Source organism: Pyrus communis, chromosome 8 (assembly GCF_963583255.1).
Source record: "Pyrus communis chromosome 8, drPyrComm1.1, whole genome shotgun sequence".
Classification (NCBI taxonomy): domain Eukaryota; kingdom Viridiplantae; phylum Streptophyta; class Magnoliopsida; order Rosales; family Rosaceae; genus Pyrus; species Pyrus communis.
The window spans coordinates 2,450,325-2,521,098 of NC_084810.1; the positions used below are offsets into that span (position 1 = coordinate 2,450,325).

At 36.9% G+C, this 70,774-nt stretch overlaps 6 protein-coding genes across 9 annotated transcripts in view; 5 read left to right on the top strand and 1 right to left on the bottom strand.

Annotated features, from left to right (window-relative positions):
- The first annotated feature begins 12,108 nt into the window (after positions 1–12,108).
- On the top strand, positions 12,109–15,812 carry LOC137743288 (heat stress transcription factor A-7a-like). Of its 2 annotated transcripts, XR_011069450.1 has the most exons (4): positions 12,109–12,341; positions 12,546–12,841; positions 13,852–15,245; positions 15,356–15,812. XR_011069450.1 is itself a non-coding variant. In XM_068483156.1 (3 exons), the coding sequence occupies exons 1-3, from the start codon at positions 12,293–12,295 to the stop codon at positions 14,626–14,628; spliced, it is 1,122 nt and encodes a 373-aa protein (XP_068339257.1). In that variant the 5' UTR covers positions 12,109–12,292; the 3' UTR covers positions 14,629–15,812. The 2 variants fall into 2 exon arrangements, 1 of the variants encoding a protein (XP_068339257.1); XM_068483156.1 differs by having other exon boundaries at positions 13,852–15,812.
- Positions 15,813–23,397: 7,585 nt separating this feature from the next.
- LOC137741393 (protein indeterminate-domain 12-like) lies at positions 23,398–27,168 on the top strand. Its single transcript, XM_068481114.1, has 3 exons — positions 23,398–23,777; positions 24,049–24,448; positions 26,255–27,168. The coding sequence occupies exons 1-3, from the start codon at positions 23,603–23,605 to the stop codon at positions 27,078–27,080; spliced, it is 1,401 nt and encodes a 466-aa protein (XP_068337215.1). The 5' UTR covers positions 23,398–23,602; the 3' UTR covers positions 27,081–27,168.
- Positions 27,169–32,018: 4,850 nt separating this feature from the next.
- On the bottom strand, positions 32,019–37,549 carry LOC137742787 (lysine-specific demethylase JMJ31-like). 2 transcript variants are annotated; one of them, XM_068482738.1, is made up of 15 exons: positions 37,389–37,549; positions 37,193–37,270; positions 36,690–36,773; positions 36,432–36,596; positions 36,230–36,298; positions 36,006–36,132; positions 35,576–35,648; positions 35,298–35,414; positions 35,057–35,176; positions 34,928–34,946; positions 34,551–34,635; positions 34,079–34,407; positions 33,291–33,406; positions 33,109–33,202; positions 32,019–32,304 (listed from the first exon to the last, which is right to left on the bottom strand). In XM_068482738.1, the coding sequence occupies exons 1-15, from the start codon at positions 37,476–37,478 to the stop codon at positions 32,239–32,241; spliced, it is 1,632 nt and encodes a 543-aa protein (XP_068338839.1). In that variant the 5' UTR covers positions 37,479–37,549; the 3' UTR covers positions 32,019–32,238. The 2 variants fall into 2 exon arrangements, with proteins under 2 accessions (XP_068338839.1, XP_068338840.1); XM_068482739.1 differs by having other exon boundaries at positions 36,476–36,596; positions 37,389–37,526.
- A 538-nt stretch (positions 37,550–38,087) lies between these two features.
- Positions 38,088–39,879, top strand: LOC137741521 (transmembrane emp24 domain-containing protein p24beta3-like). The gene is made up of 4 exons (XM_068481223.1): positions 38,088–38,370; positions 38,580–38,766; positions 39,373–39,480; positions 39,662–39,879. Exons 1-4 carry the CDS (start codon positions 38,143–38,145, stop codon positions 39,793–39,795), a joined length of 657 nt encoding a protein of 218 aa, XP_068337324.1. The 5' UTR covers positions 38,088–38,142; the 3' UTR covers positions 39,796–39,879.
- Positions 39,880–49,566: 9,687 nt separating this feature from the next.
- LOC137742469 (protein SPIRRIG-like) lies at positions 49,567–67,156 on the top strand. Of its 2 annotated transcripts, none has more exons than XM_068482344.1 (19): positions 49,567–50,312; positions 51,492–51,561; positions 52,017–52,102; positions 52,733–52,868; positions 52,949–53,005; positions 53,123–53,299; positions 53,753–53,944; positions 54,040–54,105; positions 54,377–54,491; positions 54,615–55,774; positions 56,047–56,746; positions 56,829–56,931; positions 57,136–58,241; positions 58,397–60,047; positions 60,150–63,203; positions 63,547–63,855; positions 64,066–64,372; positions 64,751–64,897; positions 65,337–67,156. In XM_068482344.1, the coding sequence occupies exons 1-19, from the start codon at positions 50,137–50,139 to the stop codon at positions 66,510–66,512; spliced, it is 10,788 nt and encodes a 3,595-aa protein (XP_068338445.1). In that variant the 5' UTR covers positions 49,567–50,136; the 3' UTR covers positions 66,513–67,156. The 2 variants fall into 2 exon arrangements, with proteins under 2 accessions (XP_068338445.1, XP_068338446.1); XM_068482345.1 differs by having other exon boundaries at positions 49,567–50,297; positions 51,462–51,561.
- Positions 67,157–67,420: 264 nt separating this feature from the next.
- The window catches only part of LOC137743599 (pentatricopeptide repeat-containing protein At3g63370, chloroplastic), a 3,868-nt gene continuing 514 nt past the window's right edge, over positions 67,421–70,774 (top strand). Inside the window, exon 1 of the mRNA XM_068483525.1 lies at positions 67,421–70,774. This exon is cut by the window's right edge and continues 514 nt beyond it. Within this exon, the coding sequence (XP_068339626.1) occupies positions 67,551–70,499 (2,949 nt within the window). The 5' untranslated portion in view covers positions 67,421–67,550 and the 3' untranslated portion in view covers positions 70,500–70,774.

Sequence of the window (70,774 nt, forward strand, 5' to 3'; positions counted from 1 at the left end):
TTTTAAGCAAGGAAACGAGACTATCAAAGAAATTTTGAATTTTGAATTGATTGGATTGTAAACAAAAAAATAAGTGAACTTAAGCAGATAGATGCCATTCACTTGGAGATAATACATACAAATTAAAGGCCACATTTCTCTTTGCAACTTTGGAATCCCATTCCTCAATTAGTTTATGCACTCTCATCGACTTTGCAAGCACCAGCACATCCCAGATGGCTCGTCTTCGCCAGCAGAGGAGAGATCATCATTTGAGCTTCAGAAGATTGAGGGACTCTACTCAAATGGAGGAACTCCATAGCTGCTCTATCTGCACTGGTTGCCACCTCTAGGGGGGGAAGGGGTGCAGAGCTTTTCCTTTCATAAATAAAAGTTCGTATGTTACGTTGCGACAACAATAAACGAGAGATTTATCTTCAAGCCAGCTATCCTTACAAGTCTGATTAGTACATCCAAATTATATTGAATTTCCAGTTTGTAATAGTAATGACACGCCTGCCTTCTTCTCCTTCCTCCACCGGGAAAGGAGGTAAAAAAAGGTATATTGCTTAGCATCTCTCCCTTTCTTTGTAGGATTAAATGTTTCTTAGCCTACTGGGGAGTTCCTTTGTTTTTAGGAAAGGAAACTAACACAGCACAGTAGTATAAACATAGGTCTTTCTATTCTAAACACACTCACCTTTAAGTTTACGTGAGTACTTGCCTTTAGACGTCTTCAATTGGCCTTGTGTTAGTTTGTTTCAGTTATCAAGAAGTCAACCACAACAACTAAAGAAAGTAGATTATATTAATGCGACCAGAAGATGCGTCATGCCCGCCAGCTCCAAAAAAGTATTGCCCTCCTCAAGATGGAGTTGATCCTAAGAAAGCCCCAAAACGTGATTTGAATAAATACTTCAATGAAGAAGCAAACTGAATAAAGAAGTAATATTAGGGCTATCAAGAGAAGGGATGGAGTTCAAGTTGAGATTATTTAAGGTTTAGGAGTTTAATTTGTTTTTTCTCCTTTTGGTTGTTCCTCTTCTTTTTTTTTTTTTTTTTTGGTCGTCGAAGTTTATTGCATTGTTATGTTACTTTTATGATGAAATTTTGTTCTGATATGTGGTAGCTAAGAGGAGTTTGTCGTTATGGATAAAGGGTTTTGTTTGCTAACTTATATAAAATGAGCTTCAACATATACACATGGAGTTAATTAAGAGTATTTTAGCATATCCTTGACTGAAATTATACTCAAGTCACTTATCAAAGTTTCCAATAAAAAGTGCTGCAGTTTACAAATTACCCGCCCAAATAAATCTGAACCAGTAATTCTGTTTTTGCACCCCACAATTCAAACGAAAAAAATACTCAACTTCGTAGCATAGTTAAAAAAACAACTCTTTGTAATGAAAGGCTTTGTAGAGTTGTGGATTGCTTGCACTAAAGAGCTCCAGCTGGTTCTACAAAGCAATGATCCGAAAGTGTAATAACAAAATGCAGCAGATAACCGAGCATTACTTGAACTCGTCAAGGCCCAGTGTTCCCTCTGGTTGGCCGAACATTCCTTGGGATGTTCAGTGGACTTGGCCAAACTCTCTAGTTGATTTGCCGAGCCATTTGCCTACGCATTCGGTCTTAGTTTTCGAGTAAATTGTAGTAATTGTCTATCACTTTAATCAAAATAGAGTAATGGTCCCTTAATTAAAAATCCATTATCATTGGTCCTTCATCTCATGAAAATGTGTAGCTATGATCCTTTTCGTCAACTTCGTTAGAATTTTGTCACAATAAGTTGTGTTGGAATGACTATTGTGACAATTGGGGTCCCTCAACTCATCAAAACGTGTAACTATGATCATTTTCGTCAATTTCGTCAAAATTTTGTCAAAATGAGTTATGTTGGAAGGACCGTTACTACAATTGGGTTAAAGTTGATGGATCATTGCTCCAATTGGGTTAAAGTTGAGGGACCAATGATAATGAATTTTTAGTTGAGGGACCATAGCTACACGTTTTGATGAGTTGAGGGACTAATAGTAATGAATTTTTAGTTGAGAGATCATTGCTCCAATTGAGTTAAAGTTAAAGGATCATTGCTCCAATTTACTCTTAGTTTTCCGAGCATTTCTCAAATATTTAGTTTGTCAATAACGGAAAATCACAATTCAATCTAAAAAATTGTTTGCATACCCGCTTTTGGGTTTCTCCAAATGACTTCTTAGTCATTCATTCTTCAAAATTTTGTATCAGTTCAACAAAATTGAGTGTTGAAGAGAATGAACTTAGGTTCTTGATGGTTTGGAGGGGTGAGTCGTGAGTGTTGTGCGGGGATCACTACACAAAAAGTGAACAATAGTAACAAGGGTTTTGCATGGGTTTGTTGGGTGGCTAGTATTTTGCTTTAAAAGAAGGGTAGTGCTATTCACATCTTAATTTTTACTTTTTGCACACCCTCTTAATTTTCAGTTGTCGGATCAAATGAATTGAAGAAGATCGATGACAAAAAATTAACATGAGTGCGTAGGAAGTGAAAATAGGTGTGTGAATAGTACCATCCTAAAAGATTTTTTTTTTTTTTTTTTTTTTATTTATAAATAGTTTACTCTATTTTTTTTTTTTTTCAAGAGAAATGATAGTGATTTTATTCAAACTCAAAAAGTTATACAATCATCTAAGATGGAATCATGGATAATATCCGAGGGCTCCTCAAACTAATGTTCAATCGAATCAAGATACAAAGTAAATTTAGCTAATCTATGAGCAACTAAATTAGCAGAAAGTCGGACATGTGAAACATGCGCACCATCAAGAGAATGAACCCACATTTTAATGTCCTCAGTAATGAGACTTAGAGGGGAAGCATCTCGTGCATTCTATGTCACTGCTTGAATCAAGAGGAGAGAGTTACTTTCGTAGAAACTCCACTATCACCGGGTTGGAAATATGATAAAATCGAAGGACCAAAGCCCAAGTAAACCACCAAAGCTGTCTCTAAAAAAATTTGGTATGCTTGAGTACCAAAACCTTTAAATTTTAGTTGAAAACCCTAAGTTATGGGGTCCAGGATCCTACATTGAGGTTCAAACCTTAAGACCAACTCCAATGATGGGCTAAAAGCCAAATTTCCCCATTTATTCCCCTCCCAAACACCACCCAACCCATGCTAAAACATTGGGCTAAAAGCCAAATGCCAAAGCTGGGCCAAATACCCCCCCCAAATTCCCCACTTGTAAGGCTTTCCCGACTGGGGGTGGGCCCCGTTGTCAGCTGTGTGTGTCGGCCAACATCATCATCCCAACGGCTATAATTTTAATCCAAGGGCTGAGCTTTAAGGACCGTTGGTTGATCCAACGGTCCAGATTCAAATTTCATTTTTTAAGAATATGTTATTTTAAAATACATTGAATCCAACGGCTGAGATTGAATATAATCAAATCTAACGGTAAAAAAAAAAAAGATCTAACGGCCCAAATTTAAATCCAACGGCTAAAATAAATAAAAAAAATTATTTAACTCAAAATTCACCCAAAAACTCTATAAATACATATGTCTTTGTTCAAACATCCACACAAAACTCAATTTTCTCCTACAATTCTTCCAATTTATCTTTCTACCATTTCTTTCCATTTCCAAATTGTTCAACATGGCAAGAGAGCATATTAGAGGTCGTAATTGGACCTGTAAGGAAGATGTTGCTTTATGCTTGGCATGGGTTTCTGTTAGCGGAGATGGTGTAGTTGGCACAAATCAAAATAAGAAGGTTTTGTGGGATAAAATCATTGCAAAGTTTCAAGAAAACTGCAATTTAGTTGGCATGGGTTTCTGTGAAAGTTGGAAGGCTTGCTTTGTGAAAAATTTAGTGATTTTTCAATATTTATCAGAATTTAAATATTTTTAGATTAAAATGTTCATAAAATTAATTTACGATAGTCTACATATTTTTTTTTTTTTAAATTTAATTTAAGAAAGAAATAGTCTAAGTTCATTCTTTAATAATTCTAGTCTAAAATTTTAGGCCAAAAATGTTGGAGCAGAAAAACTGTTTCTGGGCTAAAAACTAAATTTTTCGGACGTACTTACATTTAACGCTTTGATTCTCTTGATACTTGTCCCCTACTTGCAAAGCCAAATGTAATAACAACCCTAGATTCCTAATTATATATATTTGCATGATCTTCCTATGATCTTTTCGAAGTAACACGTATACTATGATGAGGCAATAGAGGAAACAATGCCCAACGTAAGGCAGATGATGCACTCCCAGAACCCTATCCTTAGTCTAAAGTCTCGATCACTCCATTCACGATTGAAATGTAAAGCCAATCCATAATTAGGGTATTCGATCTACCTATCATTTATGCTTAATTTTCTCTATCAGTGACGTATACTTTCATTATTATCTTTTCATTATGCAATTGGATGCAGAACATTTGGCTTAGTGATTGAAAGAGAAGGACGCCACTGTTCAAACACATGCCTTTGCCATGATATACAATGGATTTTGAGTATTTGAGGTTGTTTAGGCTTCCAAATTGTATTTTAAATTCTTTAAAAAAAAAATCAAACTTTTCGTTTGTTGTCCTATTAATGTCGTTTTCATGTCGTTCATTTCCCTAAGGCCCTAGAGTTTCCTCAAGGAGTTGTGATTAAGTTATTTAAGCTGTTGGCTTCAATGTAATCACATCTTTCATCAGTAATCAAACAAACCTTTCGGCTTTCTAATAACTATAGTGGATTTCAGAACTTATTCTTCAAGGACTTCTGTTGGTATCCCCTGTTACCTTCGTGTTGCATCGGCAATGTTGCATAATAGTCAAAATTGTTTGCTTTAACGTTATTCTAGATAATGAAGCCACATTTTGATGTCCTCAGTAATGAGACTTAGAAGGGAAGCATCTCGTGCATTCGAAGTCACTTCTTGAATCAAGAGGAAGAGAGTCGCTTTCAAAGAGAACATGAGAAAAGTTAAGCTCCATAGCCCGACGAACACCCTCCCTAACTGCAAGAAACTCCACTGTCACCGAGTTGGAGATATGATCAAATCAACGGACCAAAGCCCCGGTAAAACCACCAGAGCTGCCTCTAAAAAAGTTTTGTTATGCTTGAGTACAAACACCTTTAAGTTTCCGTCGCAAAACCTAAGTTATGGGGCCCAGGATCCAACGTTGAGGTCGAAATCTTGAAAGTTTTTTTTACATATTTATATCATTTTCGTTCCTACATAACTAAATCAATACTAATATCTTAGTATCCATCGATATACACTTAATGAATTTCCGTAAAAACTAAAAACTGATACTCTATAAGCAAGAGGGGCTTTCAGAGCTAGATTTTTGTCATCAGAAATACGTGTTGTCTCAACACGCACTGATCAAAGAACGATGCATAAGTCGGATATTTATATCCCATGTTGTTGATCGAGGAGATAGAAGACACAGAAGACCAAATTATGATGATAAAATAAGTTTCAAGTAATCAGATTTGGATATGGTACGAAAATATTAGGACCAAAATCGTGCCACCCGTCCACCAAGCAGGTCAAATGCGATCACAACCAGACTGGTAAAAACCCTAAACCTAAATGCCTACCAAGTACCGTGTACTTACATTTGAGGCCTTTGAGTGTCTTGACACTTGTCCCCTAGTTGTAAGCCAAATGTAATCACAACCCTAAAATCCTAATTATATATCATTTGCATGATCTTCCCTTGATAACACGTGTATTATGAGGGAATCAAGGAAACAATGTCCAACGTATGGCAGATGATTCACTCCTAGAACCTAAATTCCTAGTAAAGTACCAAGTACCGCGTACTTTAGAGACGATTGTCCCCTAGTTGTAAAGCCAAATGTAATCACAACCCTAAATTCCTAATTATATATGGTTTGCATGATCTTCCTATGATCTTCTCTAAGTAACAAGTGTATTACGAGGCAATCAAGGAAACAATGCCCAACGTAAGGCAGATGATTCACTCCTAGGACCTAACTTCCTAGTAAGTACTATAAGTACCACGTACTTAAATTTGAGGCAATTGTCCCCAACTTGTAAAGCCAAATGTAACCACAACCCTAAATTCCTAATTATATGTGATTTGCATGATCTTCTCTAAGTAACACGTGTATTATGAGTCAAGGAAACAATGTCCAACGTAATGTAGATGACTCACTCCTAGAATCTAATTTTTAGTCCAAAGTCTCCAACATTCCCAAGCACGATTGAAAGGTAAACGCAATCCATAATTAGGGTATTCGACCTACCTATCATTTGTACTTTTCTTTATTAGTCATGTACTTTCTTTGTTATTTTTCCATTATGCAATGTTGCATGATAGTCAAAACTGTTTACTTTCAACGTTATTCTACAATGCTTCATGAAAAAATCAATAAAATGGAAAATTGTTGAACTTTTTATTAATAGTGAGATAATTCATTTTATGGTCAACGATACTGTATTCGTCTAGTTAGTTGATTGTAACTAAATGACTAAGGTCTAAATTTCCATACCATACATAAGAACATGGTGGAAGATGATTGAAACGGAAGGTAGCTACCACACCTCATGAATCATGCATTATATTTAATGGGTGACATAAAGATAACGTAATTTTCGTCTAATTAAGACTCAACCCTAAAGCCGAATCATAAACCCAGTTATTTTATTGGATCTCCCTCATTAAATTATCATTTCCCTGAAAAATATCTAGCAATGTGGTCACTACCCAAAAAGTGACCAATAGTAGCTAGGGTTTTGCATGAGCTTTTGGGTGGCGAGTCTTTTGTTTTAGAAGTTTTTTTTTTTTTTTTTTTTTTTTTTTTTTAAGTGAAACGATAGTGATTTTATTCAAACTAAAAGTCATACAATCATCTAAGAGGGCATCATGGATCATAGCCGGATAATATTTGTAAGCTCCTCAAACCATTGTTCAATCGAATCAAGCATACTCTGTGAGCAATTGAAGCGGCATAATGTCGGACATGTGAGGTTCGCACACCATCAAAAGAACGAAGCCACATTTTTATGTCCTGAGTAATGAGACTTGGAGGGGAAGCATCTCGTGCATTCGAAGTCACTACTTGAATCAACAGGAGAGAGTTATTTTCAAACAGACTCCATTGTCAATGGGTTTGAAATATGATAAAAGCGACTAACCAAAGCCCCAGTAAAACCGCCATAGCTGTCTCTAAAAAAGTGTTGTATGCTTGAGTACCAAAACCTTTAAATTTCAGTCGCAAACCCTTAGTTATGGGGTCAAGGTTCCTACCTTCAGCTCCAAATCCTAAATGTTTTTACATATTTATATCATTGTCGTTCCTAATTAACTAAAACAATATTGAATCTTAATATTCGTAGATATAACTGTAAAGTAAGCTATTGATATTTCCGTTAAAACTAAAAACTGATACTCTATGAGCAAGATGGGCTGTCAGATCTAGACTTTTGTCATCAGGATACGTGTTGTCCCCTCAGGCAGCGATTAAGGAACGATGCATAAGGCAAATATTTATGTCTAAAGAACGATGCATAAGGCAGATATTTATGTCCCATGCTGTTGATCGTGGAGGCAGAAGACACAAAGGGCCAAACTATGGTGAAAAATAGTTGAGAGTTAGGCTGGTCAACTCATGAACTCCTACACGTCTGATAAAATAATTTTCATGTAATCAGATTTGGATATGATAAAAAATAATAGGACCAAAATCGTGCTACCTGTCCACTAGGTAGGCCAAATGCAATCACAAACCAGACTGGTCACAACCCTAAACCTAAATTCCTAGTAAAAAGTACCAAGGAACATGTACTTACATTTGAGGCTTTGAGTGTCCAGACACTTGTCCCCTAGTTGTAAAGCCAAATGTAATCACAACCCTAGATTCCTAATTATATATGATCTGCATGATCTTCGTATGATCTTCTCTAAATAACACGTGTATTATGAGGCAATCAAGGAATCAATGTCCAACGTAAGGCAGATGACTCACTCCTAGAACCCAGTCTTTAATCTAAAGGCTCCAACACTCTCACGCACGATTTAAATGTATACCCAATCCATAATTAGGGTATTCGACCTACCTATCATTTGTACTTTTCTTTATCAATCGTGTAATTTCTTTATTATTATTTTCATTATACAATATTACATGATAGTCAAAACTGTTTATTTTCAACGTTATTTTACAATGCTTTATGAAGGGGAACAATAACATGAAAAATTGTTCAACTTTCTTTTTTATTAAAAGTGAGATAATTCATTTTAGAATCAACGATACTGTATTCGTCTAGTTAGCTGATTCCATTTAAATGACTAAGGGTCTAAATTTTCATACCATACAGAATAAGAATATGGTGAAAGATGATAGAAACAGAAGATAACTTCTAAGCCTCATGAACCATTATCTTTAACGGATGACATAAAAAATAACGTAATTTTCATCTGATCAAGACTCAACACTAAGCCCGAATCATAAGCTCATTCTTTATTGGTTCTCTCATTAAATTATCATTTCTCTAAATAAATATCTAGCAATGTGGTCCTATAACTTGAACAAGACCGAGTGAGAATCCAAGCACAATTTGCATTATCTTACAAAAATATTACCGATGCTTAACTTTTTTTATCGGATTAATCAAATGCAACTTGTCCTTAGTTAGTGCGTGGCTGGTGACTGTGTAATATTATATTGTGACAAGAAACACTATTGGCTCTGTGCTGACCAATCCCCTAACTCCACTTTCCCTACGCTTGTGCCGAGAAGGTGGCGTGTCGGCATCGTAGGGTACCACGTCTGACTATTCTATAATCATATTAACGTAATTAGAAGAAGATAAGCATTTTTAACAGCTAAAACCTGGCTACGTTTCAAGTTTGGATTGGTCCACGTAGCACTTTTCAGAGACCCATGGCGGGTATTTTACTTGGATGAGGATCCTCTCCGAATCCTCTTTATAGGAATCTTAGGAAACCTTACGTCCTAACTGTTCATCATATATCGTACGGCTAATTTTCATTAGGTATTATTTGTGTTTAACTTTAAATAATAAAATTCAAATAATTTTTTACTACATGATATACAATAAACGACTAAAATATAAAAATTCTTAGAATCACCATAATTTGAACCCCGTATCCAAATCCATTTTACTTTGCCAGGCTCAACGGTGGTGACTACCTGCTCATGCTCAATTTATTTATTTATTTTTTATTTTTGGTAGGACATGCTCAATTTTTATAAGGAGGGATTCTCTTTGGATTTAAAGATTAATTAACGACCATTAAAGTAAGTTTCAATGTACAACTTTCAACCAAAACCTAATTCGGGAAACATGGATCTTAGCCATCAGCCCTTAGAAGACTTAGCCATCAGCCCTTAGAATACTCTTTGAGGTTTTTTATTAAATAAAAACGTTATTATTATTCTAACTTATCTAAAAGTAGCCGAGAGTTTGAACCCACAGACGAGTTGAAGAGAAAAAAAAAAAGGTTTAGGATTTATAATTTAGAAAAAAAAATATTTATCCACCAACATAACACTTGCGACGACTCCTAAAGCTATAAACTTCAAGCTTCCAATTAAAAAAATAAAAATAAATAAATAAATAAAAAGCTCTAACCTTCAAATACAACAATAAATATTCTTATTTTTTTGTCCTTTAGTTTCTCCTCTTACTGTCGACATCTATTTTAAAGAAGAAAAACACCACACCAAAGTTGATAAAACGACAAAGAAAATGCCAATAAAATGTGAGAAGATAAGAGCATCTCAAATGAGATATCAAAATATCCAAATCAGCACTAGTAGTAAAAAAAACAATATTTTTTCAACTCAAAAGCCAAATCCGATATGGTATGATATGGATTGTCAACCCTTATTGTTGTTGTCAAAATTAGCAGCAGCTTCAATTTTTTTTTAATTGATTATTAAATGTATTTTATTAATTTTATTATTGAGTTTTTTTTAAACATTTATTATAATTATTAATGTAATAAAATAATATTTTAAATTGACATATCAAGTGGAGATAAAAACTTTAGAAGTTGTTAAAGTGCCACATAGACTGTTAAATTTATATTTTATGTAATATGATTGACATCTCTTTTGGAGATGCCCTAAGATGTGTTAGGGCGTGTTTGTTTGCCCTCACTAATTTTCACTGGACTGGACTGACTTAGCTAGGATTACTGGTCTGTATTTGGTGCGAGTAATTAAGGACTAACTTTAATGAGACTAAGTCGGACTCGTGTCGACTAAATGCTTCACTGATGGTCTTAGCAAGACTCCCCAAAAAGTAAAGGATTGCTAATCCCATTTCCAACACCCGCGTCATTTACACATATGCGTGTCTGCAAGCATGCATCGTTTACAAATCCAACATCTGAAACCTAGGCCTTGTCGAAAGGGAGAGCTCGAGCACAGAGTTGGAGACGGAGGTGAGGCCTGGGTTTGGAATCCATGAAAGCTTTCCAAGTTGAAGGGGAATTGAGGAAGGGGGCGAAGTTAGATGGAGGTGCGCCAGACGTTCCAGGATTCGACTCAATTTTTCTCCTTTTTTTTTTTTTTTTTGTCAAAATGGAAACAAAACAATTTGGGATTTTTTTTTTGTTTGATTTTAATTCGCCATTGTAATTGCTACTGGAGAGGTTGGGTACAATGTTTGGTTTTTGGGTTGAGGTGTTTATTCGCAATTTCCTAATGCGTTGATAGGAAGGCGTTTTGAGAGCAATTATGGACGATACGAAGTAGAGAAAGGAAAAGAAAGTAAGAGAAAAGAAAGGAAAGGTGGAGAGAGATGAGAAAGAGTGAGTCAGATAAAAAAGTATGGATTAATAGTAATAAAATATTAATATGATGAATTAAAATGACAAAAAAAATATTTGGATTCCAAAAATAATTTAGTCCGTGACTTAGTCCAATACTGCACCAAGAGTTTCATTATTCTTGTGCTACTTAATCCATGTCAAGTCATTCCAGCTTAATCCATGAAGTTAATCTTGTCCAATATAGTCTGGTGCAACAAATCACATTTAGTATTCAAAGGATAATTTGTAAGGGAAATTTTTTGAAATGTTATAAGTTATGTAGCTTTTTTAGTTTGTCATATAAACTAAAACTTTAAGGTATTTGTCATATCAACTTTTCAAATTCATTCATTTGTCATCTCACTCATTTTTCATCCAAAATAAGTCATGTGTCTTGCACATCACTTTATTTCAAAGTTATTTCAGAATTTTTAACTCTCAACACCCTTTCAAGATTATTACGGACATATGAAAAATTAATAATTTCAAAAACTTAATATGACAAATCGTTTAAATTTTAGTTCATAAAAAAAAAATTAAAAAATGTGTATAAATTCATTTAACATTTTTAAAAATTCCCAATATTTTAGTCCAACGGCAATTAAAGCAAAACATTCCCAACGCATTAACACAACACTAATTGTCCAACAAATAATTTAGAATTGGTTAGCAGTCCCTACCAACCAATCCAACCGCGTTTTTCAAATTCTTCAACTCCAAAGTTCCAAAGTCCAAACCCTCTTTACCAAATTATTTTATTTTGTGATATTTATCCTCCACCCAATAGTGCTTCCCCATGTGATGTCACCCAATTATGAGTGGGGTCCATGCTTCATCCAATGAGATTTTAGATATCTACACAACTAATCTCCCACCTGTGCCTCCACCATACTCCATGGAACCTCCTTCCAGAACTTTCCCAAGGACCATTCTCTCTCTCCCTCCCTCCCCTGGGGACCATTCTCTCTCTCTCTCTCTCTCTCTCTCCCTCTTTCTTAAATTCTTGCCCCATTGGAGAAAGAGTTAATGGGCAAATTAGAAAATTATTATTAGTATTTTAAAATTTTTATTTGGCATCATAAACTTTCTATTAGTAAAATGAAAAAAAAAACTTATTAAAAATATTTTTAAAATGCTAATAATAATTCCTAATTACAAATACCTCCCAAAAGTCTAGAACGTTCCCAAAGCATTTAAAAAAAAAATTGATTAAATCACTATTTAACCCGCTTGTGCTCTTATTATTTGCAGCTTCTTCTCATGTGACAAAACCTGCCAACTATATATAACGGCTAAAACGACTTTCCCAAAGAAGAAAGAAGAAGTCCAAAGCCTCAATCTTTGCAGCTCCGCCCCCTCCTCTCTCTCTCTCTCTCAATCTATCCTCTCTTTCTCTCTCTTCCTTCCATTTTCAGAACTTATTCTTGCTCAGATTCAGCTCAAATCTTCCTTTCCCTGATCAGAAATCTCGAAAAGTTTGCGCCTTTAAGCTCCTACTCGGAAGCAGGAAGCTCATGACAACCGCAGCTCTGCCTTTTATCTTGCATTTCAACAGCAACCCATGTCAGTTTTTTACTCTCTTAATCTCTTAATTAATCTTCTTGTTCTTGCTTAATTGATTATCAAAATCGGATTTTGAATCCGACCCAGAATTCGATTTCGAAAAAAAAAAATAAAAAACCTAGTGGAAATCGGTGCGAGACTCGATACCCACCAAGATTTTGTTCATATTTCTGCGATTTTCAGCCATGAATTATTTGTACCCAGTGAAAGAAGAGTACCCGGGTTCGACTTCGACTCAATCGGGTCCAGATTTCGACCCGATGGTGATGATGATCCCTCCGCCGCAGCCGATGGAGGGCCTGAACGACACGGGCCCTCCGCCGTTTCTGAACAAGACATACGATATGGTGGACGACCCGGTTTCGAATCGGGTCGTGTCGTGGAGCAGGGAAGGGGGGAGCTTTGTGGTGTGGGACCCACATACTTTTGTGATGAGCCTCCTGCCTAGGTACTTCAAGCACAATAATTTCTCAAGCTTTGTGAGGCAGCTCAACACTTACGTAAGTGTCTGTTTTCACCCCCAAGCTGAAATCTTTAAAAATTGGTTAGTGAAAACTTCAATCCTTTTTCATCAAGTTTTTACAGATCTTCGAAGTTTATATGTATGTGGAAACAATCCGATTCGGTTGAGAACGTAAAATATTCAATTGGAGCACAGATAACCAAAAGGGATGTTCGAAAGTCATTAACTTTACTCAAATCTTATGTGGATGAATACGATCATCGATCTTTAATATGTTGCGTTGTAGTCCCTTGTAATTTTCTTTCTTATATTTTTTAACACTATCAAGAAAATCGTAAGCTAATCCTAAATGTTCTTGATCATATGAGCGTTTTTGTTTTTTTGAATATTTAATTTTGGATAAAAAAAAAAGTTGTTCTCATTTCTTGATACTGTTTTACTTTTTGGTAAATAATGGCTTTCATTTCTTCAATTTCATAACTCATGGTTATACATTACTCTTTTAACTACCTGTTGCTTTTACCCCATCCACTCTTCTCTTCTTTTTAATTTATGCTCCTTTTCAGAGTTGTCCTTTTGGGTGGTGATTTTCGCAATCATTTTTACCCTTCCTACACTTTTCCATGGCTTTCTTTTCTCGAGATTTAATAAATCAAATATGAATTTAGTGACAAAAGTAAAGAGAGAAGCGCAGAATTAGACGAATCGGAGTGAAAATCACTACATTTTTTAAGTTTCTATATTTTGTCTTTCTCATTAGTGGCTCACCTTTCTTGATTTCCACTGGTGTCAAATTTCAAAAGTTGGTAATACAATATTCAGCACTATCTGAGCTCCTTGTGAAGTGCAGAATAATTTAGTCTCTATCTTGCCTCATTCCACCAATACTGAGATAAAAATATTTAGTGTGTATCAAATATTTGATGGGCATTGGTTGAAAGGGTTAATGGAGAAGATAATAGATTTCTGAATCTGATTGGGCAATTAGGGTTTGTAATGTCATTGGTTCTTGGGAATTTTGGTCCTAAATGTAATTAACTTCTGCAGGGTTTTAGAAAGGTTGATCCTGACCGATGGGAGTTTGCCAATGAAGGATTTGTAAGGGGTCAGAAGCATCTTTTGAAGAACATTAAAAGAAGAAAGGCACCTTCTCAGCCTTTTCCGGCACAGCAAACTGTCGGCACTTGTGTGGAACTTGGCCAGTTTGGGCTGGATGGAGAAGTTGATCGGTTGCGGCGTGACAAGCAGGTTCTAATGATGGAACTAGTGAAGCTTAGGCAGCAGCAGCAGAGTACTAGAGCCTACCTTCAGGCCATGGAACAAAGGTTACAAAAGACAGAAATGAAGCAGCGGCAGATGATGGCTTTCTTGGCAAGGGCAATGCAGAACCCGGCTTTTATACAGCAGCTTGTCCAACACAAGGAGAAAAGGAAGGAGCTTGATGAGGCAATGACTAAGAAAAGGAGGAGGCCAATTGATCAAGGAACTAGTGGTGTTGGTGGTGGCGAATCAAGCCTAAGAGGCAAAGGAATAAACCCAGTTAAAAATGAGCCTCTTGAATTTGGCGATTGTGAGTATGAAATGTCGGAGCTAGAAGCACTTGCGATGGAAATGCAAGGATTAGGTAAGGTGAGAAAGGAACAGGGGGAAGTGGTAGAGCCACTAGATAGCGGGGATAAAGAGCTTGATGAAGGATTTTGGGAAGAACTATTTAGTGAGAGATTTAAGGGAGACTTGACCATTCCGAGTGCTGAAGTAGGCGAAGATGAAGATGTGATTATCTTGGCTGATCGCTTAGGTTACGTAGGTTCATCCCCAAAGTAGACTAGCTAGCTGGACTTCTTCTGCATTGCTCTCTCTCTCTCTCTCTCTCTCTCTCTCTCTCTCTCCCGTCTTTGGTTTTCACTTCCTCCCATATCTTTCGCAACAATGCTAAAGTCTTCAACAGTTGTTTTCATAGTCTCTCATTTTGTCTCTGGGGTTTCTCTTCAAGTGCCATTAGGCCATAACTTTCTTCTGGATTTCTTGGTATTGACAGGATAGGGGGATGAGCAAGCAGTTATTTGTGGAAAAGAAACCATCTTTCTTTCTGGTGTTTCTAACCCTGCACATGATAATTGATTGCCTCCGTTTTCTTCTTCTAATAATTTCCTCTCTTCTTTCTTTATCTTGGCTAGGTTGCAGGCATTGCTTGGACAGAACCTTTGGTAACTTTTATCGTTATTTATGGCAAGGTTGTTGTTTATTAATCTATAAAAACCACTGTTCTATGTACCATAAATCAAATTAATTATCTGTCTCTACCTGTTGTAATCTATTTATGGCCTCTCTTAAAGGAATGTAGATTGTTGAGAAGCTGTTAAAATTGAAAAGGAGTTGCAGCAAAAGCTCCAAGAAACCCTAAAACATATTCTTGTTTTTGGGTCCAAGTGACTACATTGGTAGTTTGTCAGTATGATATATTCTGTTACTGAAATGTTGTTTTAATTAGTTAGATGTAAAGAGAGTTAGGTAGTAATGATCTTCATAATGTTACCTTTGTACCGTGTAGATCGTAGATTGGTTCATTTCCGAAATGGTTCTCTCCTCAGTCACTTCGTCAGCTGTGGACTCTCAAAAACTGGTACACTATGCTCTTTAAAACATCACCATAAAACTGTGTTCCTTACCCCGTTGATGTCTTACAGATGAAGACAGGATCCGAGTATGAAAGTAATTCTACAAAAAGCACGAATTCGATCGGTTTGTAAGAGTAATGCAACTTTGGTCTGAAAGATTTTGTAATGTAGATGGCGGTGTCATCTCAACAGCTCAAGTATATTCCTGTAACATCCTGATACTAACACATAAAACCCAGAATAACATTTTTAGAGAATCTGAATTTTGGATTACTAAAGGAGGATAGAAAATTAAGTTCCATGATTAATTTGTACATAAGGTTTCTAGAGAACAAGATGGGAAGTCCATGTTCTCGTGGACTGGTCACCCTTAATAACACTTATCGGCTTCTTACATAAGAGAAACAGAATTATTCTTTCTTAAAACACGGAAAGAAAAGGCTTTGCACTCGAATTGTAATTTGGCTACAAAGAGAAATAAAGTATTTTCCTGCTTTCAAAATTCCTAATCTCTCACCAATTCATGAGATCAACATGCTTTCCCTAGTGCATGACTTCATAGAAATGCTAAAGGTGTTTTTGAATGATCAAAGACATTTTTTACTACGTTGTACATAAAAACTCAAAAGTATTTTCGGGTCTTGGCAACAACACTTAGAGGAGAATCACTTAGCACGGTTCTTTTCTTGGACATGCTTGGATTTAATATAAATTTCAATGTTTTTCTTTAAAGCACTTTCACTGAAGTGCATAAGAAATGCTTTCTACAAAGGCAGTTTCAATTGAACTCTTATCATATCCTCTACTCACAAGTGCAAGTGTACTAGATTTGACTGAAAACGGCGTATCAAGATTAGTCTGAGTTATTCTGAAGGAAAGAGAGAGTCGAGTGTATTTTAAAGAAAGTGGGACAACTATGGTTGCTAATTCAGTTTTCATGTTTGGCGAAAAATATAGTAAGTGTGGATGACACGTGAGAAGTGAGCAAACACAATCTCAAATGAAAATTTACAAAATTAAGCAGTTATACCATCTTCAACTCATAAATGCTAAACCTAACCCCCTTTCCCCTCCCCAACCCCCCCCCCCCCCCCCCACCCCCACGGTAAGATATAATCTTTTTCACCTTCTACCCACCCCTTCTGAATTTTGGCTCTTAATTTGTTCAGTCTAATAACTAAAAGGAGTATGCAAAAATCATTTCTCATTCTACACACACTTATTCTAAAGCTTTCCGTAAGAAACAATTTCAATGGACTTATTGTCGCTTGCCCTTGGTTTCCCTTTTTTTTTTTTTTTTTTTTTTTAGCCTTTCCTTTCATTGATTAGGGCCATCCATTAATTTCACAAACGTGATATCCATCGCTTAAGCCCATGACTTGTCGTTTGGGCCTGCAATTCTGCCCACTCACCCCTATTGCTCATTGCTTCCAACCGTCGTTTGTCTTCGACGACTCCCGCCGTTAACCTCTCTTGTTCTCCTCCCCGGCGTGGGACTGATATAAACTTCTTCCTGTAAGTTCCGTGCAGGAAGGCATTTAGAATTCTTTGGTAAGCTAAGAAGTTCCCCTGATGCATGCATGTGAATATGTGATGACATTTCACCGAAGTTTGAGCCCATAGTTTTAGGCCTAGAAATTCTTGATTTTCATGGGGTTGGAGGAAATCAATTTTCAGATTTCGTTCTGTCTGTAGACTTTAGGCAACTCACATATTTTGTTAGAGGCGGACAGCATGTAGGGCACGGCATTAGATGTTTTATGAGCATGTCACAAGTCAAAAATATGAGATACTTGCAAGTCTGGAGAAGATTAGTGAAGTGCAAGCATGTAAATCTGTGGATAATTTCTTCTCAACAGAAAAAATAGTTACTGGATTAATCCAATATATATACATTTTAAATATATATAATATGTTTGATATTATAAGCCATTTCATGTTCACTCGAAATCATGAATGACTACCTTAGGGTTTACTTGTTTTGTCTTCTACGCCGACACATAAAGTTATTAATTCAGTGTTATAATATTGATGAACAACGTGGTATAAACTCATGGTATAGTGTAATTAAATAGATATAATAAGAACAAAAATAAAATAAATGCATGTGTTATAATTAACATGAATAAATTGATAACACGGTCTAACAATTCGCACTGAAAAATTAGGGTTTACTTCATAAATAAGTTCGCCGCGTAGGCATAGAATAAGATAGATATATATATATATATATATATATATATATATATATATATATATAACATTCATATGTATTTTATATTCTATGCCTTTTCATGTTCCTAAAATTCAAAGCCAAAAACTTGCATGTGAGAATCTGGTGATAGAAAGAACCCGTGAATAAGGCATGGCCCGCACGGTGTTATATTTCTTCCCAATTCATCAAGATTTGCCTTATCTCTGCATGCAATGCAGAATAGATCAAAGTTGTATAAATAAAATAGCTTCAAATTAAAGTAATGTTATTTATATCATGTTTTTGTACCTTATTTTCATACCATTTTATGTGGTATTTGATGTGAACAGTCACATCATTTGAATTAATCAAATTTTTAAATTTAGTTCATTATTTAATAAACAAATAATTAAGAAAAACTAGTTAATTAAATGATGATTGTGGTATATGATGAGTCTTTCTCCTTCATTTCCTTGGGTTTTTCAAATTTTTCCAATGATGTGGGTATCCACATCAGTTGCAACCTAAGGTAGTATAAAAATATAGTATGAATATCATTACTCTTCAAATTAATTAGAATAAGTAAGATGTATATAAGTAGAGCAACTAACATGAAAAAGTTTACTATCACATAACGTTGCAATCTAATAATATAATACTATGTAATAAAAAAAATTACATACAGTATGGTTTTATTAGAACATATCATCACCTTGGTGGTAAACCTATTTCATTTACGTCATTCTCCACAAAATATTGAGATGGCTATCTATCCGAATTTCATATGTACTGCAGTGACTTGAAAGGGTAGTTTTTTGAAGTCTCCACGCTACTAGGGGTTTCTGATTTTTCAAACTTGGCCAAATTGTTAAATAAATTATTAGTGGTCCTACTTTGTTCACTCATCGCTTGTTATCAGTTCCATATCGATAGTAGTTTTATGATAGTGCTTAGCAAAATCCCAATTTTTAATTGAAGGCTCGTCCATATACTTTCAGATGGTAATTACCTTGACAATGACTACCACATAGTATTACAATATTAGTGATATTCTTTTTCACTTGTATTACAGTTTAATAATATATTAGTAGAGACTAAGAGCCAGTTTGAGATTGCTATGCTTTTTTAAAAAAATTGCTTCTGCTGTCTTTAAAGATAATCAGCTGCAAAATAAAGCAGTTGAGCGTTTGATAAACTGTATTTTTAAAGTGTTGTGAGTATGAAAAATAGTGTAAAAGTGTTTGGTAAATTTTGTAAAAGTTATATAATTGTATATAATGGTAAAAATGGATGTGGTAGTGTGGGCAATGACGACTACAACGGTGGCAAGAGCAATGGTTGTGATGGTGGTGGTGATGGTGCCAATAAATGGGTGTGGTGGTTAGGCTGCTTAAATAACAATGGTGGTAAGGGCAACGGCGACTGCGGCAGTTGTGGTGGCAGTGGTGGCAGTTGTGTTCATGGTGGTGGTGGTGGTGGTGATGATGATGGCGGTAAGATGGTAGTGACAATTGTGGTGGTACTGTCATGGGTATGGTTGTGATGGTGGTTGTAATGGTGGTGGTGGTGGTGCTATTGTGGTGTGGTGATGGTGGCAACAATGGTGGTGTAAGAGTTTATGGCTTGTAGTGGTAGGTGATGGTGGTCACTTTGTTCTCCAAAGATAAAATGTATCTAGAAGAATAAATAATGTCATTTTTAAAAATTAATGAGCGTATTACAAGAATTAAAAATATTAATTAAAGGCTAAACTCCATTTTTTAATAAAGCTGCTTTTAAAAGCTGGAAGTCATTGCTTTTAAAATAAGTAGGATATTTTATTTTTACCAAACATTTTTTTACTGCTTAAATTTAAAGTAAGCAGCTTGTGGTGAAAAAAAAAAATTAACACCAAATTGGGCCTAAGACTAAGATTAAGATGTAAAATTATATGGTTCTAAAAGACGCTAGGCACTAGTCGGGCAGCGGGCTAGAGCCTAGGGTCTAGGCAGGGTCTAGGCGAATTTAATTAAATCTATTATATTTTGTGTAAATAAGTGTCTATTTATACTTAAAGTATATATAATTTCATCATAAACTACACAATAGAATTATATATATATATATATATATATATATATATTATGAGCTATTGGAACAAAATGAAAACATGGGAAACAAGCATATAATGTTTGTTCATTTAAGTCAACAAGTCTCTTACAATTTATTGGAAAAAATAAAATGCAAAATGAAAGTTATCTATTTTTTGTCTAAGTGAGTTGCAACCTAGGTGGGTCTTGGCGGGCAGGTGCCTAGGCAGTCTAAGCGGACGCCTTAGTCGGCTTAGGTGTCCTTTCTTAATATTCAAACGCCTAGACATTAATCGGGGCGGTGACCAGCCTCCTAGTACCTAGACGGCGATAGGCGAGGATTTTTAGAATAGTATAATATTCTGACATGGCATGGTCATGCGTGATATATTTGATTTAATTAATATTGTTTTGAAGCCACTTAGTAGTACGGTCTAGTGGTATTCATCTTCACTTGTAAGTGAAAGGTCTTAGCTAGGTTCAATTCTCGCCAAAATGCAAACAGGCTTAGCCCACTCCCCCACTCCTTTAATGTAGATAATATCGTTTGCTAAAAAAAAAATGAACATTGTTTTGAAAGCAACCCTTTTGGTCAAATTATGAGAATTGGTTTCGTATTTTATTATCGTGATGAGTGATAATTAATTTCAAGCTTCATTAAGAAATGAATCCTCCATCGGCCTATGATAGAGTTATCAAGATATGTAAATTACTTATTCCGCAATTATTATTACTCATGAATTGGATCTTATAGCTTTACCCAATTTTAAGTGTACAAAAGAATAAGGCTAAGTCGTAATTGATAAATTTGCCACCAACTTCCAGGACCCTAGCTGGATCCAAATATATGATCACAACGAAGAAAAACTTGACCTTGTTGTCGATCTATCCTATTTGTCAAATGGCCAACTTTTTTTTTGGGGGGGGGGGGGGGGGGGGGGGGGCTAAAACCAAGTTCATAAACAGTAAGAAAACATAATCAACCCAAACACTAAACAACAACAAGGAGAACCCAACAACCACAAGGATCTCTTTGTTTGCCAATTTTCAGTTAACACCAAAAGGATTCAGTTCCTAATTTTACACAAATTTAGGTTAAGTTGGTGAAGAGGGGAACTGGTTGGGCAAAAAAATTTGGGCAATGGTTTTACAGATAATATTGCCTTCTTAGGTTATGATGATGTTACAGTTAAGGTGCTATACTTGCTCTTTTTATTCTAACTTAGTTTATATGATTTATTAATTTTTTTATCTTCATTTTTTTTAATTGTATTTCGGCCAAATGTACATTGCACTGTTTTTCCCTAAAGGTGTTAATCAGTGAAGCATAAATCTCATCTTATCCCAAAAGAAAAGAACGTGAATCTCACTAAAAAGCCCTGCATATTCAAAAGATTTAAAGATCAAAAGAAAACCACATAGGATTCCAAATTTCCAAAGGATTTATATGAGAAACAAACAATTTAGAACAACATGCAGCTCGCAAATGGGGTCATATATGCCCTACACGTTTGAGGCTTAAGGGATTGGTTTTGCATGGTTGCTGCCCATGCTAGTTAAGCCACGCATGGCTTCAAAAGCAAGAGAATCCCTTGCCAAGGACCCTTTTGGTAATCCCAAGGGGACAAAATGGAGAATTTGCATGTGGCTTTAGATTTGGGTTTGGAATAAAGTAAGTTATAAGAGAAAAAGAGCAGACGGTAGAGGGCCTTCTAAATTGCCCCCCTTGGTGGGGTTTGTTTGCTTGGCCACAACAGACACAGAGGAGGGGAAAGAAAAATCCTCAACTATACAATGACCACCAGCAATTGAGTTGAATAAAATTCTAAAACCCCCCAAATAGTTCAATGACAACTTTGCACAAATAATTGCAGATAGAGAAGGTGGTGTGTTTAAATCAACAAAAGTCATTATAAATTCTCAATAATATGGTTTCGGGGTAAGAAATAATATTATTGGCTCTCTCTCTAGTATCTCAATCTAACTGTACCAATTTGAATCAACCGGATATAACAATCACTTCCATACTCATATTCTTACATATCAGTGAATCAATCATGTTAGTAGTAGTGGGGTATTATAAAAAAATAAAGTTAAGAAAGGTCCGTCCATGCATCTCTATTTATCTCTTTGCCTTTTTACCACCTTGACAAAGCTTTTTAAGCTGCTTCGTGTTCTCCTTTAAGTCTTCCTGTAAACAAATATCCCTCCTTTTAATATTCAAATCAAGGTCCTTTTAGGGTTTGGGTGTTTTATTACAGCAACAAAGGAAAAGACAGAAAGTGCCAACGTCATCCTTCCAAAAGAAAAACTAACACAAAAACAATTATTTCATAAAAAAGGAATAGTGAGAGAGAGAAATAAAAAATTACCCAAAATATTTTAGTGGATTTGTGCTTCTTCCTCTTTGCTTTGGCTGACTTCCTTTAGCTCTTTCCCTAAATAGCTATAGCCTTTTCCCTCTACTTTGTGTGTGTGTGTGTTTTTTTTTTTTTTTTTTTTTTTTTAAATTAGACACTTAAAATTAACACATTTGCTTATCAGACATCCATATACAATTGAATTTTACCATCTATATATATAAAGAGAAAAGACAAAAAGGGTAAAACTTTTATAATACTCAAATTATCCTTCTTTCATTAAATTTTGAAAAACTAAATAAACTTAAATGAAAAAACATTAAAAGAAATTGGTGATACATAAGAATGATTGTACCCATATATATATTAAATTGACTTGTTTATACCGAAAAGTATGTATCTAAATGTTTGTACCGAAATATATTATAATGAATTAGTGTATAGAAATGTCTTAATTATAATGAATTTGGGTACCTAAACGTTTGTACGAAATATGTTTATAATTAATAAGTTAGTGTACCTAAATATATGTACCGAAATAAATTATAGTGAATTAGTATAGACTTAGAAAAAGAAAAATCATGAAATTACCAAAAAAAAAAATGACATAAAATATAAATGATGGCATTTAAATAGAATCAAGAGATTAAACTCAATTTCGAATCTTGTACCAGCTTTAATCTAAACTTTATCTTATATAGGGGTTGTAATCTAATTTTCTATTTAAAATAACACCACGCTTTCTTTTTTATCTTTTAGCTTTTTTTAATTTTAGTTTCTTCCAAGAAAATTCAGAAATTTCCAAGTTTTTCTAGCCCCACCATTGTTTTCCTTAGTCTTCCACAGTTCCACCATAATCATCACACAGCTGCAGAAGTAGTACTGTACACTATAAGCCTACAATAACCAGCTGCTTCTGAGTAGTACTGAAATATCCTCTTCATAATTTCCACCTGTCGCTCTCTAACTTGAAATTTATAGAATCATATAAAGAAAAAAAAAAGGAGAGGGTTATTGGATAGTGAAGAGAGAGAGAGAGAGAGAGAGAGAGAGAGAGAGAGAGAGAGAGAGAACATCTTATTGCCTGTATTCTTTCCATGTTGGATTTGCATGGACAACAGCTCTTGATGATGATCTGAGAGAGAGAGAGAGAGAGAGAGAGAGAGAGAGGTTTGTATTGGTGGTATTGCAGAGTTGCTCAGAGAAGCAATCCATGCCATGGCCTAGCTAAGATAGTGACTTGGAGTAGAGATCGAATAACCCATCATCATCAGAATCATCATCATCGTCACTACTTCACGAGATTGAAAATCTTTATATTTTGCTTTTTGACCCCTCAAAAATGAATTTTTTTTTTTCATTTCCCTGCTAATTGTGTGTTCAAAGGTGCAAATAAAAGTGAAGGCTAAAGTGGGATAGAGAAGAAGTTCTCAGATTCTCTAATATCTAAAGATCTATCTCTCTCTCAGTCTCATCTCTCAGCTTATCCAGCTAGCCTTAATTTGTTTTTTCTCTCTTTGGAGTTTTCCTTAGTCCAAAGAAGCTTGGACACTAACCATGTTTCCAATCTCCATGTCCAATTCCACTTCTTTGTCTGAGGAAGCTAATAGTGTTTCTTCAGACTTTGCTGCTGCCTTAAACCCTCTTCTCCTTTCCACCAATATTTCTTCTCATCAGTCTGATCAGCCACCCAACAAAATTAAAAAGAAAAGAAGCCTCCCCGGAAACCCCGGTATGTACTAATCTCTGGTTGATTGATTCCAGATGTTCTAGGATTTGACTTTTGTCGATATAATTACCGGTGTTTTCAGTTGTGTCGCATTAACTTAGAGACTCTCTAGCTTTTTTTTTTTTTTTTTTAAGACAGGCAATATTATACAAAAAATTTCATTTAAATGACTACGGGGAGAGATTCAAACTTGGTTGTGCAGAGGGGAAAGCGCAGCTCTAGCCAACTTGTCTATTTTTAGATTAAAGTAATATCTTTGTTTCATGCGTTCCAGATCCAGATGCTGAAGTGATTGCATTATCCCCAAAAACCCTACTTGCCACAAACAGATTTGTGTGTGAAATTTGCAACAAGGGTTTTCAAAGAGATCAAAACCTGCAGCTTCACAGGAGAGGCCACAACCTTCCATGGAAGCTGAAGCAAAGGAACAGCAAGGATCAGATCAGAAAGAGAGCCTATGTTTGTCCTGAGCCTTCATGTGTTCATCACCATCCTTCAAGAGCACTTGGTGACCTCACAGGGATCAAAAAACACTTTTGCAGGAAGCATGGGGAGAAGAAGTGGAAGTGTGACAAGTGCTCCAAGATCTATGCTGTTCAATCTGATTGGAAGGCTCACTCCAAAACCTGTGGTACAAGAGAATATAGATGTGACTGTGGAACCCTTTTCTCCAGGTGATTAATTAATTTCCCTTTCTTTTCTTTAAACCTAAAAAAAAAATTGGAAATAGTGTTTTTTCTTGAATTTTCATGAGTTCGGACCCAATGTGATCCATACAAAAAATTGGTCTTTTGCTTAAATTGGGAAGTCTCATGTTATAATTTATATCTATCTGAGAACATATCATTGTTTTTTGTTTTTCCATGGGTTTTTGTTTTTGTTTCTGAGGTTGTTTTTACACAGGAATAGTAATAAATTATGCCTGGAATATATATCTGAAGGTTTGAATGCAGTGTTGCAGGTTGCACCAAAATGTACACCATTAATACAAGTGACTGTTGCCTGAAACCTGCCTTCTGTACGTAGATAGTGCTCGTGCTTGAAAATTTAAATGTCAAACTTTTTTTATAAAAAGAACAAAAATTATGTAACTTTTTCGGTTTATATGCCGTGTCCTCAAGTTCATAGACGAAAATAATCCTATTTGGTTTTTCAGATGGAGTCTTCTCTCCACTCCTCTTTCAGTTTCCTCTTCTTCATTCTCTCTCTACAGTGAAGATAAAACAAGAGGATTGATATATGTTAATCTTGAGCGTTCAAATAGTAAGAGAGGGAGGGGAGGGAAGGGAGAGAGGGGAGGAAGGGGAGGGGAAAATGGAAGGTGAGAGAATCCATATCCCTTCCTTTTTTTTTTCCCTGTTCTGTTATTTTTGCGATGGAGTGTCTGCATAGTGCATATCTGGTTGGAGAAGGATTATCTCCCCTCTCCTCTTATTTAAACGGTCGCGATTAAACCACGTCAACATTTTATATTAATTTTTTATAAAAAGAAAAACACAAAATAAGGAGTGTGAAAATATGGGATGGAAAGGGATAAAAAAAAATAGGGAAGAGAATCCTAATTCTATTTGGTCTACAAAACAATGATGGAGAACCTAAGAAAAAGTCAGAGAAATATAAGTACTTTTTGGATATATTTCATGGTTGGGGAAAACCCGTGAACTTGTATTTTATTTTTATTTTATTTTTTCATTATTTTGGCCTTTAGGCATCAAGTATGTGGTATCAATTACTTGCAGAAGGCAGAGAGTCATCATGAAAACTGATAAATCTGCAAAGAATATCTGCTGCTATCCTTCTTTCTCAGTTGCCTTCTTTGGCTTGTGATTTTGTGTATCCTCTTGTTTCATGCACGAGTCCCTTTTTTCAAGTAAATTTTTTTGGATCTTCGTAATTTTCTCCACATTTCCATTATCAATGCTTATTTTTGCATGCATTACTAAACACATCAATCAAATTATAGCATGCATCTTATAAGTATAATTTTTCTTTGGGTTTTTGACGGTTTAATCCCTGTGATCTTATCCCACATGCATGTGCGGAAAACCTTTTTTTATATGTCTTCCATCTATGCAGGAGCGATATTAACAAATGAAATGACACAAATTTGCACCATCACAAATTTGCACCATCTATATGAACAATGTGTTTCTATCATATGCATTTGTTGTGTAGCTGTGTTCTTTGTCTGCTAATTAAATTCCTCCTTATATTTTCTGGACTCTCATTTCATTTATCTTGATCCAAATCAAATTCCAATTTAAGATTAAGGTACATGCTATATACGATGATGATTGATTATAACTTATAACTTGTTAGCTTTGTGATACAACTAAAAATTAACAAGTTGAATTATACAACTAAAGGTAACAAGTCTTCAATTCGACGTTGCATTGGGTTGAATTCGACGTTGCATTGGGTATTTTAGTTCTCATATTGATCAAACTTGCTCCTCTGGCCTGTGATCCAACATTTTTCAGGAAGGATAGCTTCATAACTCACAGGGCGTTTTGTGATGCTTTGGCTGAAGAAAGTGCAAGACTCTCAGCAAACCAATTTGCCACCGCCACAACCACCACCGCTGCAATTACACCTCAAATCTCCCTCTTCCCTTTTCCAACCCACCAACAACAGCACTTCACAAACCCAAACACACCATTGCTTCCCTTCACCACCATCTCCCTCACCCCATGGGACCTACCACAATCTCATCAGAACCCTAACACTAATCCCACCCAAAACTCCCCACTTCATCATCTCATCAAGCCTGAGTCTCATCGCCATTTCCCACCACGACCACCGCAACCACAACAACCCCACAATGGCCTGATCACCTCACCCTTCCAAGGCCTCCACGTCAGCACACAACCCAACTCCAACCCCTCCACGTCATCAGCCCACCTTTCAGCTACTGCACTCCTCCAAAAGGCTGCAGCCGTTGGTGCAGCAGCAGCCCAACAGGGTCAGTCAGCGGGCTTGACCGTGGGAGAGTTTGGAACGGCGAGCCACATGATCTCCACCGAGTATCTAGGCGGGTTCACGTCCGGAGATGTCTCCACGTGGCGCAAGACTGACAGTCTGACAAGAGACTTTCTAGGGCTGAATGGCGATGGCACTGGGAATAATAATAATAATAATAACAACGTTCGCGCTGTTCACGTTAAGGACATGCTACCGTACGCCGGTGGAGTAGGGTTCCATCAGCCGCCGTCTGAGCGTCTTGGTGGCCTTGATTCGCAGCTAAAGCCCCAGGGTTTCGGGTTCGCTGAGACTACTACTGCTTCGGAAACGTGGGGAGACTATTGAGTTGAGTATTCGAGTCAGAAATTTGCGCGCAAGGGTAAAAAGGTAATTTAGCGTTTCTTGAATGGCGGAAATTCCTTTGCCTCGTATGCCCCGAAAAATGATGAAATTAAAATGAAGTCCTTCTCGAGAATATCTTCGTTTTGTAATTGCAGTACTACTTTCCCAGTTTCCCTAAGATTATTTCAAACAGTTCTATATCTTCTTTTCGACTTATTTCTGCATTTTATTTTTCTTCAAATTTGTTAGTTCTAGAATCTATATGACTTATTCAGTCTTTTTCTTATTTTCGTTGAGACCTTCGTTGGTAAAAAAATAGAACAGAAACCCTAACTCTAAATATGAAATGTACGTTACATGAGGGCGTTGCATGGCCGGTGGCCCTATGTTTAGATTTATAATCCTGAAGGTCTGATTGGTAATCTCATTTTATCATCAAAATTTAAGTGAACTTATAAAATTGTATTATTTATGCCGACATTGATCTTGGGCATACTTGGTAATTGGGTACAATTAACGAAATATATGGCTTATCACAACTTATTACAAGCAAATGACCAAAATATTTAAAATTATTGAAAACGTTTTTAGATTAAATATTTTTTTTAAGTTTTAAAAACAATTAAGTGTATCTTGTATGAAAAATCAGTTATGTTATTCTTGTAAAAAACAGTTCAAGTGTTTTTTATAATTAAAAGCATTTCTCAAATTACAACAAGTGAAGCAATCATATCGATAGAGGGTCCCATACGTTCTGGGGATTGACGTATGTACCCTTGGACACTTCAACTCGACCCAACAGCAACGTTGACACTCGAATATACAGTGGTGGCACCATATATACATGCATGCATTATATTTAGTTATTCAGTCACAAATTTGAGAAGTTTTTCTCTGATTAACCGGAGACAGGGATTTGGATTCTAATTTTTTTTTAATATTAATTAATAAGAGAGATCTTTTTTTTTAATTAAAACAATAATGTTACTTTACTCCAACATTGCTATCATAGATAATTATATTGTTGTGAATATAAAAGAAAAAAATAAAGATACACTAAGTTCGAAAGAAGATGAAGCAATAAGAGAAATATCACTGAAGTAAGAAGGAGAAGCAATAAGAGAAATATCATGAAGGAAGGAGTATACATTGTTCTGGGAAAGCTTGTCCGAGTTCACTCATGGCTTTTCTTGTGACTTGCTGCCCCCACTGCATGGCCTTGTACGTTAATTACTTGTGAACTGGCTAGAATAGTAGCTTCAATTGGCCTAGTAGTCAAGCAATGAATTATTAAATTTCAAGTTGGTAAAGTACGTAGATCCGTGAATCACTAGATATATCAAGATCTAATAATTATCATCCGACAAATGCAAGAGATTTTTGTTGTGCCTGAAACACACACACGAGAATATAGGTCATACATCATTATACAAGTAAATAGATAATTAAAATAAATAAATAAAAAATTTTCTCTGCTTGTATAATAATTTATCCCGTGACACATTGAAATATCTCTCAAAAAATGCATAAACAAATGAAAGTGCTCAAAATAATTAAACAAATAAATTATATTCCATGAAGATAATTTTAAGATGTCAAATCATTTATCCATTCCATCTGTGTGATGATTCTTATCATGATTGCTAAGGAGATTATTTTAAAAGTATAACTCTCCTTATATGGATTATCCGCCACCTTATATTTTTGATACAATTTTCGTACCAACATTATAAAATATTATGCCAAAAATATGATGGAGAGTCTCACTTTGAGTCTCCTTAGCATTTCTCTTATGAAGTATGGAGATTTTGGACCAGTGCTAATTTGAGAATTTAAGTATATCTTCATATATAGAGAGATGATTTTCACTCTTTTTTTTTTTTAACTTTTCACATACCTTGCTTTCATTTGGTCATCGTTTTGAATAAATCAAAAGAAAACAACAAACATGATTAAACATGGGAATGCTTGTTTATCATTTTCCATATATATAATTGAGATTTTCTTTCCTCTTTGAAAAAGCATAATGGACAATTTTAAGAGCTTTTTTAGGACACTTGTTTTGGGGTTTTGCGTTAGTGAAAAATTGGGCATTTCAAAGAAACATGGCGTTTTCTAAAGAGAGATAAGTGAGCCCTAGACTATAAAACGTGGCGTAAGCGTGAGTAGAGAAAGGTAAGCTCGGTGTGACAGGGTGTGTGAATCTGTGCTGGGTGTGGTGGTGGTCCGGGGACATGCATACTGGCTAGTGGTACTATAAACCCAGCTAAAGAGAGAAGAAAAGAGAATTAGGAGCAGATGAACAAAAGAAAATGAAAGTCTGTAAAATGTCAACGTTTATGAAAAAGATGTCTCTCTCTCTTTCTCTCTCTCTCTCTCGATACAACTTTGAAAAATAATTCTGAGTCTTCATTTTTTGGTTGACGGACTTGCTCTTTATTAATTTCTGTGCAACATCGCCACAGCCTTTGGTTTGGCAGCACAACCTTGCAACAAACCCTACCATATATAATTGCAGTCATGTTTTTTGTTCATGGACCCGGCAGTTTAATTACATCACATCTTGACCATTGATCCTACCATATATAATTGCAGTCGTGTTTTTCGTGCATGAATTATAGGGTTTAGGGTTTTGAATTTTAAGGTTTGAATCAATCCCAAAAAGGTGTCACTAGCTAATTGGTTTGATTTTCTTTAATTGATGACCATCTTGAATAAAGACCAAATTATCACATCGGGTTAGGACATTGTTCGATCAAGTTCAAATGCCCTACGATGCTCCGATAATTAGAGTTTCATTATGTCTGTATACGGTTGGATAATTGAGATATATTATAAAGTAACTCTCACAAAAATATGTGTCAAAAGCTAAACGATGTCATTACTAATTGCACTAAAATCTTTCATATAAAACCCCACACCTATTGAATTTGAGTGTAAATTAAAAACAATATCAGTATGATTAGTAGTAGGTCACTCAACCATCTCTAAAACTTTATCATGTGATTAATAGTGAATCACTTATCGTCTCTAAAATAACATTCTTTCAAACATTTTTGACCAAATCAAAGGAATGAATCCTTGTTACAACTCAGTATATCCATCAAGAGAGAGAAACCTAGGGATTAATGAAAGGAAGGTATATCCATCGAGAGAGAGGGAGACCTAGGTATTAATGAAAGGAAGGTTTGGGTGGTTATGGTATATATCCAAGCTTTTAGAAAGTTTTGTATATAAGTTGCAGGGTTAATGTACAATATATGCCATTTGCCTTGTAAAAGGGACTGCATCTTTTATCTCTCCCTCTGCTCCCACAACCAGACAAACTAAAAGCTTCTTTCTTCTCTTCTATTCCCTCCCTTTCTCGGCACCCTTGCATGTCATATTCCACCATGGAATCTCACCTCAACGAAAACCCCTCCTTTTCCCTCTCTTAATTTGTCCTTCCAACCCCAATAATTACCAAAACCCATTTTCCATGCTTTTCTATTCTTTTCCCCCTTGTTCTGCAAATTTATACACAAATGAAATTAAGAATGGCATAATTTCCATGACTTCTCTTATCTTTAACTTCCATTTTTTGTGTGTGCAAGAGTCTAGAGAATAAGAACTATTCTTCTTTGAAACGGGATATGTTCATTATCTTCATTCTTCATAAATCACGTGATTCGTACAAAAGGTTAGAAAAGAAGAGAATGAGATACATGATGTGTGAAAAAATGAAGAGAATTAGTGCATTCCCGTTTCAAGGAAGTATTACTCGTCCAAAAGAGGAATGATAGCTAGAAATCACACATCAGTACTTTTCATTTTAAAAAATAATGACTGTTTTTCAAATTCTAATTGCTAAACTGATAAATTTTCAGTACGTCATGGATGAGAATCAAGCCAAGCCAATCATATTAGATTTGAACTCGTTATTTATAGTTGTCCACAAGATCACCGACTTAAAGCGATTAGAATTATGACTAGTGGCAATGTGGCATCAAGCGCTGGTACTTAAATGCTTTCCCCTGCCAAATGAATCTTTTCTGAATAAGAAAATGTTAGGTAAGTTGAGGGATTTTATCAAGAAAATTTGGTGTTTTTAAGACTATTTAATAGTTTCAAAATTACTGAATAATCTGAAAATAACGATAAAAAGTAAATTTAAAAAATCAAACTGTAAAAATTGTTTTAAAAATCAAACTACTTGGTAAATTGGATTGCCAAAGACAAACGTTCCCTTGAATATTGGTTATCTGGCCTCTAAATATTTGCTTCTCTGCACTTTAGAGATTAGATGACCTGTTTGTTCATGTTTTCAGCACGCTTGTGGTCCTTAACTAGTAGGTGTTTCTTTCAGTTGCAAGTAAGACTACTTTGATTGACCCTCCACCATCAATTCAAATGACAAACAAAACACAATGTTCTCAAATCAAACGAAGAAGAAAGACGATATTTCTTTTCATTAACAATTTTACGAGAAATTATTGTGTAGTACTAAATAATGTCGTTATATTCACACAGCATGTCATGAGTTAAATTTCTGGCATTTGTAAATTACACAATGATGACCATGAGAGGCTGAAATACATCTGTGAGTCTTTCTGGCCCCCAAAAGGATTAACTTCCATGACAAAATCATCAACTGGTCACCTCTTCGTTAAAAAAAAAAATTATATTCTCTATACATAAATCAATCCACATGTTACAAGACAAGTGGATATTTACAAAGATTACAGCCTTAATAGTTAATACAAAATTCATCATCCACCAATATTATATCGTTGCGATTTTCAGTACCACGCAATAATTTTTCCAATTTGAGCTATTTTGTCTTGCTTTGACCAAAATTAATAAAAAGCCATTTGTCTTGGTAGACGACGTCGTATTTCGAATGAGGTAACAAAACATATTATCTCAAAAGCTGTCATAAAACACATAACATATCAGACCAAGTAAAAGTTGCAGATCATATCTAACTACATAGAAATAATGAACAACCAATCATACACTCATATGCTTAAAGTTAGTGATGAAATGAATTCTAGGTGCCTGTAAATGAACACTTGTAAAGTACAGTTGAGAATTCAAGCAAAAAGAAAAGTTCCGGTACATGAATATGCATCGATTTGCTCCCCTCAAGATACTGCCGGGGACCAGTTTCTTTGAAGTTTCATCAGACCCCGGGTTTCGGCCCACTCCAGTCTACTCCCAAATACTTATCCAATACGTTCTTGTATGCCTGCAACAAAGAATACAGTACATAAGGATTTGGAACAATGATTTCAGTATCCATCAAGGATTCTGAATCGTGTAGAAGTGCGTTACTTTGTTCTTGAGCAGCTAGTAACATTTTATACCGTACATACAAATATAACGTCTCCAGTCAAATATGAAGGGACAGATATGCAAATGCACAAGCATCGTCATTGGGATGATGTTAGGCCAAAATGTAAAGACGACAAAAAGTCTACGAAGAGTGTTAAATTGGGGGAAACACGGGTTGTCAAGGATCAGAAAATTCATGAGTAGAATAAATTAACAGAATAAGGTTCATTGCTCACCCCAAAAATTACAGTAAAAATGTAAAATAGAAATATGAAGGCCTTATGATCCTTGTTCATTACTTATGACATTGTTCATAACAAAAACAAAAACAAAAGATGAATTCATAACTTATGATCCTTGTTCCCTGCCCCGCTGTAGTCAAGTGGCCTTCTCCACCCGGGACAATGATAGGCAACAAAATCGTACTTCAAATTTTGATAATTTAAGATAGTTAAAATGATAACAATATCAAATGGGAGCACGTCAATTGATTATAGCAGTCCATGACATCGATACTAACTGATTTCGACCAATTACAAATTTGTATAACAAAAAACTAGATTCCTGGTTAATCATTTTATCATGGTAGTTCATAACAAAGAGATGATCATCATCTGGCAGATGAGCCAGTGAACATCTTATTTCCGGAATCAACCCCTACCCAATTTATGGTATCATGCATGCCAGAAGACATGTTTCAACAAGAGCACAGCATTACCTGTTGTGCAAATACTTCTTTCCCATTCAAAATTGCATCCATTGCTGCGAATTGGTCGTCAAATGCCCCATAGAAAGCCTTGTAGAAATTGTTCCTGAAATGACGAATAAGAATAGCAGATTGTAGGTGAATACAGATCTTTACCCTTTTCACTAAAGAATTAATGACAAATTAGCATTTACCGTTCTTCCTCGGTGATCAGTTGATCCATTCCTTCAAATTTGCGGGTAAGCACTTCTGCTCCCACTGGTGAAAGCAAGTTCAGTATTAAAGCCTCCAAAGTTCTTGGAAAACTATTCTGCAAAATATTATATAAAAGTTGCATATAAGACTGAGAAATTTATTTTTATAAAACAAAATGGTAGTGGTTGGTCATTCGAGTCACTAATATATAGTTATCCTACAGTGTCTCCCCTCACCACCTTGCCATGATGGCATTACTAAATGGTATAGCTTATAAGACTCACTAAAAGTCATAGAGCGTAAGAAGGTTAAAAGAAAAGAAGGAAGAGGGGAGTGTCCTGCCCAGCTGCATTCTCGTAAAGAAATACAGAAACGAGACAAAAAGCAGTCAAGCCTTCAAACACTACTGGACTTAATGAAAGGATAAACTATCATGGCTCACTTTTCCGTTAGATGGGACAATTTTCACTGGTAAAAGCGTAGAAACATAGTTATAAAGCACAAGAAACCAGAATAGTAGGCAAAAATAGGGAATAAAGACGGCCTTTGAATCTAAAAGAAATGAAGCTCCTCTAGATGACAACTTTCTCCTATCAAAGTAAGATGACCTGCTAGCTAATTAAGCTGTTACTGTTTGGCATGCAAGACACGCCAAACATTAATAGAAAGACCTTGCTTTATCACTTTCTCTTGATAATAACAAACAACTCTCATGAAACGTGAGTCAACTCGCCTATTAGTCTACAAGTTTAAGTTTTACAGTGAAAGTAAAAATGTTCAAACTCACCACCATGGCAAGAAATACATTTTTCAAAGTGATGGGGTGAAGAGTCCAAAAGATTTTAGCAACTGGATCATCTTCCAAGCTAAACGAACCCGGTCTCACAACTTTGATGCATTCATCTTTCACATTAGCTGCAGAAGCAGTTGTTGAAGCGGATTGCACTGGTTGTCTTTGCTCAGCAGCATTAACATGACCATGAACTAAAGAAATAAGTTCATGAAGAGCAAGGACGGCAAGGGGCTCCAGTACATGCGACATAAATCTTTGTTCTACTTCCTTCCCTTTAAGATCCTTTCTCTCACATGCCTGATCCAAAGCGTTGTCATTGTGATCTGGGTGTAATATCAAGTTAGGGATGTCAGCAAACAGAGGATTTACACGGCCATAAAGATTCACTACAAGCTTTTTTTTTTTTTACCAAATAATCTTAATACATAATGATAATCAGTGAGCTCATAGAAAGTTACAAACTGACCTACTTGTCCTTTTTTAAGCACTATACCAGTATGCTTCTTCATGTTCTCCATTTCAGATAAAGAAGGTACAGGCAGCACTCGGTCCTGTCCTAAAATAAAAAATAATAAAATAAATATACTTATAGTGCTCAATTACAAAACTTCTGATTCAAAGCTAAAAACAAAGGATGAAGAAAACGCAGTCGATGTGACCACAAAGTTTTCAAATACGACAAAAATAAAATGATAAAGCATATACCAATATAGAACAATATGTTTACTTATATGTTTCCATATTGTAACTTAAAACTCGTTATTTTGAAAATAAACGCACAAATAAGAATGTCTACCAATGTGTGTGTTCGTGTGAGAGAGAGAGAGAGAGAGAGGTACACACCATTTCTCTATCTGTCAGTCTTTTGATGCGGATTGGACAAGTAAACGACACATGAGAGAGATACAAAATAATGTTAGCTTGTTCCGTTAATGCTTTGCATACTAACTAAAAGGAAACAAAACCACAAACCTTCTTAATATTATGCGCAGATAATATGCATCCATGTGTTCTGACATGTTTAACGCTACATTGGACCGCCACCAAAAGTTCACGGCAATGGTCAGATCATCACTATCCACCTGGTGGAACCTGTAGCGAAAATAAATAACCACTATGAATAAAATGGTCACGCTAAAGTCTTATATTATAAGAAGACAAAAAAAAAAAAAAAAGACTCCTAATGAACACACTAATGGATATTAAACCTTACCAGCCTTCAGGAATGAAAAGGGCGTCACCTGGCTGAAGAGTAAGCTTCTGCGAGTGCTGCATTAAACATTGTGCTCTTGGATAATTTGAAAAGTTTGGGTTCTCTAAAGGAACAGAACTGCAAGAAGGCGTAAATTATAAGATTGAAAGACTGCAATTCGTTCTCTTTGTTGATAGAACAATAGATACAAATAACTAATAGAAGCATAAAATTTTCATGATTAAATAATTACAAAGATATCTAATCTGTATTCATATTTATTATTTCAGGTACTATACCTGTGATTTGATGCCTCCCCATATATTGGCCTAGGGTATAACATAGGACTTGCTGAAGGAGGCCATAAAACCACTGTGAAACATGCAAGCTTTTATTAGAAAAATTCCAGAAATAAAAAAATCTATTTAGACAAATTTTACACACTAGCATAGTTGGGAACACTGAACAAAGTTAAGTTCTATCTTCAAATCTCAAACCAACTTGTTCTAGAAATCAAATAACCCTTAAATCGGTGGCCTTCTAAGAATAAAACAAAAAAAAAAATCACTTTTGTAGGGATGCAAATTAACAATAAGAGAGAAAATCAATTTGCTTTCTTGGCAGCTAATCATTCAGTGATATAGAGAACCGGCAACATGAAACCTATCTAACCATTCTGAAGTTGGACAGAGTATGATGCACTAAGAGAGCCAGAGAAAATGATTCTACCTTGTTTGCCGCCAGAGACTACGCAGAGAAGGTTATGGTGTGGATCATAGTGAGTACTTGATCTAGCTTGAGCATTGTTCATCCACAAGTTGATAGAAACTATTACTTTGTCCTCCAAAAATACAGGCTAAAGTGGTCATTAGAAATCAAGGATGAGAAAAAAGGATTCATTAGTGGAAGGCTGTAGGATAAACAACAAGGACTAGTACAAGAAACTCACGAACCGTTTGGATATCTTCCCTCAAAGATCCTAGTTGAACCCTCTCTTCAGTTTCAGTATTGATTATTGGGATCTGAATCACATATAATAAAAGTTATGTCCCAAATATGTGACCCTTCAAAGAAAACTAATAAGTCTAACATATTAAAGAAAGTTATCCGAATACTGACTAATCAAGCCATTAACAAAGCCTTTGAAGGTTAAACCTGTGCTAAATAGATTTGTTGAGGAGCATCCTCATAGGGCTTACTGTCATACTCAGATGAAGACTCCAGTAGCCCATGCCGATCTGATTCAACACCGGAACCATCCTCCGAATGATGCATGCGTTTCTTACATAGACCAATGAATGCAGAAAATTGCAGCGGTACCTACAGATGGAAGGGGTAGTAAACTAGTTAGGGCTAATGAGATCCAGAAGAGAGTATTTCAGACCATTCACAAGGGACATACAAATTACTTACCCTCTCATGGCTTCTAATATCACCATTGAATACAGGTGCTGAATCAGATAGCATAGCTTCCACAACACACAATCCAACCCGCTCCTAATTTTCCATTCGTAGAAACCATATAAATCACAAACTTCAATTTAACGAAAGCAAAGAAATCAACGATCTACGCAACGAGCAAATAACTTAAAAATGAAACAAAAAACTACTTGTTAATCCCTGAAAAACTACACAGTCAGCTCCCTGAGGCCTAATTCAGTAGTAGGAATGGATTAGCACACCCAGGGCTCGGAATTAGAAACAGAATTCGAATACGTTAAGCACAAGAACATCATTAAGCAACCATTTGAGGTTGATCCTGATCACATTTCGTTGCGGCTGTGGTAAATTTTTAAGTAGTCGAAAGAAAGCAAAGCAATTTTGACCAGATAATCCCTAATTTCCTCAAATTTACAACCAATCACCGCACAGAACAAAGCAGAACTGGCTGGAACAAAAAATTGAAGGAAAAATACCTGCAAATAATCGAGACCGCCATTACATGGATTCCAATTGGAGAAAGCTTTCCAATCTGTGACGCAGCCGCTGAAAACCTGATGAGAAGAAGAAAGCAAGAACAGACAGAACGAGCGAGAGTGAGCAAATGCTCGTGAATTTTAGAAAGGCGCGAAGAAAATTGCAGTTAATTATGTGAAACAGTAAGGAATTTACGGCGGGAACGTTCTCGGATTCGATCCGAGATGCGAAGTCTGTGGCCGAAGGAACTTCGTTCAATCTTCGAACTCGCAGAGACGACTCCATTGCTGCGCTGATTCGCTCTCCGACTCACTGAGCTCGGTAAACTAGCACACAACCATAGCAGAGCAAGAGAGAGATTTAGGGCGATATGTATTAAAAATTTAAAACGACTGAAAGCGGTTTTAGGAGAAATATTTTTGTTTTAAAAGTATTTAAAATGTTTTCTGCTGTAAGAGTGACAGTTATGTCTTTTCTGAGGAAGTATGTTTATTAATAGTTGATTTTAAAAATATTTTCACCAAAAACGTTTTCAGTAATTTTAAAAATAGATTCAAACGAGTTTTTAATTTAGAGAAAATTGCACAAATGAGTGTGATATCCACACATCTCTTTTTACTTCTCTCACATTCTTTTAATTTTCGGTCATCAGATCGAATGAATTGAAGAATATCAAATGACAGAAATTAACCAAAGAAGTGAAAGAAGTAAAAATGATGTGTGGAAAGCATACCCTACACAAATCACCTAAAAGCCAAACCATTTAAAGAAGCTAGGCCCAAAAGAAAGCCCAATCATGAAGAAAACAAAGTCATGGAGGGAGCCAACGGATTTCTCAACGAAGTAACCGAATTTCAAGCCTCCTTACTTTCTTCAGGAACACTCTCTCTCGATCGATCGATCGATTCAGTTCTGTGGCTGATTGAATTCCAGAGCAAAGATAAAAAAAATGGAGAAAAGAAAGAGATTCGAGACCGCCAAGATTTACGTGGCGTACGGTTTTCTTCTGAGCCTCTTCGGCAATGGCAGTGTTGCTACTGCTCTTTCAATCACCGTGACGGAGTTTGAATGCGTATCAGAGCAGGTTCTGCACGAGGGAGACACCGTCTCCGGAAACTTTGTTGCCATCGACCACGACATCTTCTGGAGCTCCGACCACCCTGGCATCGATTTCACTGTAAGCTCCTAATACAAAACTTTCACGTCAAATAACTGAGCATGTTACACTGTCAGACGGTGTAAATCAAAATCATTACGTAGGTGACATTGTTTCAAAATGTAGAGTCCTAATTTACGAACAACGAAATGTGTCAAATAATTCGTAGAAGATCGTTACATTTCCATTTAAATGGGAGGTGCAATACAACTTATGTGTGGTTTATGCAGGCTACAGCTCCAGGAGGCAGCATTGTGTCTTCTCTGAAAGGAACGTCGGGAGATAAGTTCAAGTTCAAGGCACAGAAAAGCGGAATCTACAAGTTCTGTTTTCGAAATCCTGCTTCGACTCCTGAGACTGTTTCATTCTACATCCATGTTGGCCACATCCCAAATGAGCATGACTTGGCTAAAGACGGTTAGTTCAACGTATTTTTTGCTCCTTGGTAGCGAAATATGTACGGTAGGAGAGTCTTTCGAGTTTGAAATTTTGAGAGGATCCCTTTGATTGTTTGCATCGGATTCTTCATGGTGATAAAATGGGTCACATTCAATTCAGATTGATCGTTACTTAGTTGTTTTTAGCTTTTATTTTACCACATATGTAACGGGGAAAAATTGTTTTTTAGTCAAAATGATCTATAAGATTGACATAACTCTTCATTTTTGTCTCTGAGATTTGAAATCGTTAGAAGTGGTCTTGAGTCCATCATCAATCATTTTAATTATTCCATAAAAAATCTTCATTAAATAAAGATAAAAATATAAAAATACTCTCAATTTTGTCAAATCATTTTGGCCTATTGTTTATTAAATTAATGATATTTTTGTCATTTTCATTCTTATTTAACAAAATTCTTCACATAATGACCAAAATAATTGATAGCGGACAAACTTAATGACCACTTCTATCGATTTCAAACTCAAGGATTAAAGTGATGAATTATACCAATATCAATGACCATTTTGACTAAAACGTCTAAAAAAAACAAGGTCATTTTCATTTATTGTAATTTTGGTGCAGAACACATGGACCCTCTGAATATTAAGATTGACGAGCTGAGAGAGGCATTGGAAGCAATCACAACAGAGCAAAAGTTCCTTAAAGCGCGCGATGCCAGGCATAGATACAGTAAGTGTTGAGATTATGAATCTAGCATTCAAGAACGAATAGACTTTGCATGTGCTTATAAGTTGGGTTATTTTTTATATTATCAATTGGTTTCATGGTGGAACCTCAACTTTCTTCTGTCAATCTCGTACGTTTCCAATTGATTGTGTTATCGTCTAACAACATTTTTGTATGGTTGCAGCAAATGTTAGCACGAACAAACGAGTGATCTACTTCACACTTGCAGAGTACCTTGTATTTGCCGGTGCAAGCGCTCTTCAAGTGCTCTACATCCGCAATCTGTTCAGCAAGTCCGTTGCCTATAACAGAGTTTAATTAGGTTTCCATTTTTCTTAATAATCTTCTTATAAATTCGTAACAAATGTTATTTATCTCTTTTTATTGGTAAATAAGGCAACATTACCAGCACATTTCAAACAGTTTTTAGCCTGCAATTTTTTCTTCTGTTTTCATGTTCAACTGTTAGAATGCGTGATACCGATCATAATCGACCTCATATACTGTGTGTCGAAGTTACAAGTACGAGTAAATGTCGTTTATGTTAGAATTGTGTGGCTCGATAGAAAGCAAGGACGTGATGATGGACTCGGTACCCTATTCAAAAAAGTACAATAACTTGCAATACAAAAATTAGGTCGTTCATTACTGATAGCATTTCCAAATAAAATGTATACTGCAAGAGCATAAAAAGCGACCTCAAGCTAATAAGGCTCTTTCTTTTGCGAGGATTTGGAGGATCATCTATCTTACACAGTTTTACCATTGCTTTGCAAATAAGTTATTTTCATGATTCAAACTTGTAACCTTTCGGTGACAAAAGAAACAACATTTTCGTTCTGTCAAGTCCCTAAACCCTATATTGCTGAAGCATGCTTTAGAAAAAATAGGATAGCTACTTTGCAAAACTAAGATTGGGCATAGTTTAATTGTAGTGGCTCAATAGGCATGTGGGGCTTGGCTAGCTTTTCGCGATAAAAATTTGCATGCACTCGTTGGATACTTGTTGACCTTAAAAACTACCAAGTCTACGTGGCGCGCAGGCCAAGTAACTAATGAGCTAATTACGTCATTCGGTTGTGTGCGGGGCGTGCCAACTCGTCCACCGAGTTCGGCCGAGGAGTAAAATATGATGATGTCGCATTGAGCGCGCTACTGACTTCTTGATCTTTCAACTGCGATCAAGTAAGGAACACGTATCAGCATTTGGGTTCTAGAGCTTGAAGACAAGACTACTAGTTCTGCGAAGTTCAATTTCAAATTCGGCTTTCAACGTGCTGAATCGTAGTAAGGCTGATGAGATGACCTCTACCAACAAGGACTCGAAAATCCTTGCCGACCAAGACTTGGATAAATAAGCAGTTGGTCTCAAAGCAATGCTGTTTATCCAAACTCGAAAATCTTTGTAGAGTTCAATCGGGATTCTACCACCTTCTCCACATAATATGCGACATCAAAATCCTAAATCCCTGATGTAGACCACGTGCATTTGTGATAATGGCCCCAGGAAACAATTCTAATATTTGATGGTATGGTACCATGCATATCATTCCCTCAATGCCACGTGCTTTATTGGATGACTAATCCATCGATTTCTGTAAAACTTTAGAATGGTGCTATACCCATCCTAATATCTTATCTCCACAGTCATCTTATATTTACATTCATCATAAACAGTGAAAAAACAAACTCTTTTCCCACCCACCATTATTTCCAAAATAACCCTTGCTGTAAAAAATAATTATCCTAACAAAATTACCCAATGACTCCAAATATTACCATCCCCAACACCCAACGCCCATCCTCGATCGCCAACCATCGCAGCACTACCATGTTTCGAAAACCGCTTCGGTACCCACTCTATTGTTTCCAAATTGTCCCAAAACAAATACGATCGAAGTTCTAAGTGTGGAGGATGAAAGGTTTATGATATTATTATTATTATTATTAAATCCCATAAGGTTCAGAACATAGCTATATTAATTTATGGATGTTCCAAAACTATCCTGGTTCCAATTCTCAACATTTTTATCTCACTAGGAATTATAACAACTGGGTAGAACTCTGATTGAAATGTCGAATTTGTTTACGATATTTTAGGTTTTTCTGTCAATATAACTATTATCAGGTGTTAATATATGATTGGTTGGTCTTTAGGTTTTTGAAAGTTATTTTATATAAGGATAAATTTGTTAATATTTTTTTTTTTTTTTTAAATGGATGAGGAGATAAGACACTGAGGTGAACTTAATAGTACTCAAATTTTATTAGCCTATTGTCCTCCTTCCTTATCTTTTGCATGGCACCAATCTAATCCAAGGATTGCTTTTAATATTTGAATGCCTAAATCGCAGTTTACGTGGATCTCTATCGTCCAAATTCCCATGCACCAATGACATTCCAATGTGCATCATTATCTTGACTTCATCATTGTGCCAAAACCATGCATCCTGACTATTCAAACCTCATCTTAATGTACCATGCTGCTCTAATCTGATAACAAGAATCCCAAGTCCATTTGAACTGTACTACTTGTTTGGAAATATAATTTGCATCTTATCTATCACGTTTAAGAATATGCCAAAACAATTCATATTAAAAGATAATTATTATGATAAAAACCATAATATTATCCTTTAATAACAAAATTATCTTCACTTTTCCATCCGACGGTTGAGAGCTATGCTCACTCAAAGGCCTTGATGGCACGGGCCGATTATTTAATTTTGGGTCCAAACAATACTATAATTTATCTCATATATACTCGAGTGTTATGATGATATGCCATTATAACTATGAAACACAGACGTTGTGTGCCACAAGTGCATGCAAATTTTTGCTCCTGCCTTAGACACAAGATAATGACGCTTCATATTTTTTATATTATCGACGCTAGGCCAACTTCATTGTCCTGTTTAACATCGAAGCATTTGTATTACGCATGGATAAGTGGTCGTTTTATGCCATTTTCTCTTTGTTTCCATTGCATTGAGAGAATATTACAACTTCAAAATGGAAGAGGCCTCAACAGCTGAAAAATTAGGCCCAACTCTAACCGCTCTTCAACTTGTTTCTTACCAATCAGTCAACGGCCCAGAATTGTTTCATCAAGTAAATATTTTTATTTGGTATTGTGCAGGCAAAATTCCAAGGACTGAAACCTTATCCATTTATGACTCTTAGAATTCCAAATATTTGAAATTCCAATATTATACCTCAATTGTTCGTACTAACTAGGGAGAAGTTTTACCAAGTCCAAAAAACACAAGCAATTAAAAAATTAAAAACATATATGGCTCGATTGAAATTGTTTTTAAAATGATTGAAATCGCTTTTAGAAGAAAAATAAAATATTCTTAAGTTCCAAAAACATTAAAGTGGAAAAAATTCATGATAGTAGAATTTCTTTTATAATTTAATTGTTTTTTTTTTTCTCAAATTTCATTAAGCTAACATGTAAGCATGTTTTCACAATGATAGCTTATTACACATATTATTTAAAATTTTCAGTACTTAAATATGTTAAATTCAAGTTCTGTAAGCATTTTGGATTTTTATTTTTCCACGCCAAACTTCACCAGGGGTAGCTGCCCCAGTGGATCTTAGCTATTTCCATTCTTGCACGTAACTTTACCCTCTTATCTTCGGTTTTAGGATTTATATTCTTCACCCTCATGTTACGTAATAAGTATTTTATTATTCAGACAATAATAGATCAATGTCCAATCGTATTTTATATTTGATTCCTGAAAAGAAAAAAAAAGCCACGGGCCTACTAGAAAAGGGGAAATAAGCTATTGCCATGATGTCAATCAAGAAAAAGCAACACTATGATGGAATCATATGGAAGATTTCACGTTTGAAGTGTTCAAGCCACCAAAATAGTTCAGATTTAAAAAAAAAAGGGATAAAAAAAAGAAAGGAGATTCAAAAGTCAGCCATTCGTAATGTCAAAAGACCGAAACTCTTGCATTTCGCGCGTTTTGATTGGTCGTGGGATCAAAATGGAAGGGAAGGGCTGTGCCGCCGTGGGAGCCACTTTCACGCGGTCTGCGAGATGGCGGGGCCCGCACAAGCGTCTGACTTTTTGATTTTTTTCCTGTCTTCCTTGCAGACACACGCGCGCTTCCAGTGGGGTAGGTCCACGATCTTCATATGTTATAATTTTTGTACGGTAGATTTGGGGAAATCAGGTGATTAGTGGGATTTGATTCGAAGTAGGTACGGCTGATATTCGCATTAGCAGGCGAGTAGAATACAATTATTTCAATTGTTTAGCAAAATGGTGAATGGTCGACACGAGGACCAAATCACGGTTTTGGCGGGAAAATATTATTTCCACAAGGCAGTTCTCGAACGTTAATAAAAAAAAAAAATTCTCGATACTGGTTATTTTAAGTAAAAATTATACTTTTACATTAAAAAGTCAATGTTGATACTATTTTTTTTACCTTTTATTTTATCTTTATTGTTTAAACTCAAAGTTTTTAAGTCATTTTCATTAGTTTTCATATAAAAGAAAATGTCAGAAATAAATATTTAAACCTAATTAGATTAAGAAAATTATTGAATTATTTTTTTTAAACAAACGATATTAACTACACTAAAAGGGTAAGAGGGTAGGTTAAACCTCAAAATAGGTTAACAAATCGTCTTTGACAAGAATTCAACATAAGATCTCTTACTTACAAATGAATAAGAATACCAATAGATCATAGATTAAGTGACGATTTTGTTTTATTTTTAAGTTCTCATGTTTTTTGAAAACCGAAAAATAAAAAGTGAAATTTATTTTTGGGTTTTCAAAATTTGACTTTTAGTTTTTTTGTGGCCAAACTGTCACATCCCGCCCTGGGGGGACCACTTCCCTGGCCCGCTCCACCACCGTAACACGATATTGTCCGCTTTGAGTCCCGACCACGCCGACTTCCCAGTGGGTCACCCATCATGGGATTGCTCTAACCCCTTTCTCGCTTAACTTCGGAGTTCCCATGGAACCTGAAGCCAATGAGCTCCCAAAAGGCATCGTGCTAGGTAGAGATGAAAATATACATATAAGGATCATTTCCTTGAGCGATGTGAGATGTCACAATCCACCCCCCTTAGGGGCCCGACGTCCTCGTCGGCACACCACGGCCAAGGTTAGGCTCTGATACCAAATGTCACATCCAGCCCCGGGGAGGACTACTTTCCGGGCCCGCTCCACCACCGTAGCACAATATTGTCCGTTTTAGGCCTCGACCACGCCCTCATGATTTTGTTTTTGGGAACTCATGAGGTTAAGCGAGAAGGGGGTTAGAGCAATCCCATGATGGGTGACCTACTAGGAAGTTGCTCAAGGGGGACCACTTCCCGGCCCCGCTCCACCACGGTAGCACGATATTGTCAGCTTTGGGCCCCGACCACTCCCTCACGGTTTTGTTTTTGGGAACTCAAGAGGTTAAGCGAAAAGGGGGCTAGAGCAATCTCATGATGGGTGACCTATTGGGAAGTTACTCGTGAGTTCCCAAAAACAAAACCGTGAAGGCATGGTTGAGGCCCAAAGCGGACAATATCGTGCTACGGTGGTGGAGCGGGTCCGGGAAGTGGTCCCCTCGAGCCAGGATGTGACATTTGGTATTAGAGCCTAACCCTGGCCGTGGTGTACCGACGAGGACGTCAGGCCCCTAAGTGGGTGGATTATGACATCCCACATCGCCCATGGGAGTGATCCTTATATGTATATTCCCATCCCTACCTAGCACGAGGCCTTTTGGGAGCTCACTGGCTTCGGGTTCCATGGGAACTCTGAAGTTAAGCAAGAAGGGGGCTAGAGCAATCCCATGATGGGTGACCCACTGGGAAGTTGCTCGTGAGTTCCCAAAAAGCCTCGTGCTAGGTAGGGATGGGAATATACATATAAGGATCACTCCCCTGAACGATGTGGGATGTCACACAAACAGTTTTCAGTAAAAAAACTAAATGAAAATGACTTTCGACAAAAAAAAAAAAAACTAAATGAAAATGACTAAAATTTAGTTCATTTCCACTTGAAATTATCTTATTTCAACTCCTTTAAGACCTATAAAAAGACATTGTATATATGAATGTCACACAAACAGTTTTCAGTAAAAAAAAACTAAATGAAAATGACTTTCGACAAAAAAAAAAAAAACTAAATGAAAATGACTAAAATTTAGTTCATTTCCACTTGAAATTATCTTATTTCGACTCCTTTAAGACCTATAAAAAGACATTGTATATATTAAAAATAGCCATTCATGTCTAAGCTAACCAAAATACCATGATTGAAAGAAAGGAAATGTTATGTTCTGTAATGATAATCGGACCATGCGTCTTTTCTCAAAGGCATAGCTATAGTTTTTGATATTCACGTTTAGGTATTCATAGTTTTGTGCTATCATATGAAATTATCTCGATGTTTAATAAAGTATCTTTTCAATTTTTTTAATAAAAGAAATATTAACGACGGTGTTGCAAATTGACCCCATCATGTTAGCATCAAATTCCTTGTACATTCTCAAAGAAATGTACTTCGAATATTATGCTTTTTTTTTTTTAGAAAATATTACGCATCGGTTTAAACTAGTCTACTACTTCTGATTTCCCATGCTAAATCTATTTGTTACCATTGAAATAACTATCACTTCCTCTTTCATTTACCTAAATTAGCTGCTATGTCACAGTCTAATTCACCTAAATACACCTTTGCCTTTATTTGAATTTGGTGCCAACCTTTGGTTTTAAGTTATATTAAACTGGATGACGCAAATTTAACGGTGTATAATGTAGGGCTGCTCTTAAATTATTTTCTATGCCCAGAAATTATAATCAAATTTGGTTTTTGTTTTCTTTTGTTTAGTCATATTCACACCAAAGGAATTCAACATCCCACACCTCAAAAAAATAAAAAATAAATAAAGGACCGGAAAGGCTCCAACACATGCCAAATTAGAATTTTCTACAAAGAAAAAGAATTTATACAAATTTGTTAAAAAGAACTAGGGTAAATTAGTCACTAATTATCAAAGTTTTAAAAGGCGAAGACGAAATCAAGACATTACATGGATAATTTTGCCTCAAGTGACCTAAAATTATTAATATTTAGTCTAGTTGGAGGGTATGTCATATAATCTAGTTGATTATTTGGTATAGTGAGTTTAAGCCTACTTTCGTTGGGTGGAGGCGTTTTTATCACTGCCCAAGTGCGCCTCAAGGCTCGTTTTTTATAACATTGTTGATGATTGGGTGTAGCGATATTTAGTCTACAGGTTGTACACGTTGTTAGAAAATATTATGCATTTTAGTTTATTGGACGAATTTTTTTATTTGTTAGAAATGTCAGATTACGCACTATACTCATAAAAAATTACAGTTAAGAGTTATAGTTAATAACACATAATATCACCAGGATTATTATAGTAACGTTGAGTTTGAAATTGTGAATAATTACATTGTCAAGATAAAATGTTATATGTGAATGTGATTACGTTACAAAAACGACTATATTGCATAATAATATCGAACATATAATAATGCTTGAGGATTTGATATAACTTTAAACTTTCACCAACTCTTGATCAACATGGTAGCAGGAGTCATAGACATCATGCCCTCCTTAATTAACACTTTAATTAAACTCATTTTAATAAATTGAAAACGTAACATTTGAAATGGCTCATGAGTCTTTTTGACTTCTGATATTATGAACTGCCATAGCTTCACTACTAGTTGATTCCTTTTCAGAAAAATTCTTGAGCATGTTGATACGGTGGCGGGGTCCACTTTTAGTATCGATTTGGCAAACACATTATTCTCCCCCAAATATACAACCATATTATGTTCCAAGTACATGTTAGCATGAAACATGCGGGATGGATCTACTTCCCCACCATACCATAAGTTGTTACAATATAATCATATATCGATCATAATGTTTTTACATAGTAGAGCTCAAGTACCTAAAATTATTAAGTTAATGTATAATTATAACGTTAATTATTTTATCTCGACTCGCTTCACAATGTGGTACAATGAATCAAATTGTTCGATATTTAGGTTTGTACACAATGATCATAATTGTCAAAATTCATCTGAATTGAAGAGTGTGAACCTTTAATTTTATTTTTTTTTTACCAAAAACGGTGTGTTATTCTAATTATCTGGTTACAATAAGACAAGTAAACGCGTTTCGATGTGAATAAATATGTGTATGAAATGATTTTTAATGAGAAATTAAATCATGGTTGGTTATATCATGGGGTTATAGTATGTAGTTGGTCCTAACAAGTGGCACGGAGAAATGAATTTTATTTTGGATTCCTTATCGTGATTTATTTTTATAAATTTATAATATTTTATATAAAATTTTAAACCTATGATTGGCCCGCCCCTAACCTTGGGCTGGGTGTTCGAGTTAGCAGCCATTGTTGCTCTTAGGTCTGGTTTGGTAATGAGGTGATTTTGAAAAAAGATGGTATCAAAAAACGTTGGGAGTTATTTTTGTGTTTGATAAACATTTAGCTTCAGCTTTTTTTTCACAGTTTTGGGTAAAAAAAGCCAAAAACAAGAAGCTTGCAAAACCCAGCTTTGAAAAACCGGCTTTTTCACATCTGTTTTACATAAAAGTTTACCAAACACTATAATACTGTTTTTTTTTCTTTTCAAAAGCACTTTTACAAAAAAGTTTACCAAACACTCTACTGTTTTATTTCACAACTACTTATTCTCACAACACAGCATAATCAGTTGTTTTTCAAAATACAACAATACCAAATCAGTCCTTACCTAACAAGAACAATTATCCTTACGATCAAACAAGGAGCAGACAATCTATGCATTTTACTTGGTTATACGTTTTATACTCATTGATACCCCTGCATGTTCTACACTCTCCATAATGTGCTAGTTCACTCGTACTTAGACGACTAGTAGTATAAGTTAACAATAGTAGTAATAGATTGATACTTTGACCTCTTTAACATTAAGGAGATAAATGCTATTAGACTAATAGCTAATTGATTTACTCTAAGGGCTGATAATGACTTTAGTCTTATAATGGGTTATCAATAATGTGATTTAAATTTGCTTTTGACGATAATCAAATTTAAGACCTCTTCCGTTCTTATTAAACATCCTACACAAATCGTAAAACTTACACATAAATTCATTAAATATTTATCTTATTCTTGCCTGATTCGCTACTGTTTACCCTACATCTTTTATGTTCGATTCTTCATCTCATTTCTTAAACGAACAAAATTGGTAGGATGAAACTGAAAACGAACAAAATTGATTATTATTATTTGGCTCGATTCTTAACTTCGAAGATGAATCGGATATTACCCTAACATAAGATATCTAATAAAATTAGAAAAAGAAAAGAAAAAGGTACGTGCTAAATCCCTTAGCCATTAAGGCACATACAATACTGTTGCATCAACAATTAAATGCTTCCCACCGTAAACATAAACAAAAAAAAGTTTTACCGAAACACTTTCATTACTATTTATTTTTAAACAATAAAAAATATTTTTATTTTAAAAAGTCATTCATAGACTATTCATTTATAACACATTTTCGTCATTTTGATTAAAACTCAAAGTTTTCAAGTTATTTTCATTAGTTTTTCTTAAACAAAAATATAAAGCTCATTTAGATGTACTTTTAAAATGACTAAAAACGTTTTTGATGAAAATATTTTTAGAACAAATCTTTAGTAAAAATATAAGTAAATCTTAGAAAATCACTTAAAGTGCTTATTGAAAGAAACACATAATTGATGATTCTTACAGAAAACACTTTAACTACTTTTAAAACTCAAAAATATTAAACAAAAATATTTTCAATCATTTTAAAAATACATCTATACCAGTATATAATCACTCCACCTCTCAAAAAGATCGCATTTGAATCTTTGATTTGCTTTGCCGGAAGAGAGAGAGAAAAGGACTCATGAGAGAGAGTGGCAGTCACGTCTGGCACGTTCCTATCAAGAAGCCACGTGGAACCCTGGGAGACGTGGATCCCATGCCGACGTGGTCGATGAGAGCATAGAAAAACAACACAACGTTGCTACCAATATTTTTGAATTTTTATTCTAGAGAGAGAAAGAGTTAGAGAGAGAGAGAGTTGAAGTTGAATGAAAGGATATATAGAAAGAAGCGACGAACAAGGCGCGGAGAGGCCGTCCGAGAACACGCACACAGACAACGTTATCATTTATTTCAATTCATTTTTTTTCTCTTTTCTCCTCCAAAGTCCGCGTATCCGCGTTTTCCGCACACCAAAAAATTAAAGAAAAAAAAAGAAAATCGGAAAAAAAAAAAAATTGAACGAAATCCGGGAAGGAAAATCCATCTCGGAGAAGAAAGAAACGCGCAAGAAACGAGCAGCGAAACGCCAAAATTCATCGAGCTCGATACGCCGGATCTTGCTGCTCCGATTCCCGACCCGAATCCGAGTCCGCTCGCTGTCTGTTCGGACGCATTGGTTTATTAGCTCCGTGTTCGTTTTGATTTTCCTGCAATTTTTTTTTGCGGTTTGGGTAAATTTGATTGTGAGGTTTCTGTGGCTGGATCAGATCCTTCCGGTGGAGCTTGGATCTGGTGCGGCGGATGAGAGAGGGGGTGTATGTATTAAGAATCCATAGGGAAAACGATGAAATGGGGAACATTGCTTAAGGACTTAAGGGAGAAGGTCGGTCTCACTCAATCGCCGTCGTCTTCTTTATCTGCTTCTGCTGCCGCCGCCGTCGCTTCTTCGTCCTCGTCGTCGGCTCTCTCTGGCAATAACAATGCTAATTCAGCTCTTCACGGCTCGTACTCTCCTTCAGGGTACTCTACTCTTTCTATTTTTCATTTTTTTCGCTTTTTAAAATTATTGGGTTTTCAATTTTGTAGGTTAATATATTGATAAACTGGTTCATTTTCAGTATTTTGGGTTTAATTTATTTACTAATTTCTTGTTAATTTGGGGGTTTAATGGGTTTTAAGTGGCCGTGGATTGAGTGTTTTGTTAATACTTCAACGGTGTTATGCACTCTAGGGAAGCTTGTAGTTGTTAAATATTTTTGAAGTGAATGAGCTGTGATGAGTATTTGTTGACTTAAGCTTTGCAGCTTGTTGTTTGATCAAATGCTAGATTGTTAGATTTGGCTCATCTAGTTTGTTGTTTGATCAAATGGTCGATTGTTAGATTTGGCTCATCTAGTCTCACCTGTTGGATGGTCTGTTTCGCTATCCATAGAAATTTTGCAGCAACTGATGGTGTGAAAATGGATTTAATTTTAGCTTGTTGGAGTGGTTTAGACTTCAGAGTGTAGCCCATGGTTGCATTGCCTTGGCATCGATGTCATTGACATCTCATTCGTGGCAAGTCCTCAGTGATTATAGGTTATATGTGATCAGCTAATGCACCCGTCCTTTAATGGATCCCTGTTTTAGCATATGGTGGCTTGGGTTAGAGTTTAGTCATCAAACCTCGTGGCTTTAGCTTGTTTGTCGTTGATTGAAACTTTGCGTTCCAAACCTTGATATGCTTGAATGGGTTTATAAAGGAAAATGTAATAGACTATGTCTGATGATGTGATTAAGACATGTAGAATATAACACATAGCTTGTGTGTTAAAACTTGGAGATTTGGCGGATAAAGAGGGTAGTCTATACACACGCATTATAACCTATATATGTATCCATGCAAATAGTTTGTACAAAACAATAGAGGTGAATTATGCAGCTGTTGATTCTGCTGGCCACTAAAAACATGTTTGGATTATCATAAGAAGTAGCAAAAAGTTACTGCAAGCTCTTGGTGCCAAAGTAAAGAGTTAGTGCTGTCTTTTTCAGTGAATCTTAACATAAATTTTGTGAGGGTCAACATCTAAGTTTTATGATTTGCATTCGCATATAAATCTTCCATAAAGGATACATGGTATCAGTTGTTTGTAGTTTCTATATGTCAAATTGATACTGTAGCATTACAAGATCATTAACATCCAATGCCTGTGAAAGCAGAGACAAACATGAATTGGAATTGGACTTCAAGAGATTTTGGGAAGAGTTCCGGTCATCCAGCTCTGAAAAGGTTTTTTTCATTACTTATTCCATATGTTTTCTTTTTTATCAATGTGTTGCAGAATAAATAAGGGGAAAAGGAGCAGAGAGTTTCTGGGTGAAATAGAAGAGGGGGGAATGAGACAGAGATGAAGAGCAATAGGGAGTCGGGGGTTTCAAATATATGATAGTCAATCCTCAAAATACGTTTGGAAAAAAAAGATCCTCAGATAGTTACATCATGAACTATTTATGTAGCCTTTCCAGACATCAGATCTCCAATTAGCTTTCTAACAAACTGAAATCACCAATTAAATCCGCAATAACATCTCTAAATTAGGATAAAACGTTTCAAATCATTAACTTTTATTCTTAAGCAGAATCTTCATCGTATTGTTTGTTGCTTTTATATATTCGCATGCAGTTATTTTTTGTATCTGAAAATAGTGGTTTCTAATTTTTTTTTTTTTTTAATTGTATATGCAGGAGAAAGAAGCGGCCTTGAATTTAACTGTAGATATCTTTTGTAGATTAGTACAGCAACATGCAAATGTAGCTCAATTAGTTACCATGTATGAACCCTCTTCCCCTTTTTCTTGTCTTCTGCATTGATTAGTACATAATTTCTTTGAAAAATGGGAAAAAGATGTAATATTATGATTCATATTGTTATGATAAAATTAACTATGCGAAGGGCTAATTTACCTTGTAATAGAGATGCAAGTGATGTATACAATATTTCCTTTTAAGAAAAATTAATTATTGATTTGACATTTATGTGTGTACCGAATTTGGTTTTGTGGTGCTGCTGCAAATTAAAATAGATCAGTTCCCTGCATAACCAGCAACTTTGTGTTGCTAAAGCTGGGTTGGACAAGTATTGGCTGTTTACTCCACTTTATTTTCTTGTCACTGGTGTCACTGAAAACATGTTTTTCCTCATTTATTTTTGTCAGATCCAATTACCAAAATCTGTTGTCATGTCGAGTTGGAGACATCTATTTGATTTTAATTTGAGTATGCACATATGCATAATTTTGTTTGAATTTTTAAAGCAGTTTTTTCTCATTAGAAAATGAATCATGAAAAATGACTTGCTTGTTTTGGAACTTTTGGTAAAAGTTAAACTCTGCATTTCTATAACTGTTGGTTATAGAAAAATCCGAGTTGGTCTACTAACATACAAGTTTTGATGAACGCAGGTTAGTTGAAACACATATATTCTCATTTGTCCTGGGAAGGGCATTTGTAACAGATATTGAGAAGCTAAAAATCAGCAGCAGAAAAAGATATTTGGATGTAGAAAAAGTGCTGAAGTTTTTTTCAGAAGTCACAAAGGTTGGCTTTTATTTTAGTGGATGTTATCATTGTTTTCTCATCGGTTTCCTGAAGTCATAATCTTATTTACTTCTGTGCAGGATGGCATCAGTCCTGGTTCAAATTTGTTAACTGCTTTACAAGTGCTAGCTTCTGCGGTAAAATTTTATTAATTTCACTAGATTAGGATACTTCTTTGGTTGTGACGGACTTAAATGACTTTTTTGTCTTTCATTCATATGCTGTTAATGCTTGTTTCCTTTTGCTGTTTGCAGCCTATTGATAAACAATCTCTCCTTGATTCGGGCATAATGTGCTGTCTCATTCATATTCTCAATTCCCTTCTGGATCCTGATGAGGCCAATCAGAAGCAAAGGGCTACTGATCATGATGAACTACTCTCAACTGGGAAAGATTATGACGGTGTTCCTGGCCAAGTCCGTCGGCTTGAGGTAGCTTTTGCTTAATGGTACACAAAACCATACATGTTTATTACACATGGATGTATGCAAAGATTGATTTTGAAACCACAATAGGCTTAATTGCTATCTTGTGGTTAGTAGAAGTAGAACCTTGTAGCATTTGAAGCGTGACATTTTTTTAAGATGCCATGATTTGTGGGTATTTTAACATTTTTATTTTTCTTTTTTAGATGTTTATATTTCACATATTTGAACTCCAGCCAGTAGTGTGTGACATTTTTCTCATACTGAACTTGTCTTTGTTTGTATGTTATTGTGCTGTCCATTATCACTTGCCTTATTAGGCCAAACCTCATTATTACTTTATCAGAAATTTTATTTATTTATGTTTGATATTGATTTTTAAGCCTGTTGTACTTGCTATGTTCTTGGTTCATGGTACGTTTTAAATTTTCTTTTTGTTTCTAACCTATAATTATGCAGGTAGAGGGGAGTGTTGTGCATATTATGAAAGCACTGGCAAACCATCCCTTGGCAGCACAAAGTTTGATTGAGGATGATTCTCTTCAGTTGCTCTTTCAGATGGTTGCGAATGGCTCTTTGACAGTCTTCTCTAGATACAAGGAGGGCCTGGTTCTGCTGCACAGCATTCAGCTTCATAGACATGCTATGCAGGTTGATACATTGCATGTATTGCCTGCCGTATTTGTAGAGACATTAGAACCTGTAATTCGGATTTTGTTTGTGCTAACTTGTGCTTATCTTTCCAGATTCTTGGTCTTCTTTTGGTCAATGACAATGGGAGCACTGCAAACTATATTCGCAAACATCATCTGGTATGTAATATATTATATGCGTGCACTGCATTGTAATGGTTAAATAATATACTGAATATGCCTGCTCAACTGACCATGCATACCTCCCACATACCCTCTAATGTTGGATAAGCATATAGTTCTAGCAGGAACATGAGCTAGCCAATGATGATTACACAGGCGGTGCTGACTTTTTTAATGTATTGTTTTCAAAGAATGGCTTGATCCATGGTTTTCTGGTTATCATTTTAAAATTATTCTCACATTATGATTTTCTGTTCCCCCTGTGCAGATTAAAGTTCTTTTAATGGCTGTCAAAGATTTCAATCCTGATTGCGGTGATTCTACATATACCATGGGCATTGTGGATTTGCTGCTTGAATGTGTTGAATTGTCATATAGATCTGGTAATTGGCTCGTCAGTTTTCCTTCTTTAGTTGAACTAACATCTCTTCCTTGTGTTGTATTTTTTTAATATGATTTTCTGCAGCTTAAATATGTGTTGGTTCTGATACATTTTTGGTATGTAGACGCTGGTGGTGTCAGGCTCAGGGAGGATATACATAATGCCCATGGTTATCAGTTCCTCGTTCAGTTTGCTTTAACACTTTCCACAATGTCTGAAAGTCAGGGGTTCCATTCCGTTCAGTATAAATTTTCAGACCAAAATTCTGCTTCAGGCAGTTCCCATGCACAGGATGTTGTAAACATTCAGGATTCCATGGGAGAAAAGGGACCCTTAGATGAACAACTTTCTCCCACACTGTCTAGGTTGCTTGATGTTCTTGTTAATCTAGCTCAAACTGGCCCAACCGAACCGAAAGGTTCCAACTCTTCCCATACCAGGTCCAGTGACCATAGCAGAAGTCGTACACCATCTTCAGACAGATTGGCTGATGAAGTTTGGGAAAAGGACAATAATAAAGTCAAAGACCTTGAAGCAGTTCAGATGTTGCAGGACATTTTCCTCAAAGCAGAAAGCAGGGAGTTGCAAGCAGAAGTTCTGAATAGAATGTTCAAAATATTTTCAAGTCATCTTGAAAATTACAAGTTGTGCCAGCAGTTACGGACTGTTCCACTTTTCATCCTAAATATGGCTGGTTTTCCTCCATCTTTACAAGAGATACTACTAAAAATTCTTGAGTATGCCGTGACTGTTGTAAACTGCGTCCCTGAGCAAGAGTTACTCTCACTTTGTTGCTTGTTGCAGCAACCAATATCATCAGACTTAAAGCACACTGTACTTTCTTTTTTTGTAAAACTTCTATCTTTTGACCAGCAGTACAAAAAGGTCCTCCGAGAAGTTGGTGTCCTGGAGGTTTTGTTGGATGACCTGAAGCAGCACAAGTTGCTTTTGGGTCAAGAGCATCAAAGTGCCAATACTAATCAGTCGGAGAGAAATTCCGGTTCAAGCAGCTTTAAAAAGCACTTGGACAGCAAGGATGTAATTATTTCATCACCCAAACTAATGGAATCTGGTTCAGGGAGGCTTCCTATATTTGAAGTTGATGGTACAATTACTATAGCGTGGGATTGTATGGTCTCTTTATTAAAGAAAACCGAAACCAACCAATCATCTTTCCGTGTGGCTAATGGTGTAACTACTGTTCTTCCGTTTCTTGTGTCTGACACACACCGAGCAGGGGTGCTTAGGGTGTTGTCATGTTTGATCATTGAAGATGGTACCCAGGTTTGTTAACTTTTTTAGTCTACTGTAACTCTGTACAAATTTGAAATTCCGTGGTTTTGCATTCAATTCTTGTCCCTTTATTTATTCTTTTAAATTTTCATTCATATATTTCTGAAATAAAAATTAGTGACAAATCTAGAACTTTCATAACATAGAATCCGTGGATGTCTTAGCAGTTATAGAAGCTTTTGTGCAGACATAGTAGTATTTTAGTCATCGAGCTTTGCCATTGTTGATTGTCGAAATAACTTTAGTTTCTCATATTTGACCAGGCACATCCCGAAGAATTAGGTGTGATTGTTGAAATTCTAAAAAGTGGAATGGTTACCAGTGTTATGGGATCTCAATACAGGCTTCAAAATGATGCAAAATGTGACACTATGGGGGCTTTGTGGCGCATTCTGGGAGTTAATAACTCAGCTCAGAGGGTTTTTGGCGAAGCCACTGGTTTTTCTATTCTTCTTACCACACTCCATAGTTTCCAAGGTGACGGGGAGCGTTCAGATCAATCTTCTTTAGATGTTTACATCAAGGTGTTTACGTATTTGTTGCGTCTAGTGACTGCTGGAGTGTGTGGTAATGCTGTTAATAGGACAAAATTACACACAATTATATCATCCCAAACTTTCTATGATCTTCTATCTGAGTCAGGCTTACTTGGTGTGGACTGTGAAAAGCAAGTCATACAATTATTGTTTGAACTAGCTCTTGAAATTGTGCTTCCACCGTTCTTAACATCAGAAAGTGTTACATCGTCGGATGTGCTTGATAATGAGTCTTCAAGTTTTTCAATAATGACTACATCAGGTTCATTTCATCCTGATAAGGAACGGGTGTTCAACGCTGGTGCTGTCAGAGTTCTTATTCGGTCGTTACTGCTTTTTACTCCAAAGATGCAGCTTGAAGTGCTTAACCTTATTGAAAGGCTTGCTCGTGCTGGTCCCTTCAACCAGGAAAACCTCACCTCTATAGGTGCGAAAAACAATAATTATTGGCTTAAGTATCTAAATTGGTGACCAGTCCTCTCACTTTCTACTTTGTCTAATGTATTTAGGTTGCATTGAACTTCTGCTGGAAACCATTCACCCATTCCTTTTGGGCTCATCTCCACTCCTTAAGCATGCTCTGGAGATTGTGGAAGTTCTTGGGGCATACAGGTAAGACTTGCTACATGTATTGGAATTTATTTGTTTTCTCTGTTCAGTTCTCATTGTCTTTTCACTTTATTTTTATCTAAGTTCTTTTTCTGTGCCATTTATATATGGATTTTTGGGAATGGAGGTGTCTCTCAGCAATTAAGACTGGTGGTTTGACCTTATTCAATTTGAATAACAAGGTTTTTTTTATGTATATGGTGGTAGGCTATCTGCATCAGAACTTCGAATGCTTATTCGTTATGTGTTGCAAATGAGGTCAATGAAGTCAGGTCGTATACTTGTTGACATGATGGAAAGGTTAATTCTCATGGAGGATTCAGAAAATATTTCCCTCGCACCATTTGTAGAGATGGACATGAGCAAGATTGGTCATGCTTCCATTCAGGTTTCTCTGGGAGAAAGATCATGGCCTCCAGCAGCTGGTTATTCATTTGTCTGTTGGTTTCAGTTTCAGAATCTGTTGAAGTTGCAAACAAAAGAAACTGAGTCCAAAGCTGGTTCTTCTAAGAAGTGGAGCAGTTCTGCCGGGCAACATCATGAGCGGCATATTCTCCGGATATTTTCTGTTGGTGCAGCAAATAATGGAAATGCATTCTATGCAGAATTATATATTGACGAGGATGGTGTTCTTACCCTTGCAACTAGCAGTTCTTGCTCCTTATCATTTTCAGGATTGGAACTTGAGGAAGGCAGGTGGCATCACCTTGCAGTTGTACATAGCAAGCCAAATGCTCTTGCTGGATTGTTCCAAGCCAGTGTTGCTTATGTGTATCTTGATGGAAAGCTTAGACACACAGGGAAACTAGGATATTCTCCATCTCCGATTGGGAAACCTTTGCAGGTAACCGTGGGGACTCCGGTTAATTGTGCAAGAGTTAGTGACTTGACCTGGAAGGTCCGTTCTTGCTACCTTTTTGAGGAGGTGCTCACCTCAGGTAGTATTTGTTTCATGTACATTCTTGGTAGAGGATATAGAGGGCTCTACCAGGACACAGATCTTCTTCGTTTTGTCCCCAACCAGGCATGTGGTGGTGGTAGCATGTCTATCTTAGATACCTTGGATGCTGACTTGACCTTGGCTTCTAATACACAGAAGCTTGACATATCTAGTAAGCAAGTAGACTCCAAGGCAGATGGCAGTGGAATTGTTTGGGATTTGGAGAGACTAGGTTATCTCTCTTCACAGCTCTCTGGGAAGAAGCTTATATTCGCATTTGATGGAACCTGTGCAGAAGCTATTCGAGCATCAGGGGAGCTCTCCATGCTCAATCTAGTTGATCCATTGTCGGCAGCTGCTTCTCCTATTGGGGGTATGTTTAAGACTATGGCTCACATATTGGGTCCAAATTTTCACATTTATATGATTATATACGTATATATGCATGTATGTATGTGAAAAACTGGCGGATCTAGAGTTTTAGAATTCCCCTCTATTTCCATTGTTCTCATTTTTTGTTTTGTGCAGGTATACCACGATTTGGGCGTCTTTATGGGGATATTTACCTATGTAGTCAATGTGTAATCGGTGATACTATCTGCCTGGTTGGTGGGATGACCGTTATCCTGGCCTTAGTTGAGGCTGCTGAGACTAGGGACATGCTACAAATGGCCCTTACTTTACTGGCCTCTGCCCTTCATCAGAATCCTCAGAATGTGAGAGACATGCAAAAATGCCGGGGATACCATTTGTTGGCTCTCTTTTTGCGTCGTCGAATGTCACTGTTTGACATGCAATCTCTTGAGATCTTTTTCCAGATTGCTGCTTGTGAAGCTTCATTTTCGGAACCAAGGAAGTTGAAATATAATCGGACTAATTTGTCACCGGTTACAACTATGCACGAAACCAGTTTTGAGGAAGTTAATTTGTCAAGGTTTCGTGATGAGTTTTCTTCTGTTGGATCTCAAGGAGACATGGATGATTTTTCTGCACCAAAAGATTCATATAGTCATATTTCGGAGCTTGAAAGTGCTGATATTCCGGATGAAACCTCAAATTGCATTGTCTTGTCAAATGAAGACATGGTTGAACATGTCTTGTTGGATTGGACATTGTGGGTAACGGCTCCAGTTGCAATTCAAATTGCACTTCTTGGTTTTCTAGAGCATCTAGTGTCCATGCACTGGTACAGAAATCATAACCTTACTGTTCTGCGCCGAATAAACCTTGTTCAACATTTATTAGTTACTCTACAGCGGGGTGATGTTGAAGTTCCTGTTTTGGAGAAATTGGTTGTATTGCTTGGTGTCATTTTAGAAGATGGGTTTCTCTCTTCTGAACTGGAACATGTGGTTCGGTTTGTGATCATGACATTTGATCCACCTGACTTGACACCCCGACATCCAATAGTGCGTGAGGCCATGGGAAAGCATGTAATTGTGAGAAACATGCTACTGGAGATGCTTATTGATCTGCAAGTAACCATTAAATCTGAAGAATTGCTTGAGCAGTGGCATAAGATTGTTTCTTCTAAATTGATTACATATTTTCTAGACGAATCTGTTCACCCAACAAGTATGAGATGGATCATGACTCTTCTAGGAGTTTGTCTTACTTCGTCTCCTACATTTGCGCTAAAGTTTCGGACAAGTGGAGGTTATCAAGGCTTGACCCGGGTGCTTCCAAGCTTCTATGATTCCCCAGACATATATTACATTTTGTTCTGTCTGATATTCGGAAAGACTGTCTATCCTAGATTGCCAGAAGTTCGCATGCTAGACTTTCATGCACTTATGCCAAATGATGGAAGTAATGTGGAGCTGAAATTTGTAGAATTGTTGGAATCTGTTATTACCATGGCAAAATCTACATTTGATAGGCTGAGCATTCAGTCAATGCTTGCTCACCAATCTGGTAATCTTTCCCAGGTTGGTGCTGGCCTTGTGGCAGAACTCGTGAATGGAAATGCAGACATGGCCGGGGAGCTTCAAGGTGAAGCATTGATGCATAAAACATATGCGGCACGCTTAATGGGTGGGGAGGCATCAGCCCCTTTTGCTGCTACTTCGGTCTTGAGATTTATGGTTGATTTGGCAAAAATGTGCCCCCGTTTCACTGCTGTCTGCAAACGAGCAGAGTTTCTCGAAAGCTGCATTGACCTATATTTTTCTTGTGTCAGGTTTGTCATGGGACTGAATATTTTCTGACATTGATACTGTTAATTTACTGGCTTTTCTTAGAACTTCTCTTTTTACTGAACTCATTATCTTGTTTCTTACAGAGCGGCCCATGCTGTGAAGATGGCGAAGGAGCTATCTGTAAAGGCAGAAGAGAAGAACTTGAATGATTGTGACGATACTTGTAGTTCACAGAACACGTTTTCTAGCCTACCTCATGAACAGGATCAGTCTGCCAAAACCTCCATTAGTGTTGGAAGCTTCCCTCCTGGTCAGGTGAGTTCAAGTTCTGAAGACACGGCTGTTCCCCTAAATTCTGGGGCCGATGATAAAGCAAAGACCAAGGCTACTACAGCCCAGCAGGAATTGCACATATCAGTGCAAGATGATGTACAAGCTGTTCAGAGCTTAGATGGTGACAATGCTGACCAGGTTTCTGCCACATCCAGCACACATGATTTCAGTTTCCGTAAGAAGGTCACCCTGGAACCCCTTAAACCAGTGGATTCTGAGAGTTCCGCATCTTTTACCATGCTTGATTCTCCCAATTTATCAGAGAAGTCTAGTTTGAGACTCCCACTTACACCCTCTCCTTCTCCTGTTTTAGCATTGACATCTTGGCTGGGAAGTGCAGGCTATAATGAATTCAAATCTCCCTTGGTTGCCACTCCTTCCATTGATTCTTCTGCGATTACCACTGAATTTGATCCATCTGCAGAGCTGAAGTCTCCTGGGCCTTCTAATGCAAGTAATTTTTTTTCAGCTAGTCCAAAGCTACTTCTTGAAATGGATGATTGTGGCTATGGAGGTGGTCCTTGTCCTGCTGGAGCCACTGCAGTTTTAGATTTTATTGCAGAAGTTCTTTCTGAGTTTGTGACCGAGCAAATTAAAGCATCACAGATTATAGAGGGAATCTTGGAAAGTGTTCCATTATATGTTGATGCAGATTCTATGTTGGTATTCCAAGGATTGTGCCTTAGTAGACTGATGAACTTTCTGGAAAGGCGTCTCTTGCGCGATGATGAAGAAAATGAGAAAAAGCTAGATAAAAATCGTTGGTCCTCAAATTTAGATTCATTATGCTGGATGATAGTGGATCGTGCATATATGGGCGCTTTTCCTCAACCCTCTGGAATACTAAAGACGCTTGAGTTCTTATTATCTATGCTACAATTAGCAAATAAAGATGGCCGAATTGAAGAAGCTACTCCTAGTGGGAAGAGCCTCTTATCTATTGGAAGAGGGAGCAGACAACTTGATGCTTATATACATTCAATTCTTAAAAACACAAATCGTATGATACTGTATTGTTTTCTGCCATCATTCTTGTCTTCAATAGGAGAAGATGTTCTGCTTTTGTGCTTAGGTTTGCTAGTTGAATCAAAGAAGAGAGCTTCCTCCAACTCTTCACATGATAATTCAGGAATTAATATCGGCACAGTCTTACAGTTATTAGTTGCTCACCGGCGAATTATATTCTGTCCCAGCAATATGGATACCGATATAAATTGTTGTCTTTGTGTCAATTTAATATCTCTCCTGCATGACCAACGACAGAATGTGCAGAACATGGCTGTTGATATTGTCAAGTATCTCCTGGTGCATCGTCGGGTAGCTCTAGAAGATCTGCTGGTTTCTAAGCCAAATCAAGGACACCAACTGGATGTGCTACATGGGGGATTTGACAAGTTATTAACATTGACTGAAAATTTATCATCTTTCTTTGAATGGCTTCAGAGTTCTGAAGCGATGGTGAATAAAGTACTAGAGCAGTGTGCTTCCATTATGTGGGTACAGTACATTACTGGATCAGCAAAATTTCCAGGAGTGAGAATTAAAGCTATGGAGGGTCGTCGCAAGAGAGAAATGGGGAGAAAATCTAGGGATACGTCAAAGTTAGATATAAAGCACTGGGAGCAGGTGAATGAACGGAGATATGCACTGGAATTGGTGCGTGATGCAATGTCCACTGAACTGAGAGTGGTGCGTCAAGACAAGTATGGATGGGTTCTGCATGCTGAGAGTGAGTGGCAAACGTATCTTCAACAACTTGTCCATGAGCGGGGAATATTCCCAATGCGAAAATCCTCTGTTAATCAGGATCCTGATTGGCAGCTTTGTCCAATTGAAGGTCCATACAGGATGCGCAAAAAACTTGAGCGCTGCAGATTGAAACTTGATACTATCCAAAATGTTCTTGATGGACAATTTGAAGTAAGGGAAGCACAGCTGTCCAAAGAGAATAATGAGAATGATCTGGATGCTTCTGATAATGATTCTGAGTCATACTTTCAACTTTTGACTGATGGTGCCAAACAGAATGGCCTTGATGGTGAACTGTATGAAAGGTCATTTCTTAAAGAGCCTGATAATGCCAAAGATGTTGCTTCTGTTAGTCGTGAATGGAATGATGATAGAGCTAGTAGTATCAATGAAGCAAGTTTGCACTCTGCACTCGAGTTTGGTGGAAAATCTAGTTCAGCATCTGTCCCCATGGATGACAGTGTACATGAAAGATCTGACCTAGGGTCTCCATGGCAATCTTCTTCTGCAAGAATTGATGATGTCAAAGTCACAGATGATAAATCGGATAAGGAACTCCATGATAATGGTGAATACCTGATCAGGCCTTATCTGGAACCTTTTGAAAAGATACGATTTCGGTATAATTGTGAACGAGTTATGGGTCTGGACAAGCATGATGGTATATTTTTAATAGGCGAGCATTCTCTGTATGTGATTGAAAATTTCTATATCGATGACTCTGGGTGTATTTGTGAAAAGGAATGCGAAGATGAACTCTCTATAATTGATCAGGCTCTTGGTGTAAAGAAGGATGTTACTATGGATTTCCATTCAAAGTCAACTTCATCTTGGGGAGCAACAGTAAAGTCAGGAGTTGGGGGAAGAGCATGGGCCTACAATGGCGGTGCATGGGGAAAGGAGAAAGTCTGTACTAGTGGTAATCTACCTCACCCGTGGAACATGTGGAAACTGAACAGTGTTCATGAGCTTTTGAAGCGTGATTACCAGCTGCGTCCTGTTGCTATTGAAATCTTTAGCATGGATGGATGTAATGATCTTTTGGTGTTCCACAAAAAAGAAAGGGAAGAAGTTTTCAAAAATCTAGTAGCCATGAATCTTCCCAGAAATAGCATGTAAGCAATCAATTCCCAGTTCCCTCTAATTTTTTTTTCCAATATTTCTTTTCGTGTTATAATTGTTGTATTTGTATATTTTTGCATGATTTTTTTGGTCTACTAGTGTGTGTATGTCTGTCTTTGTGTGTGTTTTGTTTGTGTGCCCTTTTGGGACTCGGGATGTTGAAACTGTGCAAGTTTATATTGTGGAACATAGCATTTAAGTAAGATATGAACTGCAAATTTACCTATATTAGTGTTTTACTTGTGTATTGATGGTTTTCCTGCCTAATATCTTTTGTATCACCTTTGGGATTTTTGCCAGTAATTTTTTAATTTGTAATTCTATTCCTTGCTTTAGGTTGGACACAACCATATCAGGATCAGCAAAACAAGAAAGCAATGAGGGTAGCCGCCTATTTAAGTCAATGGCCAAGTCCTTTTCAAAGAGGTGGCAAAATGGAGAAATAAGCAATTTCCAGTACCTCATGCATCTCAACACGTTGGCAGGACGGGGATACAGTGATCTTACCCAATATCCAGTGTTTCCATGGGTTCTTGCAGATTATGAGAGTGAAAACCTGGACTTATCAGATCCCAAAACTTTTCGTGGACTTGACAAACCGATGGGTTGTCAAACATTAGAGGGCAGAGAAGAATTCAGGAAAAGGTAATATCAATTCCACTGGTTTATTCTTATTTCACTTTTAAGTTTTAAGTTGTGTTTTCTTTGATTACAGTTTTTCCTGTTTTATTTCTATATAGTTGTTTTAACCACATGAAGCACTTTAGCATGGTTTTCTATATGCAGAAATACTTTTTTGGATGTATGTTATCAGCACTGTTTATTTATTCATCTTATGTTTCCTTCTCTACTCAGGTACGAGAGCTGGGATGATCCGGAGGTCCCAAAGTTCCATTATGGTTCTCATTATTCCAGTGCTGGGATTGTCCTCTTCTATCTTCTACGCCTACCACCTTTCAGTACAGAGAATCAAAAGCTACAGGGAGGGCAATTTGACCATGCTGATCGTCTTTTTAATAGTATTAAAGATACTTGGTTCAGTGCAGCTGGAAGGGGCAACACATCAGATGTGAAGGAGTTGATTCCTGAATTTTTCTACATGCCAGAGTTCCTGGAAAATCGTTTCAATCTTGATTTGGGAGAGAAGCAATCAGGAGAGAAGGTGAAACATCTTAATCCCTTACTAAGAATAAGAATTATTTGATGTTCAAGAGTCGTTAACCACCCTTGAGGGCCCAAATGCATATACCATTTTGGTAGGCTTGTACAACTTTCTATTGTACATTCTAATAAACAAAATATTGTGCTTTCTAATAAACAAAATAAGATGCTCTAACAAAAGTTTCTTTTGTTGGTACATACAATTTTGAAAATGCTATTAAGGTAGTAATAGTTAAGGTAGGGGAAATGGGGTTTTTTGTGCTCTAGCCAAATGCCACTTTTTTTTTTGAGAGCAAGAGCCCAATGCTACTTGAATCTTCTTTATTTTCTTTCTACTATTTGAGAATTTAAACATTATCTCTTTAATTTCTATCATTAGGTTGGTGATGTTGGCTTACCTCCATGGGCTAAGGGCAGTGCTAGAGAATTCATCAAGAAGCACAGGGAGGCCCTGGAATCTGATTACGTTTCACAAAATTTGCATCATTGGATAGATCTCATTTTTGGATATAAACAGAGAGGAAAGGTTCGTATTGAGATTCATTCTTGGCATGCTGCAACTCATTCATAAGCTTTTAATAGGCCTCATAACGTTGCACTTGTGCACCTGGAAGTTCTTCAGAGAAATTTGTGGCATCATTTTAGTTTCATCTTTCAGCTCAGTATTTACCGCACCTAGAGACAAATTGCCCACATATATGTGATTGCATGAGATATACCCAAACCTAACTTGAACTGGTGAATAGTGAAGTCCTCATCTTTGCATGTGCTTATTTCAATTTGATAAAGCAATTGTTGGCTGAAAATTTGCTGAGATATAATACTACCCGACTATTTTTCTATTCTGGATCATATTGTGCCAAGCATTTGTGTTTACCGCACTTCTTCTGGTCCTGACTTAGTGTTCTACTTTACTCTTTCTGTTTTGGTTTGCTTTTCATTATAAATTTCCTTGAAATTGACAGGCAGCTGAGGAAGCTGTGAATGTTTTCTATCACTACACGTACGAGGGGAGTGTAGACATAGACTCGGTGACAGATCCTGCAATGAAAGCCTCAATTCTAGCACAGATTAATCATTTTGGGCAGACACCCAAACAGCTATTCCTCAAACCCCATGTGAAAAGGCAGGTCAACAGAAGGGTTCCTCATCCACTTAAGTACTCGCACCATCTCGTTCAGCATGAGATACGCAAGACATCGTCTTCGATAACTCAGATTGTTACTGTCAATGAGAAAATCCTAGTGGCAGGAACAAATTGTTTGCTTAAGCCAAGAACGTATACCAAGTATGTTGCATGGGGTTTCCCAGATCGTAGCTTAAGATTTATGAGCTATGATCAAGATCGACTCCTATCGACACACGAGAATCTTCATGGGGGCAACCAGATTCAGTGTACTGGCGTTAGCCATGATGGTCAGATTCTGGTCACTGGGGCTGATGATGGTTTAGTTTCTGTTTGGAGAATCAGTAATTATGGCCCCCGTGTCTTGAGACGCTTGCAGTTGGAGAAGGCACTTTGCGCCCACGCATCCAGAATTACATGTCTTCATGTTAGCCAGCCTTACATGCTGATTGTGAGTGGATCAGATGACTGCACTGTTGTTATATGGGATCTCAGCTCCTTGGTTTTTGTTAGGCAGCTCCCTGAGTTTCCAGCGCCGATTTCTGCGATTTATGTGAATGACTTGACAGGGGATATTGTGACGGCAGCTGGAATTTTACTTGCAGTTTGGAGCGTTAATGGGGACTGCCTTGCAATGGTTAACACGTCTCAATTGCCTTCTGATTCAATTCTTTCTGTTACAAGTAGTTCAATTTCTGATTGGCTGGACGCAAACTGGTTTGTAACGGGTCATCAAAGTGGGGCTGTTAAGGTGTGGCAAATGGTTCACCACACCAACCTAGAGAGTTCCCAACAGAAGTCAACGAGCAATGGGATGGGTGGTTTAAATCTCAATGATAAAGTGCCAGAGTACAGGTTGGTCCTCCACAAGGTGCTCAAGTTTCATAAGCATCCCGTTACTGCCCTTCTCCTTACAAATGACCTCAAGCAGTTACTAAGCGGGGATTCTGGCGGGCATTTGTTGTCATGGACAGTGCCAGAGGAGAGCTTGAGAGCATCAATGAATCAGGGGTGATGATCCTAAAATATGATTCAAGTGTGATAACTTCAGCAAATGGGGCAGCCCTTGGTTCTAACTAAGACCCGAACCCTCGTGATGAAAAGAACAGAAGTGCGTCTCAAGCTAAAGGGTACAAATGTGACAGCAGGGCTGGCCTGGACCGGAACAGGAGAAAACTACAGAGGATTGACAGTAAAGACAAAGCCACTCATAAACTAATTGTTAAGTGTTGAAAACCACGCAAGCATGCTGCCTATCAGGATCTTTGCTACACCAGGTTGAGCATCTGATTGGGAAGGCGATACTCGATGCTTTTAGGATGAATATAGGAGGATGCTCTCCATTTCGGACGAGATGTGTCCAAGTCTTACAGGTATTTTGGTTGGTTTGTTATTTTTAATGTAAATAGTTGGACTAACACGGTGTGTGATGGAAGTTGTATAGCAGAGAAGTGTGCCAGGAATGGGGACGTTTGGGTGAAAAATGATCGGTCCAGTGTGAAATTGGTCTATTGTGGGCATTTTTTGGCTACAATTCTTTTTGTAATAGTGCATTTTGGGCACTTATTATTGCCCATTTCTTTTTGTAAAATTTACCCCTCATGAACAAAAGGTTGTGTTTTGTTTTCGATTAGGTAGTGGAATCATTCTAATTCACAACTTCTCGAGCGTTTACTAGAACGTTAGTATTACAATTATTCTAATTCTTTACTCGAGCGTTTACTAGAACGTTAGTATTAAAATTATTTTGATTCTTTACTTCGTTGTGGTTAGTATTGAATACAAAATCAAAACCATGTTAGTTTACAATTTATAATCACCTGTGCCCAACTTATCTAATTTTTGACTTTCTCGTCCTCAATAAGTAAACATGTCATTATTTTAAAATTGGTAATAACAAAATGCATCTTGGAAAAAAATAACCGATGTTGATATTTTTTTTTTGAGATCAGTTGTTTGTAGTATTGGGTGGTCTGCTTGCACTCAAAATTGAATTCCGCTACACTTGAGTTTGAATCTCCGTCCTAGTACATCAAGGCTCAATATAAAACGCATGCATTACACTCATTATGCGCTACAATATAGTCCCGCGCAGCGCTTGCGTTTGCCATGCACGTACTCGGCTAATGTAATGGCTACTTCAACCCGACACTACTGCTCCTCCACTTCCGCCGCCGTGCACCGCCATTCCATGTTGAAGAAAGCTCTGCCAAACCCGATTCTCCACTTCTCCAAACACCCTCAAAACCCCATTAAATTACCTTCCTTGAAGGAGGTTTGCGACGGAGGAAGCCTCAGGGAAGCTTTTCACTCACTCGGCAGTTTGCTCACGCATCCAAATTCCCTTCAGCTTTCTCTGGATGCGGCTTACTCGCCGGTCCTCGAGCTCTGCGCAAACGAGAAGGCTCTCTCAGAAGGGCAGCAAATCCACGCCCAGTTGATCAAATGTTGTGATGTGTCTGATTCTGCATTTCTGAGTACCAAGCTTGTTTTTATGTACGGGAAATGTGGCTCTCTTTTGGACGCGGAGAAGGTGTTTGATAAAATGTCCCACAGAACGATTTTCAGTTGGAACGCGATGATTGCTGCTTGTGCTTCAAACGGGAAGCCTTGGAAAGCTCTGGAGCTGTATAGGGACATGAGGGTTTTGGAGGTACCTCTCGATTCTTGCACTTTTCCTTGTATTCTTAAAGCGTGCGTTGCGGTTAACAATCTCCACTCTGGGGCAGAAATTCATGGTCTGGCTATCAAATACGGGTATAGTAATGTAACACTCGTTGTCAACTCACTAGCTTCGATGTATGCAAACTGCAAATGTGTTGACGGGGCGAGGAAGTTATTTGATGGTGTGAAGGAAAAAGAGGATATTGTGTCGTGGAATTCAATTATTTCAGCGTATTCCGCAAATGGGAAATCAGCTGAAGCATTGGGGCTGTTTCGAGAAATGCTAAGCTCGGGACTTGCCCTGAACTCATATACTCTTGTCGCTGCTCTTCAAGCCTGCGAGGATTCTTTTTGTGGTAAACTTGGTATGGAGATCCATGCTGCTGTGTTGAAATCAGGCCACTTCTTTGACATTTATGTGGCGAATTCTTTGCTTGCTATGTACGTAAGATGTGGTAACATGCATGAGGCTGCAATAATCTTCAGGGACTTGGATGCCAAGGATGTTGTTTCGTGGAATACCATGCTCTCTGGTTTTTCCCAGAATGGTCTATATGACGAAACACTGCTGTTGTTCCGAGATATGCAGAGTACTGATACAAAACCTGACCAGGTTTCACTATTAAATATCCTTGCAGCATCCGGTCGATTAGGAGATTTGTTGTCTGGGTTGGAAGCTCATGCTTATGCGATTAAAAAGGGATTCGACTCTGATTTGCAGCTCGGAAATACACTGATAGATATGTATGCTAGGTGTGGTTGTGTGAACTTCATGGGCCGTGCTTTTGACAAGATGCCTACTAAGGACTTAATTTCTTGGACAACTGTTATTGCTGGCTATGCTCAGAACAATTGTCACTTAAGGGCCTTAGAATTGTGCCGGAAGGTGCAGATGCTCCGATTGGATGCTGATGCAATGATGGTAGAAAGCATTTTAGCAGTTTGTGGGGCATTGAAATGTGTTTCTTTGGTAAAAGAAGCTCATGGTTACGCCGTGAGAAGAGGTTTATTCAATCTGGTGTTACAAAATGCAGTTGTCAACCTGTATGGAGAGTGTGTATATGTGAAATATGCAGAGCAGATGTTCGAATTGATTGACTCTAAGGATATTGTGTCTTGGACGAGCATGATCTCTTGTTATGTTCATAATGGGTTTGCAAATGAGGCCCTTGAACTATGCCACTTCATGAAAGAAACAAATGTTGAACCTGATGCTATAGCACTAGTTAGTATACTATCGGCTGTTGCGAGTTTATCTGCTCTGAAGAAAGGGAAAGAGATTCATGGTTTTCTTATCCGGAAGGGCTTCATCTTAGAGGGATCTCTTGGAAGCTCTCTAGTCGATATGTATGCCCGCTCTGGAACTTTGGAGAATGCATATGAGGTATATAACTGTATTAAAAATAGAAGTCTAATTTTGTGGACTACCATGATTAATGCGTATGGAATGCATGGCCAAGGCAAGGCAGCCATTGATTTATTCGAGCGGATGGAAGGTGAAAGAATTGTTCCTGATCATATTACGTTTTTGGCTCTTCTATATGCCTGCAGTCATTCGGGCTTGATTGATGAGGGTAAAAGAATATTTGAAATTATGAGAGATGATTATCATTTGGAACCATGGCCTGAACATTCTGCCTGTATGGTTGATCTTCTTGGTCGCGCCAATCGGTTGGAAGAGGCATACCATTTTGCGAATAGCATGCATAGTGAACCTACTGCTGAGGTATGGTGTGCACTCCTTGGGGCTTGCCGGGTTCATTCTAACAAAGAATTCGGAGAAATTGCAGCAAAGAAAATCTTAGAGTTGGACCCGGAGAATCCTGGAAATTATGTGCTTGTATCTAATGTGTTTGCTGCTAGTGGAAGATGGAAAGATGTAGATGAAGTGAGGTTGAGAATGAAGGGGAGTGGATTGAAGAAAAATCCGGGATGTAGTTGGATTGAGGTTGGAAACAAGGTTCATACATTCACAGCGAGGGATAAATCTCATCCGCAGTCCGATGATATTTACCTCAAGTTAGCTCAAATCACAGAGAAATTGGAGAGAGAAGTAGATTATGTGGCTCAAACCAAATTTGTTTTGCACAATGTAGAGGAAGAAGAGAGAGTTAAAATGCTTTATGGACATAGTGAAAGGCTGGCAATTGCATACGGTCTGCTTAAAACTCCCGAAGGAACCCCTATCCGAATCACCAAGAACCTTCGGGTTTGTGGCGATTGCCATCATTTCATTAAACTAGTTTCAAAAGTTTTTAGGCGGGTGCTTGTTGTGAGGGATGCAAATAGATTTCATCACTTTGAAGATGGTATCTGTTCTTGTGGCGATTTCTGGTGACAGTTGAACATTGTGTTTAAATTTCTTCACAAACAAGTATGGATGTCTTGGATTTACTACTGCTGGTGGGATCATTGAAACATTGGTTCGATGTGCTAGCCGCTACATCTCTTGTGCTAATTATCTGCACCCCGAATGCACAGTGTGCGGGATACAATGGTTGGAAATTCTGCTTGCATCAAGAACTTCTCCAAAACATGTTTGAGTCCAACCTTGTGTGCCAAGAAAGAGCAGTTGGAGTTGGTTATTAAGTTGCTTTCCAGCAGGTATTGAAG

Bases quoted from the DNA above. Each gene is read 5' to 3' on its own strand.
- LOC137743288 (XM_068483156.1), top strand. From the start codon at position 12,293: ATGACAACCGCAGCTCTGCCTTTTATCTTGCATTTCAACAGCAACCCA. The intron at 12,342-12,545 runs GTCAGTTTTTTA...ATTTGTACCCAG, and splicing joins GCATTTCAACAGCAACCCAT to TGAAAGAAGAGTACCCGGGT. The intron at 12,842-13,851 runs GTAAGTGTCTGT...TAACTTCTGCAG, and splicing joins TGAGGCAGCTCAACACTTAC to GGTTTTAGAAAGGTTGATCC.
- LOC137741393 (XM_068481114.1), top strand. From the start codon at position 23,603: ATGTTTCCAATCTCCATGTCCAATTCCACTTCTTTGTCTGAGGAAGCT. The intron at 23,778-24,048 runs GTATGTACTAAT...CATGCGTTCCAG, and splicing joins AAGCCTCCCCGGAAACCCCG to ATCCAGATGCTGAAGTGATT. The intron at 24,449-26,254 runs GTGATTAATTAA...AACATTTTTCAG, and splicing joins TGTGGAACCCTTTTCTCCAG to GAAGGATAGCTTCATAACTC.
- LOC137742787 (XM_068482738.1), bottom strand. From the start codon at position 37,478: ATGGAGTCGTCTCTGCGAGTTCGAAGATTGAACGAAGTTCCTTCGGCC. The intron at 35,177-35,297 runs GTAAGGTTTAAT...TTTTCGCTACAG, and splicing joins CTTTTCATTCCTGAAGGCTG to GTTCCACCAGGTGGATAGTG. The intron at 32,305-33,108 runs GTAATGCTGTGC...TCTTTGTTGCAG, and splicing joins AAGAAGTATTTGCACAACAG to GCATACAAGAACGTATTGGA.
- LOC137741521 (XM_068481223.1), top strand. From the start codon at position 38,143: ATGGAGAAAAGAAAGAGATTCGAGACCGCCAAGATTTACGTGGCGTAC. The intron at 38,767-39,372 runs GTTAGTTCAACG...ATTTTGGTGCAG, and splicing joins GCATGACTTGGCTAAAGACG to AACACATGGACCCTCTGAAT. The intron at 39,481-39,661 runs GTAAGTGTTGAG...GTATGGTTGCAG, and splicing joins CGATGCCAGGCATAGATACA to CAAATGTTAGCACGAACAAA.
- LOC137742469 (XM_068482345.1), top strand. From the start codon at position 50,137: ATGAAATGGGGAACATTGCTTAAGGACTTAAGGGAGAAGGTCGGTCTC. The intron at 53,945-54,039 runs GTTGATACATTG...TTATCTTTCCAG, and splicing joins TTCATAGACATGCTATGCAG to ATTCTTGGTCTTCTTTTGGT. The intron at 58,242-58,396 runs GTATGTTTAAGA...TGTTTTGTGCAG, and splicing joins AGCTGCTTCTCCTATTGGGG to GTATACCACGATTTGGGCGT.